Source organism: Oryzias latipes, chromosome 15 (genome assembly GCF_053564925.1).
Source record: "Oryzias latipes strain Hd-rR chromosome 15, Olatipes_Hd-rR_3.1".
NCBI classification, from domain to species: domain Eukaryota; kingdom Metazoa; phylum Chordata; class Actinopteri; order Beloniformes; family Adrianichthyidae; genus Oryzias; species Oryzias latipes.
The window spans coordinates 8,357,154-8,418,101 of record NC_136251.1 but is presented as its reverse complement, the minus strand read 5'-3'; the positions used below and the strand labels follow the sequence as shown (position 1 = coordinate 8,418,101).

Sequence of the window (60,948 nt, the reverse complement as noted above, 5' to 3'; positions counted from 1 at the left end):
ATATGCTGAATGTGAGTCTTATGCCTGGTGTGAACGTCGCATCCCGGGTGTAAAGGGGTCTCCACCCTCCTGGGGACTCCACCCTGCTGGGGTCTCCACCCTGCTGGGGTCTCCACCCTGCTGGGGTCTCCACCCTGCTGGGGTCTCCATCCTCCTGGCTGCTCCCTTCCTAGCTTTAAAAATTAAAATCAGGGAAAGCGCTGAGAGTAAACAGCAAACAAGCTAACACTCTTGCTTTTATAGCACCAGGATGAGAAGTGACTGAGGTCAAAGGAAGTGTTGGGAGCCTTTTTTATTACAAGATTTAACAGAGGTTGAACAGGAGTTCTGGATGATAAACCTGGTGTGCCGGACCAGGATGGGGTGGGTGTTGTGAAGCCGGCTCAGATGTTCTTCCCTCAGCATTGAATCCTGACAGAAACAGCTTTGCATTCAGAGCTGTCACAAACCCACAGAAAAAACAAACATCTTTTTTTTTATCCTAAATCCTCAGCTTACAAATCTGAGTCAGGAGACAATCATCAGGTCAATCCCATCCTGCTGCCTGACAGAGGCTTCCAGCGGATGATTGGCATGTCAGCAAGAGGCTGATCTTCTTATTTGGTCGTTTTGTTGTTTTCGTCTGATTCTTGGCGGCAGAGGTCCTATCACTGTAGTGTTGCATTAAACCATCATTCTGTGCGCCGTTGCCATGGCAACCCAGAAACGCTTAGCCCAGCTGCTCGTTCTCGGGGCTCTTGGTGGGGCTCTGTGTAGCCGTCAGTCATTCAGTCGATGCGAGTGTTTCTGCAGACGCTGCCTCCTGCTTCAGTCTGGATTCCTACTGTCGTCATGGCGACCTGGTGTTTAACACCTGGACGGTCTTGCGGCCATAATGCCAGTAGCTGTAGCCCGACGCGGCGGTAGTCAACGCCGTAACATACCTGTAAGGACAAGCATACTTCAATACCGACCTCAAACCATTTCTAATGATCGGTTTGGTGAGGAATCAACCATCAGCACATCAAAGGAAGGACCTGCACGGCTCTGGACCTGCAGATCTACCTGCCGACTCGGGCGTTTTAACAGTCTGATCAGCTCCACACACCTGATTTAGGTAATGGGCGCAATGGTCAGTGCTGTGACACTTTTCCGGTTAAAATGAAGACAGATAAGTTACTTCTGTTTGTGTCTAACTGCATACATTGATAAAAAAAAGTCTGTTCTCATTGATTTTCCTTTGTTTTGGTGTTGCATGTTTGGCTGTTGTGTGTTTACACAATGACATCAAAAAGACAAAGTTTGCCTCCCAAAAAACCAGAGGACAGCACCATCCAGCTCCCATCGCTCCGTCCCTGACCGCAAATAAATAGATAAATAGAACTCCGTAAGTTTTCACACTTTTCCAAAAGACGTCGACTTATGGAGGAAGTGGGTCATTCTTCTTTGCAAACATCGCTTTTACTGTATTCCTGATGACCTGATGGAGCTGCAGGCGTTGAGAACAGTCCCAGTCTTCTTGAACGGAATAACCACCGTGTTTTTCAGAGTAGAAGTTGTTTGTGTTTGTTTTTTTCCGCATAATTTGGCTATGCTCCGTTGTGCCTTCTACGTGAATTTCTTTTAAATGAATAGCAACGGCCACTAGAGGGTGCTGTAGTCGTGTGGATCAGTATTTGCCACTGACAGCACCGCAGAAGAAGCGCGGCTCGGTCTAATGCCGGGTTTGGCTGAATTCTTCCAAGGCGACACAGAAGATGAAGAATTCAATGGATTTGAAGTGATATAAAAAGCATAGCTGACGTGTTAGCATGTTGTTTACGCTGTGATTAACTGAAGAATTGTTCATGTTGCACTAATAGAATAGATTAATTAACAATTAGCATTAACACAGAGGGCCAAGTGCTGAGAGCATCTGATGGCAAAAATCAACAGAAAGATGAAAGTTGCAGTATATACAGTATATGGAAAAAAGTCAGTTGTTTTGCGTAGTTTGATTTGAGGTGTGACTTAAATGTGATTTAAAACAAAAAATTAAAGGCTTGTGTTTTCAATATTTTCCCACTAACAGGGCTAGAGGGCGCTGTCGTCGTGTGGATCAGTGTTTGCTACAGACAGCAATGGAGAGGAAGAAGCGCCGCTCGGTCTTATGCCGGACTTGGTGGAAATGTTGAGAACCGTTAAAGTGGGACTTGTGTATGATTTATTTCTTCTCTATTTTGCATTTACGGTCTTAATTTCCTTCACTACATAGTCTGCTATAAAGCCTACCATAAAGTGAGTTCACCATTTTGTAGTGCTGTTCGGAATCTATTTTGCAATTCCAAAATCCAGTGCCCTGAAAAAATTCCCAGAAGTCCCTTTGGAAAACTAGTGGGCATCGAGGCTCACCAGATTGGTGAACATAGACCACAATGCATTGTGTTTCAACAATTTTTGCCAAAATAAAGTATCTAAATGTATTTTTTTTAATTAATAATCAACGTTTTCATAATCAGGACACAGTGGATTCATAAAAATCATTTGCTCATCTCTGGCTCAGAATTAACGTTTCTGTTGGCGCAGCGGCGTTTAGGCTTAAGGGATCCCAAACGGCAGCACCAGATCGCAGACAGAACATTCCGGTCGGTTCAGGTTCACGGCTGCACCACATAAACTGCAATAGAACCACATGAGAGTATTTTTTTCTGTTCCATAACGTCATCTCTGCAAACGCAAAGCAGATCAACCCTTTTTAGTCTGATGTGCATAAATAAGTGTAATAACATTCTAACATTCTCATGTAAATACTTTGAACTCACAAACCGACTCAGACCTGAAAAAAATAAACAAGAACAGAAATGGACCGCCTGTCTGTGGCGGAACAGGCCTGTAAAGACAAGAATTTACCATAAACACTGAAGCAGGACGCTGTCTGTGAAGTGGAAGACGGGAGCTGCCAGCGACGCTGCCACCAGGCAGAGCTGGATGGCTGTGTTCACCTGGAGGAGACAGTCACAGGTTTAAGGGGAGAAGAAAACCTCTGCAAAGCCACCACACCTCAAAGAATGAACATACAAAACAAAAAACCAAAAAAACAAGTATGAGTTTGGGAAGAAATCTAGGACTAAAGTCTGTCCCCACAGACAGGAGGAAGGTTGTTGAGTGAGTTGCTGGTTTGTCTAGACTTGTAAAAGAGACACTTCCTACAGCAAAACTAAAGTAGACAGGCATCTGGTGTGAGTTCTGATGATCCTGCATCTCTTTGCAGAGGGATAGAGGTACCAACAGTTGGTGTCCCGGGTGGGTGGGGTCTGCAGCTATACGACCAGCCTTCCGTCTGACCCGGCTGTCATACACTGAGTCGAGTTGTTGGAGAGCTCCTCCCACAACTTCCTGTGCGGTTTTCTCCACAGTCCTTCCTGTCTGGGGTGATGCAGCTCCCGTACCACACCATAGCACTCAGACGGAGGATGCTTTCTGCGGTGGCTCTGTAGAAGTTTCCTAGTAGTTGCTTATACTCAGGAGAGACTTTTATGGGATTTTTTTCAACATAAACAGGCTCATATAATCATTTTTCTCCCACTAACCACTGGAGGGCGCTGTAGGTGAGTGTATCAGTATTTGCTACTCACGGCAACACAGAAAAAGAAGCGCCCTCCATGGAGGACAATCTGATATTTCTCCTCCTGACCTTTATTTCTTTCTTATTTGCATGGAGACATTATAATCCGTTTTTTTTTTTCTTTTTCCTCCTCCGACTATTCCAGGACAGCAAACCCTCCAACCGGGTGAGCGGGACGGAAGTCCTGCTGAAAGTCAGACGCAGCTCCAGCAGGAAACGGTGAAGCTCCCAGAAGACAAAAAAAAGATTCTGAGTGATGTCATAAACCCAGACATGGAGACGCGATTCCTGGTGTTTTTGCAGCACTCTTCCTCTCATCAGTGTCTTTAGTCCCTCGTTAAGGAGGTACCGGTATTAGGTCAATGAGGCTAAAAACGTGACCGTAGCTCCTCCCACATGCAGCAGGAGTGTCCAGTTTATCAACATGTTTTTGGATAAGCATTGAGCATCAGGTTTGAGCACGTCAGAGAAGCAGCAGCAGACGTGAACCTGACATGTGAATGGCATGGGGCGTGACAAGCGTTGCACGTGTGTCCCAAAAGTGCGACTTATACTCCAGATCCGGATCATAGGGTGTATGAGAAAAACCCCTGTAATGTTGTATTTATGACATTTCTACAAATCAACAAGTGTGTTTGATTGCACCGTCATGATCTGTAAAACACCTGCAGACAGCTTTGATTTGTCTATGAAACTAAATTTCATCCGGCACCTTTTCAATTCAAAATGATAGATTTTTCTGAGCTTACTATAAATCAAACACCAACTTCAGCCTCATATAACATGGTCTGACATAGAAGCGGTCTGTGGCTGAAAACAGTTGGTGTGGAGGACTGATGTGTTTCTGTGGAAAACCGTCATTTTTGCACCTTTTCTGCAGCAAACCTTCAAAGAAGAGCATCAGTTTGTGAACCATGAGACCGACGGAACGAAAATCTTCAGAATTGTACACCGATTGCAGAACGCAACCCTTATTTCAGCTGAGGGGATTTCTACCAAACGCCATGTTTACAGTATTTCTTATGACCAAACCGTGAAATGCAGCCTCCCAGGCTGGAGGTCAGACACTCCTCCATGAGGACACAACCACAGGATTAACCTGAAGGAGTTCTCCAAAGATCTGCTGGACGAATAATTATTTTTTCACGTTTTTAAAAGAGATAAATGTGTTCAGACAGAAAGGGGGGGGGGGGGGTCTCACCTTGCTGAAGAGGGTGGGCTTGAGCTGGGCTGTGGTGTAGCAGGGGTTAAAAAACTTACTGAGGGTCACCTGAGAGACAGGAGGAGAAGAAAATGAAAGGAAGGAAGAAGCAAAGTGTCCCTGAGTGTGTTTTTGTGTACCGTTTTGTGTTACATTATGTACATTTCTGACGAGCTGATGTCATGTTTGAGGTTTGACGGCTTCTTTAAATCAGGAGCTTCCAGAACAAAACCTTCAGTTCATTTCGTTTACATGAACACATCCTTAAACATTGGGATTCATCAAACTAAAAACTTTTAATTTTTACTGACTTTAAGCCTGAACTCTGGCTGAAATCCGCCTGAACTTGCTTATTCTGGGTATGTCGGTTCCAAAAGACATATATGAGTTAGTGTAATTACGCTCCACTTGGTAACCCTGGGTTAACGCACGTGCACAGCAGGTACATAAAGACATTCTCAATGGATCGCCGAATTCCGGAGTCACCATGGAAACGCGTGGAGAAAAGAAGTCAGCGCTATACTTCAGTGAGACGGAGTCGGAGTTTTTAATGACGGCGTATGAAGATTGTACAACCATCAAAAAAGTAACAAGGCTGCATCATCAGCAAAAGAAAGAGTTTCTGCTTGGAGAAAAAGAACGGACAAAGTAAACGCAAGAGTTTCTCTATATATACATATATATATATACATACATATATATATATATATATATATATATATATATATATATATATATATATATATATATATATATATATATATATACATACATATATATATATATATATATATATATATATATATACACACACACACAACTTATCAAACTTAAATGAATTACTTCAATTGGTAACAAGTTATTGAGTTAAATTTATTTAACCTAATTTCCTACGTCTATAAAACTTAATTAGTGTTTATACAACTAAAAATTACATATTTATCTAACTAAATGTCATATTACTCCAATTCGATTAAATGTTTTTCCATCTTAATTTATTGTACTTCTAGATATACTCATTTTTATAAAGTTAAAATAAATGATGTGTGGATTTATAATATATACTATGCATTTAACTTTCATGACTGACTATCTTCAGTTCTGTTACCATACTGATGCAGTAGTGGTGCTAAATAATCTCATCATCCTCTCCCTCCCTCTCACTCATGGTGCAGAAAGAATTAAACATAGGACAAACTAACTCGGCAAAATACAGTAAAACAGCTAAACAACAAAACACATCTGGTCAAAAACCCACACTTAAACCCAAATCCGTCCAGACAGGCAAAGGAATGGTATCCCATAATTCCTTGTGCTGCCGATCTAACAGCAGCACCAAAGTTACACCTACTTAATTGAATTAATTTGAATGAAAGTAAAATAAATGTCTGAAAACTACGTTTTATTTTTGATTAATCTTAACTGAAGCAAATAATTAAGTTAGATCAAAGTAAAATAGTTTATCTTTAAACATCCATACGTGGTTTTATCACCCTCTCATGGTGGAAAAAGTATTAACTGAGCTTCTTCATCCACTAAATTATCTTCAAATGGACACGCCATGCTGCTTCCCCTCTCTGAAAACAAACTAACCTTCAACTAAACCTGCTCCAGACCAGGTTATGTTCAGAGCATGAGTTGCTATGGCAACTTGACCTACCCTGATACCTACCCTCTGTTTTTGGAACCTAAAGCTAAAAAAATTATCAAATTATCCTCAAACCTACTGTGGTAACTAGCATAACGTGCTTTTTGGAATACCCCCCAGGTTTTTGAAGAAGTCTACTTTCTCTCAATATAGAAATCCACAAATGATTCCAAATATGATTTCAAAGCCTCATTTTGTGTTTGGTCCAGTCATTTTTGTGTCATGTGCAAACACTAATGATTGGTTTTTACAGTAGAATGCATTGACAAAACCCTCCCAATCATTTCAAACGGACTTCATCGGTTTCAGTCAAACATTTTCAAAATAAAAAAAGCTGAGCATCGTTTAGAGTAAGAAGAACTTCTTACCGGTGGGGGAACGGTCTTGTATCTGACCCAGAAGACGGCGGCTATCAAACCAACGTCTCTGAAAATCACCAGAGCTGTCAATGGGGCTGAAACAGAGACATTTCCACGCATGACAAAGGAGCACAGCTATTCAGAGAGGAACAAAGTACGAGCGTGACCACGAGAACGCTGCCAAACGCTGCCAGACTCCTACCTGGAATAAGCTCGGCGTAGGTGAGGCTGACGTATAAAATACTGATGAGAATCTTGTCGGCCAGCGGATCTAGAGCGCTGCCCAGTGCCGACTTCTGAGTGGGCCACCGCCTGGCAATGTAGCCGTCCAACTGAAGCACACCCACAGACACAAAGCCAGGAAAGTTCACAGGTCAGAATCCAGCTTCTTCAAAGGCGCGTGTTAGCACCCGCCTTACCAGGTCTGTGGCTCCAGCCAGCACGAACAAAGCCAGACTGAGGTCGAAGCGCTGCTGGACGACCAGGTGACCCAGGAAGGGAGCCAGCAGAATCCGGCACACGCACAGCAGGTTCGGGATCGTCCACGGGTTCTCATACTGTCGGAAGACAAGAAACGATAGAAGGGTGGAAGGAAACGTCCTCATAGATACCTCTAATCTCTGAATGCTGCGCTTGATTCTGAATAGAACAGTTGCTTGGACTACTTCTTTTTCCTGCTACTTCATTTCTTAAGTTTTTTTAGTTATCTTCTACGTCACACTAAAGGCTTTTTCTGACTGACTTTTTTCGTCTGCTCCTGATTCACAATGATTGGCATTATAAAAATACTCAGAAATGCAATTTTTAGATCAATTTTCTACGTAAACATGTCCTCCGTCATCAGGAAACCATATTTTATCTGAGTGGGTGCCAGTAGCATTCCTCAGACACTAAATCTACAGTTTTTCCAATGTAGAGTCTGGTCAGAGCAGAGGTTTAGCTTCTTCTGACCCCACATAAAGATCCAAATTACCTGAAGTTTCAGAACCAGAACAGGTGAGACGTGCTGCGCTGTGATCTGCAATTCCTTTTTGGAGAACATGTCCCAATGGCCCCCCGACTATGCAGTGACGTTCCAGAGTTTAGAATTTCTCCATCCAGCTTTTATGGCATCCCCCCCCTTATCAAAACTGGGATTTTTATCAAACTTCGTCTGAGATAAGTGAGTTGGAATACATCGAAAGAAAGTAGGGCAAGATAAGTCGCCGTTTATCTGTGGAGTTTTATCTGGAGTCCTAAAACTTCAAGTTGTTTTTTTATGACGTAAAAGAGATAAATCCACGGAAAACTCAGCCTTTGGCAGAATAATAGCGTTGGTGTTACCCCAGTGCTTCTCCAATAATGGGGATGCCATGCCAGGGGGGGCCTGCGGTACTGGCGGTTTTAGGCACAGGTAACACGGGCAGTTGTCTGGGGCGCAAATTTAACGGGGGGCGGCGGTGACAGCGGCTCAGTGCTTGGAAAAAAATCTGCGCCTCTATTGACTTCCTATTATCTGTTCTATCACAGAGTTTGTAACAGCCGGAAACTGTGAGTTTCCGTCCCTGCAGCTGCTCCTGTCACACACACATGTGTGAGAACGAAAGGGGAGGGGCAGTGTGGGCTCAGGCTGCCAGGTGGAACGGCGCACAGGAAGAGCTGCAAGCGCTGGCTCTGTTGCGCAACACCAGGATCATCGTGCGCCTTTAGATTCCACAGCTTATGCTAATAATGTCATTCTTTATTAACTATTGTAGACATTTTTTATTTACACCAAGTCTTTTTATTGGTATTTCAACTTTAAACAGAGGGTACAAGGATTTAAGTTTGACAAAGTATACAAAACCGATCCCCTCACACCCTCCCCTCCCTCCCCTTACTGCACCACTCTTTCAAATTGCAAATAATTTGTAAAATATACATTGTCTAAAGAAATAAACCTCTCAATTGCACATTTCCAAAATGCAGAGTCAATCATCAAATATTCCAATAGCAGTGACGTCTAAATTCTTCATATAATTTAAGAAGGGATTCCAAGTGGAATAAAAATCTTGTGTACAACCTCTGGCAGAGAAGCGAATTTTCTCCAAAACCAAATACTGTAAGAGATCATTTATCCACATCTTTAACGTTGGAGGAAAGTCATCCTTCCATTTGAGAAGAATAAGTCTCCTAGCAATTAAGGTCCCGAAGATAATTATGTTTTGTGCTTTGTGGTTGAGATTAAGATCCTGTGGAATTACACCAAATATTGCAGAAATTACAGAAGGCTTTATAGGCCTTTGTAAAACATCTGAAAATACTTTAAATATTGACTGCCAAAAGTAACTTAATTTTGCACAGGACCAAAACATATGTGAGGTGGTGGCCGTTAATTGTTTACATCGATCACAAATTGGATTAACATCTGGAATGAATTTTGTAAGTCTTGCTTTAGACCAATGGAGTCTATGTACAATTTTAAATTGAGTATTCCTGTGACGTGAACAAATTGAGGAAGAGTTTATTCTGTCTAGGGCTTTCTCCCATATCTTCTCAGTGATATTTAAGCCTAAATCCTCTTCCCATTGGGTTTTTAGCAATATTAGAGGTCTTTTGTTTTGCATTGTATGTGTTTAGCATGTAGTAAATGTTCCCAATTGTTCCCCTGACGTTTATTTTAAGTTTCAAGATGGAGTCTAGAAGTGAGTCAGGTGGGCAGGACGGGAAATGAGGGAATGAAGTTGAAATAAAGCTTTGAATTTGCAGGTATCTAAAGAAATGGGAGCGGGGATATTATATTTAATTACAAGTTGCTCAAAGGATGCAAACATACCATCAATGAATAGGTCCTCAAATGAAACAATGCCTCTTCTGCTCCATTTCCAAAAAGCTTTAACTGTAGTCGAGAGTATAAACCTATGATTTTTATTTGTGGGTGTACATTTTGATTGGCTTTTCAGGGGAAACACTTGCCTAAATTGTCTCCAAATGTTCAGAGATTGTTTAACTATGGGATTTGAGGTGTAATTCGATATGGGTTCAGAAAAAGGTAGTTCTGAACAAAGCAATGATTGTGGAGAGGAATGAGGACAAGAAGCTCCCTCCATATATAACCATTTTGGGTTTGGGGATTTGTTAAATTGTAAATCTTTCCAATATAACATGGATCTAATGTTGGCAGCCCAGTAGTAATATTGGAAATTAGGAAGGGATAATCCACCTTGTTGACGGTGTTGCTGTAAGATATTTTTGCTTATTCTAGGTTTTCTTTTATTCCACAAAAAAAACTGATATTAATTTATCCACATTTGTAAAAAAAGATTTAAATAAATGCAAAGGGATGCATTGAAATACATATAAAATTTTGGGAGCACATTCATTTTGACTGTGTTACTTCTCCCTCCCTGTGAAAAGGGTAAAAGACACCAATATTTTAGATCTTTCTTAAGATGAGTTAATGATGGGATGTAGTTAGCCTTGAAAATATCTTTAAAGGAGTGTGTAATCCAAAAACCCAAGTATTTAAATTTTTGTGGACTAACTTTAAATGGAAATGGGTCCAAATTTATTTTCTTAGCTTCTGGATTTACTTGCATAATTTCACATTTATGAAGATTAACTTTGTATCCTGATATCTTACCAAATTCTAATAAGAGATTTAACGTGACTGGTAATCTTTTTAAAGGGTTGGACAGGAATAAAAGCATATCGTCTGCATACAGGGATACTTTATTCCCAGTACCATATCTTTGTATTCCTATTATGTTGATTTCATGACGTATTGCTATAGCCAGTGGCTCAATCACTATGGCAAATAAAAGAGGTGATAAAGGACAACCTTGTCGAGTGCCACGTTGAAGGGGAAAGTAAGAAGAGAGGTTATTGTTAGTACGAACAGCTGCCAGAGGCGATGAGTATAAAACTTTAATGCAAGAGATAACTTTTTCGCCCAAACCAAATTGCTTTAAAGTGTAGAACATATAGTCCCACTCCACTTGGTCAAAGGCTTTCTCAGCGTCTAAAGACAACAATATTTCTGGAATATCGGGTGAAGTGGGAACATAAAGAATATTAAATAGACGCCTAATGTTATAAAATGATTGGCGGCCTTTAATGAAACCAGTTTGGTCATCAGCTATTATCGAAGGCAAAGCCTGTTCTAGGCAGCTTGCTAATATTTTTGAAAAAATTTTGTTGTCCACATTTAAAAGTGAAATAGGACAATATGAGCCACATTCGAGAGGGTTTTTATTCTGTTTGGGGATAAGAGAGATGACTGCTTGTCGCATAGTCAGGGGGAGGCAGCCTGTAGTAATTGACTCCTCAAAAACTAAAAGTAAGATTGGGGAAAGCTGGTCTGCAAACTTTTTAAAAAATTAAACTGAAAATCCATCAGGTACAGGGCTCTTCCCATTTTACATAGTTTTAATTGCATTTATGAGCACCTGGGAAGAGAAGGGTTTGTCCAGCTCTGAGGATATTTTATCTTCTATTAAGGGGACATTTGTTTTTCTGAAAAATGTATCAAATAAAGTTCTATCATTGTGAGATTCTGTTTTATACAATGTTGAATAGTACTTATGAAAGCAATTTATTTCTAAATGATCTCTGTGCTTAGCACCCAAGTGATCATTTATTTCAATAATACATCTGCTAGCAGTTTTTTGATGAAGTTGTTGGGCCAAAAGTTTTCCTATTTTTTCACCATGTTCATAGATTTTACTTTGTGTTTTGTTAATGAGGTTTTCAACATGTTTGGTTGACAACAAATTGAATTCTGTTTGAAGATTTAATCTTAATTTGAACATGTCATCAGACGGGCTAACTGCAAGTGCCGTGTCCAATTTAAGTATCTCATTGGTTAGTTTTTCTAGTTTTAAACTGTGATATTTTCGCTGTTGCGCACTGTGTGATATAATTTGTCCCCTAATATATGCTTTCATTGATTCCCACACAATAGAAAAAGACATTCCAGGGGTTTGGTTATATTTCAAGAAGAAAGATATCTCAGAGGATATAAATTTAGTAAAGTTTTCATCGGAAAGTAATGTATTATTAAGCCGCCAGGGGCGGTAATTATTGCATGATACTGGTATGCATAGTGTGAGTATTTGAGGGGCATGATCTGAGATAACTATAGCTTGATATTCACACTTTTAACCAGGGAGAGGAGCCGTTTATCCAAAAAAAGGTCATCTATGCGGGAATATGTCCTGTGGACGGGAGAAAAAAAAGAATAACTTTTAGATTTGGGGTTTAGGAATCGCCATGTGTCAACAATGCCGTTTGTAGTAAGAAAGCGTTGTAACTGAATAGCTGAACTGGACAGGGATGCAGATCGTGACGAACTACGATCTAAACTAGGTGACAGTACACAGTTCATATCTCCTCCAAATATTAAGTGATGAGGGTTCATGTTTGGGATTTTGGCAAAAAAATTTAGGAAGAGCTGTCGTCCCAGTGTAATGCATAGACATTAACTAGGACAACTGGTGTATTGTATAGTCTTCTTCTTCCACTTTCGGCTTCTCCCATCAGGGGTCGCCACAGCAAACGAGTCGCATGGTAAATTTGGCAATGTTTTACGCCGGATGCCCTTCCTGACGCAACCTTCTCAAACCGGGCTTGGAACCGGCAGAGGTAGAGAAGGGAACAGGGAGGAGCCCGGAGTCGAACCCGGGTTTCACGGACGGAAGGCGCCGCAAACCAGCACGAGCTAAACTGGCTCGGTGTATTGTATAGTCTGCCTGTTATAATCAAGTAGCGCCCAGAGGAGTCTGTTTCAACTTTGGACACTACAAATGGGATGTTTTTATTAATAAGAATAGCCACACCTCTACATTTAGAGTGAAAGTTCGAGTGAAATGCTTGTCCAATCCACCCACCCCTAAGTCGAAAGTGATCAGAATTTCGGAGATGAGTCTCTTGAAGAAAAACAATTCCTGCTTTTAATTTGCTTAAATGGTTCATTACTTTTTTACGTTTGACTGGGGTGTTCAAAGACTTTACATTCCAACTTATAAAATTTACGTCACACCCAGCTGGTTTGTTTAGGAAATCCACTTTAGTGGTGGTCATATTTGATTGGAAGTTGAGTTATTTGTTTGTCACTTATATAAACGCTCATTTGGAAATTAGGATGACCATCAAAAAGAGAAGTAAAAAATAAATGCAAATTGAGATTGGAAACCAAAACATCAAAAAATACAAAATAAAAACGTGGTTTGTGTCCTTTTTGTTCTGGCATGTTTTGAGTTTAACTTCCTTTTTTATTTTGTAGGGTTTCCTGTTTCGTTTTTGTTGTGAGTTTTACTTTGGTTCCCCATCCTTCCTGATTGTGTTCACCTGTGTCTCGGTTGTCTGTATGTATTTATGTCTTGTCATTCCCTTCCTCCTGGGCTGGTCCATAGTATGTTAGTTAGTATGTTAGTCTGCTCTCCCCGTTTCGAGTGTTTCGAGTTTCTAGCCTGCCATTTGCAGTGGTTTTAGTTTTGTGTCCTTAGTTTTGTTTATTAAAGCCCCCGTTCCCCTGCAAGCTCCTGCCTCCTCTCTCGCTCTCTGCGCCTGGGTGCTCTCTCTATGACGGGAGGCGCAGCTGCGGCCCAGAGTTGATTGTCAGATAGAAAAAGACTCCCAATCACCTGTTAGTGTGATTCAGCCAGCCACCGGCGAGTTGCGCTCCCTTCTCGAGTTTTTTGACTTATATTCCAAAGACTACCGCAAAGAGGTGTGGCCGCAAGCATCTTGCAGCAGAGGGCGGTGGTCACGTGCGCGTCGGGTCTGCTGTGTCGGAGCAAGTAATTGTGGGAAATAATCCCCATTGCCTGCTTTTGTTGAAATTGGGTTGAACACGGGTGTTTGTTCTGCCTAATTCTTTTTCATGTGCCTGTTTTACGTTGTTTCACTCTGAGTTATTTCATCTTTTTTTTTTTTGTACCATGAGTGTGAAGAGGTAACAGGATCAAGACATTCTTAAGAGTCTGATGTGTCTAAATTAAATTGATAAGTGTCGGTAGCTGAAGCAATTTCAAATTAAAAGCGCTAAGCCGCCTCTGTGAATATAGTAGTACATTGTAACGCATCGGGTACGACAAATGCCGCCCCCTATGAAGTGCCGCCCTTGGCGACCGCCCACATCGCCCATATCAAGAACCGCCACTGCGTGTGGGAGACTTAGGACTGTGATCCTATGGAGTGATATTTCTGCCACCACGTTGCACACAAAACCTTCTAAGTTGAACATAAAACTTTCTATGTTTTTTGCTCAAAAATTGTTTTTTTTGCTTTCAAAAACTTTATTTTGCTTTCAACAACGTTTTTTGCGTTTGCAAAACACATATTTTTTCGCGTGCGTTGTGTCAAATCTCGCTTTTGTCCTATCTTTTATTTTGCTTACTACTTTGAGCGCGACTTATCGTGATATGACTGCCACTGTCGTCGCCAAAAAGAAAATCGCATGCGTTGTGTCATCTCACTTTTTTCCTATCTTTGCTGAGTTAAGTTTCGGTTTGACGTCACCAGGCTGCCATCAAACAGCTGCTGATTGGTCCAGATTTTAACCAATCACATTGCCAGATGAATCTAACATGGTGTCTGCTGCCGAGGCTCAGAGGCTGAACCAGCTCTTTTTACCCTCACTTTTGTATTTTTGGATGAAGACGTTTTCATTTTTTTAAATATAATTTTAACAATAATTCATACTTTCTTTTTTTAGCATTAGTTCATTTTTATTAAGTCATATTTTTGAATTTATGGCCGAGAATCTCCTGAAACTGTAAAGTTTATCTGCTGACATTAAATCAACAGGTCTGTGTGATCTGTGAATCCTGCAGAGCAAAATATTAGTGAAAAGTGTGATTTTCTTTAAGGTCTGTTTGTTAAAACAAAAATAAAAGATTCAAAGCACATATTATTTAATGCTGCACACGTGTTTGGGATCAGATGAACAGCAATAATAAGCAGAAGAATAATGGCTCACCAAAGGAGACTCAATGTATATAACACAGAAGAGGCATTTTATGACTTTTATTATCATTTATGTTTTAGAACTTGTAAGCGTTTGTCCAAAGTTAAAAAATATTAGTCATAAAAAATGCTATTTTCTCTTAATATTTTTACCATTTTTGACTAAAATGAAACAATAGTTCAGATACTAATCTTAAAAAGTGTTGCTTCCCTGCTGGACGGAGTCGGAGTTTGGACATGTTTTTTTCTTCTGCAGACATTTTAAACACGTTCATCACTACACTGACATGAATAAATACTAAACTCTGTTTGATTTTAGCTGCTTTGCTGCTCCTTCTGGGTTTTACTCTGAGAGAAACGGGCCAGAATCGTTGAAAACAGCAGAAACCCGTACGAACACCGACACATATAGTCTAAAGTCCATGTCTGCCTGGGCGTACCGTCAATATGAGACAGAGAAACTTGATTGGTTAGAATCTGGACCAATCAGCAGCTGTTTGATGGCAGCTTGGTCACGTCAAACCGAAACTTAACTCAGCAAAGATAGGAAAAAAGTAAGATGACACAACGCATGCGAATTTCTTTTTGGCGATGCCAGTGGCAGTCATATCACGCTAAGTCGCGCTCAAAGTAGTGAGCAAAATCAAAGAGAAGACAAAAGCGAGATTTGACACAACGCACGCAAAAAAATGTGTTTTGCAAACGCAAAAAACATTTTTGAAAGCAAAAAAACGTTTTTGAAAGCAAAAAAAAACAATTTTGAGCAAAAAACTTAGAAAGTTTTGTGTTCAACGTTGTGGCAGAAATATCACTCCATACGATCCGTCCTGCAGCTCTATGCGAACGAGCAACCGGAATTTACGAGAACCGTGTCTCCTGGTAAAAGTGTGTCCGGGCAGAGCTCGGAGCGCTAGCTAACGCAGTGTAAGCTTCGAAGCAGAAAGGCCGCTCAGTCCTTAGAAACCGTTCAAACAATCACGTCGATTTGTGTTTCCAGTCGTGTCCCGACAAAATAAAGGCTGATGTTATTCCCACATATACGTTCAGCCAAGATACAGATTGCAGCGTTTCACGCATGGATTTTATGTTCATGCTAATGTTGTTAGCCCGTGTTAGCATACTGCTAATCTTGGCTTCCGGCTCCGTTTTTCAACAGAAAAAGCTCTGACCACACGGAATAAAATGAAAATGATGAGCGAACAGGCGCTTCATAATAACCGTAACATTAATAAAAGCACGTTTAGGAGATCATCTTGTATAATAATAATAAAATAATCGAGCTGACGTATCTATGTATGTAACCGCTTGCGGAACTAAGTTTCTCTTCCGTTTTTTAAAAACACTACTGCGCATGTGCGAATGATTTATTCCGACCGAAAGTGTGACCCATGTGAATGTTTTTTATAATCTTCTAATTTTATAATCTGAAAAAGTTTTTCTGGGCTCATCTACACGGTTGGATTCTAATCCGACCAATAATCCTTATCAAGATATTTTGCACATGTAACCGCGTCTTATGGTGTCAACTCGAAGGGTGGCGGGGCATGGCATAACGATGGTGTCTCTCCATCGTGATGTCAGTCACCCATCACGATGGAAGATTGTATCGTCCATCGGCACAACCCTATTGGTGCTGCTGTGTTAATGTTTCAGATCAATTTACATTTAATATTTATTGATTGAATTATTTTTTTCAGCATCAAATGTTTCTAGTTTAAATAAGGACTGACAGATTTTTTATTTCAGGCACTTTAAGCTTCTTTTTTCTGTTTTAGACTAACAGGGCTTCTGTGGCTAAATAAAGTTAATATTTGTTGAAAGTGGATTTATTTTGCTTTGTTCTTTTTATTATTGTTAAAAGATACAATTTTAGGTATACTTACATAATTTTTATAGATACTGATCTTATTTATAGTCACCGCGGTGACTGAGTGTGGGGGTGTGTGGTGGGAGCGCCTGGCAAAAAAGAATTGTGAAGCACTGGTTTACCCTTTAATGTTTACAGAAATTCAATTATCACTATAAATTTACTGTTTACATTCATCTGAAATTCTCCACGTTTAACCTTTTCACCCTCTGTTCTGTTCACTTCAGTTGTATTAATCTTTTTTTTAAAGTCATGTCCAGTAACACAATTTATGCCCACAAATTATTAATTTGAGGGAACAGGTTTTTTGTTTTGTTTTTAGAATGTCACATCCAGAGTTCCGTAGATTATGACTTGGCTTGGCTGTTCATTTCCGGGCTGTTGACTCGGTAAGGTTAAGATATCAATCAATAAGTCAAACTCACCAGCTCTTTGAACTTGAACAGGCCTTGGCCCGGTTCCGCCCCCTCCTCCCGGTCTGTTGAAACCGGGGTGTCCGGAGGATCTGCGTTTTTGTTGCACAGTCCTCGCGCTCCAAGGGGCAGCAAGGACGAGAACCCGGCACTCGACCCCCCGTGACCTCCTATCCAGTGCTCGAGCACAGCTCCGCGTGCGTGACAGGGTGTCAGTTTTACCTGTTGGACTGCAGTCTGACACGCGCCACGGTGTCCCGTCCATTGATGACCGAGGAGCCAAGCGCCGCTCACCACACTCGGCGTTAATCTTGCACGATCCGTGACAAGTGCGTGTCTAAGACGCCATGTCGCGGGCTCGAAGCGACACACACCCGCGAAGGGAGCACGCGCAGCGGAGCGAAGCAAGGGAACCGAAATTCGCCCGAAGCACGTCGCCGTCATCTTCTTCACGCGGTAGACAGACCTGCTGCCCGCGCGGGCATCGCGACTCTACCTGCGCTCGCTCTCAAAGCTCAAGCGAACCTCGCTCAATCCTGCAGGCTGCCATGCTGCCGTAAGCGGATGTGGTGTCGTTAAATGTTTTTGTGTGTCCAGATACTTTACGACAGCATGAAAATGTTCAGTCAGGACGTTACTTTTAGGTTTAAATCAAGTAACTGTTATAACATAGATATATTTTTACATATGTTACAATTATCGATTTAATTTTTTTAAATTAAAATAAACGACAAAAAACAAGGTAAAATTTCAAATAAAATGTATTGTAATCATCTCCATTTGTAAGAATCAAAGCCAGTAAACATTTGTTCAAGAATATATATACAAATACTGTCTTTATTTAAAAGTGCACTTTACATTAAATAAACAAAACTAGATAATCTTTTATCTTACTTATTAGGCCTAGAAACATGTGAAATAAGAATAAATCCTTTAGAACAGTGCCATAAAAAAAACATCTGAATTTTCCAAATATTTTTCAAAATTGTTTCAACAGCCCTTCAAGTCTAACTGATACTGGCCAGTTCAGACTCATCAAAAAGTGTTCATCTGCATCCTCTTTGTTTTATGTTACAGTTTTGCGAGGCCTTAGCATGACCAACTAATGGCGTATGAATGAAAATGTTTTCAAATATCAAGATAAATAGATTTGGGGTTCATCCTAAACACTGACTTTGCAGCCACAGGCCTGCTGCTCTTCACCAGCTCAGATGGTTTGCAGCTGATACAGCTTGGGTCCTTTCTTCAGCAGGAAACCCTGCTCATTCAGTGAACTTAGGAGACCTTGAAAATCCCCCACCTGAAATGAATCAAAATTATGCAGAGTAAATATCAACCATATCAATAGGAAATATTATTTGATTTCACACAGGAATGCATACATAATGCATTTACTTAGAATACCTTGGTGTTCGGAACATACATGCAGAAAGACACTTTGCTCAAAAAGGGGAAATGTCAGTGATCAAGACCTTTTTTTTATTATTACAAAAAGGGAAGAGCAGAGATAAGAGTGAAGGGGGGGAAGCACCTAAGTTAATTACATCTTTGTGGAAAAGTGATCTGAAATAGATCAGTGAGTACAAAATCACTGCAGGGAAGAGTGCAGCCAGACAGCACAGGATGGTGATGAGGAGGGCAGAGCAAAGGAACAAGTGACTGGCGTTAAAAAAGTGCTGTGTAGTTGAAACAGGCTTTAGGAGATGAGGAAGTTCTTCCACATCCAGATGAATGGACAGTTACAGCTAAAGCGATCAAGGGAGGGAGGTCTTTGTTGTGATATTTGGAATTAGGAGAGCAGATTAAGAGACTTAGTGGTGGAATGAAGAAGATAAGAGAGTTTTAGAGGAAATAGTTTGTTAGCGAGACACTGGTCAGGGCTTTTTCTGTTGAAGAACGGAGCTGGAAGAAGGGTTAGGAGAAGGCTAACACGCACTAACAACATTTAGCCTTTGATGAACATAAAATCCATGCGGGAAACGCTGCAATCTGGATCCTGGCTGCACGTAAATATGTGGGAATAGCATCAGCCTTTATTTAGTCGGGACACAACTGGAAACACAAATCCAGGTGTTTGTTTGAACGGTTTCTAAGGACTGAGCGTCATTTCTGCTTTGAAAAGCTCACACAGCGGCTTGAAGTCTGAGCTATGCTCGGACACACTGTTCTCCTGAGTCCGGCAGACGCTAATCCAGAGCGGCGGGACGGATCGCAATCCCAAGTCTCCCACACATAACAAAACAACAAAACGCACACGTAACAAAGTTATCAATCCGGCTGCTCTGCTCAGAGAAAAGTTCACTCGGTCCACCGGCACCAGAGCCCGGACCCCGCAGGGTCCAGACGTCACGGGGCACAAACGCTTCTCCCCGGCAACCCCCTCGTGAGGGGTGTAAGAGAGGGGAGAGGCGAAGAGCCAGCGGGGCGAGAGCGAAGCGGCGCTTCTCACTGGGTCCTGTTTGAGCTCCAAAGCTTTCTCTGGAGCAAAACACCGTCTATGCATGACGTTAAACCAGAGCAGCCGTGACACACGATCGGAATGAACCGTTTACATGAACAACGATCGGATAAACGATCAGCATAATCCACCTTTCTCGATCGGAAAGAAATTTGGACCCGAACGAGTCTGATCGGGGCAGACTACTCTGAACGGCGGTTTACATGACGCATTTTTCTTCTGATCAGGCGTTCTTTCCGATTACTGTTGTCCATATAAACACAGCTAATGATTGAACTCACTAAAACTACATTTTTAAACTTTTAAACATAAATATAAACAAAGAAAAGACAGGAATATTGTTCCAGCATAAATAAATTCAAACCTTAAATAACTTATTTTTCTCTCTATAAAAATATATTCTGTCAAAATTAAAGAAATATGAATATGCGGCAGAACAAACAAAGCCTGGAAATAAAAATAAAATGTGTGCTTTTCAGCCAAAACCAAACTGTTTTCTTTGCTCTGGTGTCGTTTTATCAGAGCTGGATTCCTGGCAAAAAGCTGTTCTTGTAAATATAATGTTTTCGGTGTTATTACAACATTAAAAACAAAACCAAAATACCTACTTGAGATTACTCCAAAAATATTTGGTGTTTTCCTAATTTTGTACGACACCAATACTAAAAATCCTTTCATAAACGTCTTTACATTCATAAGCAAATGATCTATTGTTTATTTATTTGTGATAAAGCCTGCAGCTGTTTTACTGCCTGCAGGGCAGAAAAATGTACATTTATAACATTAATATTTTACCTTCAAATGTATAATCCTTATCAGTTTTTTTGTCAAATTTGTTTTGACCCTAATTATAATTTAGAGTTATGGTGTAAATTTTAAGTTTTATTTTAAAATATATACATTTTTAATACATTTACATATACATTTACATTTCGGCTAAAGTGTTCATGTTCGTCCATTTCTGTTCCTTTACCTTGATGTTGAGTTTATCCGCCATGGATCGAAGCGTCTGGAGGTCGAACTGCTTCTGGCCGGTCCTCTGAGCGTGGGAATGCAGCGCGTTGACCAGCCGCTTTGCAGCGCTGCGTTGGCTCATGCCGGAGCCGAGCTGCGAGCGCTCAAAGTCCAGGTTTCCCAGACCATCAGAATAGGTGTCAGCCAGACTGAAACACACGAGCATGGAGGGAAGCGTCATCTGCGTCGTCACAAGGCCGTCCATGAGAAACAGCTAGCAATACTGTGGGGCAAAAAACTATTTAGTCAGCCACCAATTGTACAAGTTCTCCCTCTTAAAAAGATGAGAGAGGCCTGTAATTTTCATCACACGTGTACTTCAACAATCAGAGAAAAAAATGAGAAACAAAAACAGAAAATCTGTCTGGTATTTTTTTTTTTGCGGCTTACACACGCACTCTTATGGATCGCGTAAGGATAACGCCGAGTGTGGTGAGCGGCGCTTGGCTCCTCGGTCATAAATGGACGGGACACCGTGGCGCGTGTCAGACTGCAGTCCAGCAGGTAAAACAGACACCCTCTCACAAGGTTTTCACAAATTATTGCTGGTATTTTGGCCCATTCCTCCATGCAGATCTCCTCTAGAGCAGTGATGTTTTGAGGCTGTCGCCGGATAACGCAGACTTTTAACTCCCTCCAAAGATTTTCTGTGGGGTTGAGATCTGGATACTGGTTGACCTTGAAATGCTTCTTATGAAGCCACTCCTTCGTTACCCGGGCAACGTGTTTGGGATGGTTGTCATGCTGAAAGACCCAGCCATGTTTCATCTTCAATGCTCGGGAGGTTTTCACTCAAAATCTGATTCTACATGGCTCCATTCGTTCTTTCCTTTACATGGATCAGTTGTTCTGGTTACTTAGCTGAAAAACAGCCCCAAGCATGATGTCTCCACCCCCATGCTTCACAGTAGGCATGGTGTACTTTGGCCGCAACTCAGCATTCTTTCTCCTCCAACCACAATGAGTAGAGTTCTGATGGTGTACTGTTTTACTGATGGCAGCCTTTGTTACTTTGGTCCCAGCTCTCTGCAGGTCAGTCACTAGGTCCCCCGTGTGGTTCTGGGATTTTTGCTCACTGTTCTTGAGATCATTTTGACCCCACGGGGTGAAATTAATGGAGGGAGTTTATCAGTGGTCTTGTTTGTCTTCCATTTCCTAATAACACAGTTGATTTCTTCACACCAAGCTGCTAATGTTGCAGATTCAGTCTTCCCAGCCTGGTGCAGGTCAACAACATTGACTCTGGTGTCCTTCGACAGCTCTTTGGTCTCTGTCATAGTGGAGTTTGGAGTGTGACTGTTGGAGGTTGTGGACAGGTGTCTTTAATATAGATAGCCACTTCAAACAGGAGCCTTTAAAACAGGTAATGAGTGGAGGACAGAGGATCCTCTTACAGAAGTTACAGGTCTTGTTTGTTTTTGGTGACCAAATACCTATTTTTCACCATAATTTACAAATAAAGTCTTTAAAAATCAGACAATGTGATTTTCTGGATTTTTTTCTCTCATTTTGTCTTGTAGTTGAGGTTTATCTATGATGAAAATTACAGGCCTCTCTCATCTTTTTAAGTGGGAGAACTTGCACAATTGGTGGCTGACTGAATACTTTTTTGCCCACCGTCTATTACACACTTCAAATAAAATGGAAAGAATGAATCAGCCAAGTTTAAATATTCTACAGAAAATTAGCAGAATGATGCATACCCGTCAATAAAAGAACACTATCTGTATATTTCTGTTCATACAAAACCCATTTTTTCCATCAAATTTGAATTTCTATAGACCCTTTGCAGTGATGTCACATTTGCATCGTTGTCCACAGTCAGGCACAAATTATTTTGATACGTCCAACGGGTAAAATCTGTGACTTTGGTGTAGAGAAAGGGCACCAAATCTCATCATGGTTCAAAAACTCCAGATTCATGCGTCTTATCTCACTGATTTCTCCATCAGACGAGACCCCAGACGTTTGTTCTGATCTGTGGCAGAAACAACACAGAAGGACCATCAAACATCTGGGGCAGTGACGCTCTTTGCTCGACTACCATAATTTTACTTTCAAAATGGTGAAAGTGTGTTCCTACAGGCGCTGTGACGTCATGTGCAGGTGTGGTATAGTAAAAAAAAAGCTGTTGCTACTCTCTCGGTTGTTGTTTGCATCCACTCCTCTAAGCTCCAATCTGTAAATAAACTGGAATCTTTTTGCAGGTCAGGAGTACGTAGGAGACACTAGGGCACAGGGGTGTCCAAATCCAGGCCTCAAGGGCCGGCAACCTGCTGGTTTTCCAGAAACCCTGCCTCATCTGCTGCTGATTACTTGGATCAGGTGTGTTTAGCCAATAAGGAGCTTCAACGGCAGGTTGATTGGAAAACTTATAGGACACCGGCCCTTGAGGCCTGGAATTGGACACCCCTGCAGTAGAGCCTTAAAACAGCAACATACTGCAGTGACAAATCGTTCACAATTCCAGAAACTGACTAAAAAGGACCTTCAACTTCCTGAGTGGAGTGTAAAGACAGAGTGACAGCTGCTGCTACCTGTGCTTCATGATTTCCACCACATCCTCCGCATCGCCCCTGGTAGCCATTTCTCGGAGCTCTAGTTTTGCCCTCGCCTGCACAAAAGCAAACCGTTACCCCAGAGAATTACAGTACGGCAACATTCATCTTCTGTTTGGGAGCAACAGGATCCATTGTGGAAGCCTACCTCAGTCAGCCGGATGAGAGACTCCAGCTGTCGGGTGGTGATGGGCGTGGAATCGGCTGAGCTGGCCTGAGATCTCAGGGACAGATAGAAATCCTGGAGGGTTTGGGCCGCTTCAGGGGACAGAGTGGGATGGACATACTGCCGAGCGTAGCTGATGTACTTCCTTAACAAGCATGCAGGAATCAGGTCCAGAGTTTGACCTGCAGGGACCTTCAAACAGACGTGGAACAGTGAGTCTGGAGAAACAGGAGATCCTCTGAAGTCCCGTGCTGAAGGCCTGACTGCTGTTAGCTCCTTTAAAAGCTAACAGCAAAGAGCTTTTATGATCTTGAAAGGTTATCAAGGATTAAAACTTAGGCCATCAGTCCCGGTTTTGATCTATATTACTCCAAGGTCTGGGACGGGAGAGGTCATTTTTATATGCTGGTTTGAAGGTGATGCTTCAAATTGGTGTGGTTTTTAGTTATTCTACCGCCCCCTGCTGGAATCTACAGGAATGGAATCGGAAGAGAACTTTTCTGCAGTTTCTCAAGCAGAATAAATTCAAATGTTGATTTATTCCTTCATTGTATAGCTTCTTTTCTCCGTAAAGTTTTTTTTCCTCTAATAAAAAAACTTACGTAGAGATTTAAACGAGTAAGGAAAAAAGTGAAGATCTTTGTCATTTGTCCAAACAAACATTTTACCTGCAGTCGTTCAGACAGCGGCATGTCTGAGTGCTGCAGCAGGATGGAGGTCTCTGATTCACCGTTGGCCCTGGTGACCACGGCGCCACTGCTTCTGCCCTTCCCAGCTCTATTCGCCATGACGTGCTCCGACAGGCAGCGGTCATGTGACTCATCGGGGATGTCCAGGAGGAGGAACACAACATCGAAGCGGGAGAGGAGAGCAGAGCCCATCCTGCAGACAAACACAGGAAAAACCATCATGTTCCGGTAGAAGCTGTGCAGTTAGTCAGAGTTGTCCTGAACTCACTTCAGGTTTTCAGAGACCGTCTTTCCTCTGTTGTAATGTCCTCCTACAGGGTTAGCGGCAGCCACGACTGATGTTCTGGCAGGAAGAGAGGAGACAATCCCGGCTTTCGCCAGACTCACAGACTGCTGCTCCATGGCCTCCAGCAGAGCTTGCTGCTGGTTCCCCAGCTTATCGAACTCATCGATGCAACACAGACCTACGAGACAGACGCAGAGGCGCAAAGACAAGAGTCAAAACTGCTTCTGTTGGGATGAATGAATGCATTTGTAACCCTTGTGCTATCCTAGGCACTTTAACGATGGGAGTTGGGTCATCTAGACCCACTAGACAGTGCTCTGAACCTTTTTTCTTCAATGATTTGTGATCTTCACTGGTGTCCATGGATTACATGAAATCTTTCCACCTTTATCCACCTTTGTCATGGTAGGGAGAACACGTCAATGTAAGGGTGGGGTCATCCCCCCCCCCTTCCCCTCAAACACAAAGCTGTAAGTCTGCGCTCCGCCGGTCCACTTGACTAGTTAAATGCGGGAGCGGACCATTGCTTTTCTAGTTTGTTTGTTACTTTTTTGTTAAAGTCACTTCCCTCAGTTTATACTGGATAATCGCGGATGAGTCATTAGTTGGGAAATAAAATAAAATAAAGTAATAAAGTAAAATAACGAATAGCAATTATGTAAGAGCGAAATATTAAAAATAGCCCCCCCGACAATATCATCGTCCATCCCGATGGTTGACAGCAAACATCGTCAACGGCCAATTTAGGGGACATCGCCCAACCCTAATCTGGACCCCATAGGAAAGCACAAGGGCTATCCATCATTTGAAAATTAAAAGACTTCTTTCGTTGGATAGTTACGAAATCTACCTGAACAAGAAAAACTCGAAAAAAGGTTGAGTGAAATGAGTTTTTTTTAGGTTTTTGTGCTGGCAGTAAAAAAGGGACCTCAAAACTAAAGTGCACCTACGTAGCCGAGTGCTTAATGCTGATTTCACCAGGTTTTATTGAAAACTTTAAGCCCTAGGCCAGACCTTGGGCTAAAAAAACCTACAGAGAAATACGATCAACAGGAAAAGATGAGCTGCAGTTGTGACTTGGCCCAACAAAAGAGGAATCTAATCGCTGATTTGGCAGTTTTTGTAGAAAGCTTTAACAGTAATTACTAAATGTTCCATATAAACATTAACTGTACAAACTACAACCAGAGCTGCTCCTGTATTATCCACCTTGATCAGCCAACACTAAGGCGCCAGCCTCCAGTGCATAATCCCCTGTTCCTGCGTCTCTGGACAAACTGACCGTTAGACCTGCAGAGAAAAGACAAAAACAGAACTTCAGCAGGATTACAACCATGTTCAAAAGTCCTGCTCAGGTGCTCAGGTCAAGTTTAAATGATTTATTTTTGTTTGTTTTACAAAACAAACAGATTTATGAGACAAAAATGGGTTCATCTCTTGTTGTAGGAGGAGCTACTGACCAACTGGGTTCAGACCCCAAAGAACTGATGATGATGCAGAACGCAGCGGTAGTTCTGGTTCAGGAGGACCAACTCTGAACAAGTGACAATTCTGGACCCACCAAATCATCACACTTCCTCCTCCGTGCTTGACCATTGATGTCACACACTGTGGAGTCATCCTTTCGCCATTTTGACACTTATGTGAAACAAAGATTTCAAACTCTGATTCATTGATAACATCTAATTCCAGTCTTCAGTTCTGGTTTCTTGGTCCAGAAAATCTGTGATTCCTCTGTTTAACTTTTTGTTTGCAGCAACTGAGCAACTTTGGATGCTAAAAACTATTGTCACAAAAAAAACGTTGACTTTCTTCGCAATTTTTCTGCAAGAAAAATCAATTTTTTTCAGTCTTATGACTGTCTGCCCTTTCTTTGATCCTTTTGAAAAACCAAATGTGCACATAAACAGCTTCATGGTGTTCATCTATTTCCTGTTTCTCAGAGAGAAGCTTTCTTTTGTCATTTGGACACAGTCAATTTCTCACGTGGCTTTACTTTAACAAGAAGAAAACACAAACCTTTAATGAGGACATAACTTGCCTGTTGTGCTGGTACTGTTACCACATACATAAATGCCCCTTGGAGCAACATTGCACACAGCCTGCAGAGACAAGAACATGACTTTAAGCTTGAAACCCTTTTATGCTGCGTTCGATGTACAGATGCATTTACAGGTTGTGCGGCGGGTTCGGAGCGTCAGGTGTGGCACGGCGGTCTGGCAGGAGCGCGTTTCGGCGTTGTGGGCAGAGTGCAAATAATTCAACTTTGGCAAAGAAGACGCATCGCATCAACAAATCAGGGACTCCGCTTTGGCCCGTGATGTGTTGATGATGTCATCAGCAGATAGTCCAAAACCAACGTGGAGGAGAATCTGAATTCTATAAAAATGTTCTTATTTGTAACGAAACAACAATGAAGAAAATCCTCCAACTTTATTCATATTTTCCATTTTTCCTCCTGGGACTGATGTGGGACAGGAAGTCGTCAAACTGGGTCACAGGGAGACAGAAGTAGCGCTGAAAGCGTCGCCATTCAGACGCAGCTCCAGCAGTAAGTGGTGAAGCTCGCCGTATTGGGAGAATCTCTGAAAGATCTCATGAACCCAGACGTGGAGACGTGGTTACAGATGTTTCTGTAGAGCTCTTTAAAATAAATCAACCTGATCTCTTGACATCATCCGTGTCTTTCATGCATTGTAAATTAGATATACAGTCAATGCTTCCATTTAGGGAGGAGGCTAAAAACTTCAGAGAGTAGCTCCTCCCACATCAGTCGTGAGCGTCAAGTTAATGGACATATTTGGACGAGCGTCAAAAGACGGACAAAAACTTGACAAGCGAATGGCGTTCGAGGGAAACGCAGCATTTCAGGTAATATTCAGAATTTTGGGTCAAAGCATTATGGAAAACTTTCAAAGTGCGAGTTTCCTCCTCTCTGTTACCTGTAACATCTGGCTCTTTCCCAGTCCGGGGTCTCCCACGATCAGGATGTGAGGGTCTCCTCTGACCGGAACGCTGTTCTTGCCCATGTGCTTCTGTCTGCCCCCAAATAACGCCAGAGCCAGAGCAGCCTTCACCAGCTGAGGGCATACGAGCACCAAGGACGCGAGATTACACCGCAACACTCCGGGAACAGAATCCGGAGAAGGTACACGGGCCACAGCCGAGGGTCAAACCGACCACGAAGACCTCAGAGGTAAAACCCTTCAGAGAAAAACTCACCGAATGGCCGTAGATAGCAGGACACAGAGAGCTGAAAGACAGAAAGCTCAGACGTCAGCTGCTGTCACTAAGAGAAACATCTACATTACATCGCCACTGGGTTCCTTTAGACATCAATGTTAGACGTTGGAGGCATGAAAGGATTTAAAAACATTGTTAAAGGAACCAAGAATCTAACTGAATGCATTCTAATCAGACTAAATCAATTCATGAATACAACTTTATTGATAAATGATTCATATTAAGGTAATTGTTAACTACTTACTGTACAAGAAGTCTCAGTAAGTCAGGCTGTGACTGGATCTCCTGGACGGCATACAGCTCCTTCAGACTGAACTCCTCTCCCCCTGAGCGATCTTCAAGTGACCCGCTGGACTCCTCACCAACAGACTTTGACAACTGACCTGCAATTAAAACAATAAACTCACTGCCTGTCAACCAGAAGGTGAAAACACACCCATCCATCATTTCCCAGCAGTCTAAGCGGACCTCCGTTTCCACAGAAACGTCCTCCTTTCTCTATCAGGGGAATCCTGAGGCCCTCCCAGACCAGTCAAGAGACAGGGTCCCTCCAGCCTGTCCCGGGCCCTCTCCCTGAGACTTCTTCTTGGTGGTGCAGTCCCTAAAAACCTCTCCAGGAGGCATCTGAGAGTTTAAGAGCATCGTCTTTTGTAACACGCACCCACTTCCCACATCTGGGAGAGCTTTTAGCCAAGAGAGGCTGGACTCATCGAGTTTGTCTGGTTCAACTTTTCTACCTCCATTGCTGACGCTGCAGTTCACACTTAAGGTGGTAAGGTCTCTGGAGCCTGTCGAGGTGGTGATCCACAAACCTGCTGGTGACTGTGAGAAACACTGGATGTTGTCCAGCTGAAGGAGTCCTGACGAATCTCTAAGGGCTGCCAGGGGCCGGAGGGAGTCTGGTTCGGGGACCACAGAACTTTATCTCTACTTTATGCAGACGATGCTGTACTGTTTGCTGTGAAGCAGCTGCAATAAGAATGATCTCCTCTAAGCTCCAACCAGAAAACAGAAGTGTGCCCTGACCAGATGTGTGGAGAGCTCCTGCATCAGGAGGAGGAGCTTAAGTTTCTTAAGATCCATCTTGAAGGACGGAGCAAAAAGGCAGAAAGGTGAAAACCCATTGAGTTTGCATCAGCATTTGACAGACGATACCTTTGGTGTTGCTGACTGAAGTAGCATCAATGTAGAGGAGAAACATGCACTGGTCCTTGTTTCCTCTGGAGCTGCCTGAACCCAAAGAGGACATGGAGAGAAGTTCAACACATCTGTGATGAAGTCATGTAGCTGCACATCAAGAGGAAATGTTAGAGAACATCAGATTGTTGTCAGAACCTCTGACAGCTGTTAAAGAAGAATTTCTCCATAATGGTTGAGCAGTGCGAAGGTATATTGTGCTGTATGAACGTTAGACAACTACAGTGTTCCCTCGTTTATCGCGGGGTACCTTCCTTTAATGTCCTGTGATGGAGGATATCCGCCAAGTAGGATTACTGGTGTTTTAAGGCTCTGCCTCATGAACAGTTTCACACTTTTCTCGCTTGTTTAAACTCCCAAAGGTTGTTTTGGGCATTATTCTTGCTTTGATTGTTTGAAATAAACCATTTCAAATCAAATCAATAATAAGTCAAAAAATAAGTCCAGGATTTTAGGAAAAAAACCAAAATTCTGATTGCGATCACAGATTCATGCAACTGGCAAACTGGACGTCTTTGTGGAAGAGACACGGCGTGGAACCGAAAGACTGACAAGGTCTCCGGCCAATCCGGACGCAGAAAACTGTGGAGAGAAAGAGGGAAAAAGGCGTGCAACACCGCTCTGGAAGAAACCTGCCGCACAGCAAGACTGCGAAAGCTGAACTGGGATATGGTGAGGGAACACTGTACACTTGTAAAAACATTTCAAAAACATGTTTCTTTTCCAGAAAGTGTTTATTGCAGCTCCTCTGCATGAGTGTCTGTACCGTCATTGTTGACGCGCACAATCCCCGTCACAATAACCGTGTCTCCAGGGACGCAGCTGTCGCACAGGTCGGAGGTCAGATGACACTCGACGGTGCGCGGGATTCGTCCAGTTTCCCTCTGCTCTCCACCCATCAACTCCTGCACCCTGAGGCAGAAACAAGCACTCCTTTAATAACAGGACTTCACTGACAGTAAACCCTGAATTTGATTACAGGATCCACTATAGAAAGACTTCAAATGGGCAGAAAAGCCCAGTTTAGTTTAGTCTGTTTAGTTTGGTTTAGCCATTACCCATGGAATTCTATAATTTCATGTTCATTTTAAAATTATAGGTATGAAGCCCATTGAGACAACTGTTGTTGTAATATTGGGCTATATAAATAAAATTGCATTGAAATGGGGAGGAAAAACATTTACTTTGTAAAGGAAAGTTATATTGTTTGTTTTTAATCAAGACAATGACTACAACTGTTGCAAAAAGATGCAACTTGCCAGAAAAACCCACAGTGAGGACTGAAAACAGAGTGGAATAGTTACAGTTAGAGGCTCAGAATTCAAAGAGGTTTCCCCATCATCTCATCTTTACCCACAGTTTCAATCAACTCCAACATAAACACCAGCAGAAGTCCCATCGTTCTTTTCTCAAAGGCTTTTGAGCAAAGAGATTTTCCTAGAAGTTCCCGTGGCATTCCCATCACCTTTGGATCTATTGTAAAAGCATCTCCACTGTGATACAGAAACAAAACAAGTTCATTTGCACAGATAAGCAGGTTTCAGGATCCACCCACACTTCAGAGGGGAGAACTCCTGCCGCTCTGCAGAAAATATGTCTAAGAAAACGACATCCACATTTTTGGATTTTGGCTAAAACTGGGCATAATTATAATTCTAAGACCACTGGGACACTTAAAAAAAAGATGATTGGAGTGTGACTTTAATGGGGAGAAGTTTAGCTGCTCTAATCTTACTCCACCTTTTCCTGTATGGTGTGAGACTGAATATTATCTAGAAAATAAGATGTATGGTGGCCTACCCCATCAAACCAAACTCGTCTGAGTTGTAAATGTTTGGCCTCATGTGAACGTTGGTGTTCAGACAACAGCGTCACTTACTTGATGATCTGCCAGTCGACCGTGAGAGTGAGAGCAGAGCTGCGGAGGGGGGCGAACGAGCGGCTGCGACAGCCAGGTTGGATACACTATGGAGAGAACAGAAAAGAAAAAGGCCAAACATTTAAGATGCTCATGACATGACCGCACCCTTAGACATGCGAGTGTGCACCTTGGTGGGCGTGGCATATTTTCCGTGCTGCAGCGGCAGAGACATGGCGCTGGTGCACGTCTGGCACCTGAAAGCCATCCTGGTACACAGCGGCCTGATGTTGCTGACTCGGACCACTGTTCCCTTCACGCAAACCAGCCGCCCGAACACACTGGCGCGCAGCGTGCGCAGCGGCGTCAGGGGCTCGTAGTTGTACAGCCTGCAGACAATCGACACCTTTGCTCCAGTCCTCCAGCTGTTCAACACAGCAGCTTTGCTGCTCGCTTTACCTCGCACTAATATGAGGAATATTGATGATTGGTGTAGAAACGGGAAGTTCTTCGTCATGCAGCTCAGCAGCTTGTTTCTCCAAATCTGTTGTCAACACCTGAAACACACACGCAGCTTGTCAGAGTTTGAAGGGATGACTGTGTGTAAAAGTGAAACACAAAGCCAGATTGTGTACCTGATGAATGGCCAAGCCCAAACAGCTGAGCATCACCTCCGGCTGCTCTTTCAGTGCCGTGACCACATCAGGGAGCGCTTGACTCACGCTTCGGTCTCCGGTCAGGTCAGCGTAGTCCACCAGCACGCTGCCCTGGCGCTCGATCTCATCCTGAACACATCAGGAAGTTTACAAACAGAGACTGACCGCCAGTGGAGGAAAGTAACGAGATCAAATATGACTGACTTTGTCAAAAAGATGAATCCTGGAGGTGAAATATTTCTCAAATACTTTGATCTTCTCCACACTGGGGGAGCTCTGTATAAATCCTACAAATTCAAATAAACATTAAAGGGAGAAAAAGACCTTAACCTTATGTGAGCGTTACATCTTCATCTGCACATACCTTCAGTGAAGTAGAGGCTCCAACCTTTGTATGGGCATGAGGCGTCCAGAGTGGTCTGAAAAGGGACTGAAGGGGACAAAAAGCAGCTTCTGAAAACACCTCCATTTCATATTTAGGGGTGAAGAATAATACTAAATCTTTACCTCACAGATTTTATACAGTAGAATATTATAGATTGTCATGTTAGGAAAGACTCCTCACATTTTGACCCAAAACAAAATTATTCAAATGAATAATTTTTAAAGCCTAAATATCTGTGTTTCAAGTGGATTAAATTAAAATATAAAATATGTATGTAAAATTAGAATTTTATATATATATATATATATATATATATATATATATATATATATATATATATATATATATATATATATATATATATATATATATATATATTTAATTTTACATCAAGAAACTTAGCAAATAAAGCAGATATTAGTTCTGCCATAACTTTAGTTTTTCTCAGTTCTTTTAAGACAAAACATGATTTTTTTTCCAATTCAAACTGATTTAAAATATAAAGATTCACAAAATTTCAGACCAGATGATCTTTTGGGGGAATTTCCTATCAGCGGAAAGGAAAACCTGTGTGAATCTCCACAGGGAAATCTATGAATACAATTATTAACGCCTCACTCTGTACTATTAGGAGCCGTTTTGTGACAGCACAAGATTCAATGTCGCCTCTGGGGCCCCCAGAAGCAGTCAAGGAGTCAAATCCGAGGAGGAGTGGATCACTTTGAAACCATCTGCGTGACGCTGAGAGATGATCAAACAGGACGTCAAACAGACATACTGTTTGATCTGCTTGATTGAATGACCCACTTTTATATTATCAACCAATAAAACCAGACTGGATACACTGGGAAGGCAGAACTCCTCTGTGACAGCTTTGGGCTGTGACAGACGGGCTTCTCCTTCTGCAGAAGTCTAACATAAATTCTCATCTCCTGTGGTTCTTCTCTTTGTTAGGGAAAAGTCGGTTTTTCCTCCTCATGCTTTCCACACCACATGTTTAGAACATGAGGCATTTCACAGGTAACGCTGCTTAGGTATGAATATACACGAGGGCAGAATGCTTAAACCCCTTGGCGTCACCAGGAAACAGCCACAGAGGGAGCAAACACAGATGTCAACCGTGTCTTTCTTCTGCAACATGAACGTTTCTTCAAGCAGTTTCCTTCTTCGTAAAATCAAAATGTGAAGAAAACATGGCACACACCTCTCTGAGAACTATAGGTCGGACTTGGTGATCCTCCGCCTCCAACACCCCTTCTCCAAGTTCCTGCAGAGCCTCTTCCACCCCCTGTGGATCCTCCTCCTCTCCATGGCCTGTTCTTCCATCCTCCTCCTCTCCATCCTCCTCTGCTGCCTCTCCATCCTCTACCACCGCCCCTGGATGAACCTCTCCTGGAGTCTTCCTCACTCATCCCTTTACAGTAATGAAGGCCAGAGAAAAGAACTGGTTTAAGCTAAACTAAAACATCGAGTAGAGGGAAAATGAAAGGAAAGTAAACATGATCATGAGTTTTACTACACTCACTGTGACACTGAGTGAGTGCAGAGACACAATGACAAACATCCAAGTTTAGACACCTTGCTATCCATTAAAAAAAAAAAAAATGCGAGTCTCTTTCTTTGGGGGTAAACACCCCCCCAATACTAGGATAGTGATAGTGAAGATAAAGTGAGAGTGACTCTAGTTACACGCATGTCTCTTAAGAACACAGACTACTTTTAAAAAGTCATACACTTAATAAAAAAGTTACAACAAACGGTTATGATCAGTTAAATTTAACAGAGCAACTGCGTCCTCACTGTGTCTGACTGTCACGAGTTAGCTAGCAACACCGGTTATCTTAAGCTTTTAGCGTCAGATACATGTATATGTCACGTGACATTTTAAGACTAGGAATATATTGTTCATGTCAGGTAGAACGGCGAAAAAAGACGATAAGTTACATAAATATGGAGTTAAATGCACGGTTTACCGAGCTTTTTGTAATTAAAATTCCCTCCTCGGACGTCAACTTCTTCTGTGAGTTTACCTAAACTGGCGAACCACTACTGCCCCTGGTGGTCTTCCTTGTCTTTCGGTTTTAGGCGGGCGATATCTGGCAGTTTTAGTGCATTGTCGCCGGAGTATGGAACGGCGTTCAGCAGTACAAAATAAAATAAAATAAAATAAAATAAAATAAAATAAAATAAAATAAAATAAAATAAAATAAAATAAAATAAAATAAAATAAAATAAAATAAAATAAAATAAAATAAAATAAAAATTACTTACATTTTTTATGTTTGTATTATATGTTTTTCCTGATTTACTTTTTGTTTTCTTCCTAAATCCTGAAGGGTTTTTAACATATTTCACTGCTTCATCTCCTTTATCACAATCACATGAACCTGAATGATGTTTTTGTGTTAAACCCATCATACTTTTCTCTTCCTTGCTTTGATTTTTTTTTTGTTATTTTCCTGAGAACACACATTGCTCCTGGTGGTTAGAGGTTGGTGAAAGTGTTCGGCAGTGGGGCTGCCATCAGTGTGTAAATGGAACTGTGGGTATGACCGAATTCGCACCGTAACCCCTATATAGTGCACTATAAAGGGTGTTTGCCATTTTGTAGTGCTGTCCTAATCTGCTTTTGCAAAATCGAATGCCCTAGAAATTTCCCAGAAGTCTTCTTTCTCTTTCGGCTTTTCCCATCAGGGGTCGCCACAGCGAATCATCGTTTTCCACTTCACTCTATCATGGACATCTTCTACCCTAACATTAGCCAACTTCATGTCCTCTGTTAAGACATCCATATATCTCCTCTTTGGCCATCCTCTTGCCCTCCTGCCAGGCAGCTCCATCTCCAACATACTTCTACCAATATATCCACTATCCCTCCTCTGAACATGTCCAAACCATCTCAGTCTGGCTTCTCTGACTTTGTCGCTAACACAGGCAACATGAGCCGTCCCTCTGATGTACTCGTTCCTTATCCTGTCTAACCTGGTCACTCCTAAGGAGAACCTCAACATCTTCATCTCCGCTACCTCCATCTCAGCCTCTTGTCTCTGTCTCACTGCTACCGTCTCTAACCCATAGAGCAGAGCTGGTCTCACCACTGTCTTGTACACCTTTCCTTTGAGTCTTGCTGGGACTCTTCTGTCACACAACACTCCTGACACTTTCCTCCACCCGCTCCAACCTGCCTGCACTCGCCTCCTCACCTCTTTTCCACACTCCCCATCACACTGAACTGTTGACCCCAAGTACTTAAACTCCTGCACCTTCTTCACCTCAGCCCCCTGTAACCTAACGCTTCTACCTTGATCCCTCTCGTTCAGACACATGTATTCTGTCTTACTACGACTGACCTTCATGCCTCTTCTTTCCAGAGCAAACCTCCACCTCTCCAGCTGTTCCTCCACCTGCTCTCTACTCTCACTGCAAATTACAATGTCATCCGCAAACATCATTGTCCAGGGAGATTCCTGTCTTACCTCGTCTGTCAGCCTGTCCATCAGCATAGCAAACAAAAAAGGACTCAAAGCTGATCCTTGGTGTAGTCCCACCTCCACCTTGAACTCCTCTGTCTGACTTACAGCACATCTCACCACCGTCATACTTCTCTCATACATGTCCTGAACTACTCTGACATACTTCTCTGCCACTCCAGACGACCTCATACAGTACCACAGCTCCTCCCTCGGCACCCTGTCATACGCCTTCTCTAAATCTATGAACACACAATGCAGCTCCTTCTGACCATCTCTGTACTTTTCCATCAACATTCTCAAAGCAAAAATGGCATCAGTGGTGCTCTTACGGGGCATGAAACCATACTGCTGCTCACAAATCTCCACCTTCTTCCTAAGCCTGGCTTCCACTACTCTTTCCCACAGCTTCATTGTGTGGCTCATCAACTTTATTCCTCTATAGTTGCTGCAGTTCTGGGTGTCACCCTTGTTCTTAAAGATTGGGACCAGAACGCTTCTCCTCCATTCCTCAGGCATCTTCTCACTCTCTAAAATCCTATTGAACAAACTCTTTAGAAATTTCACTGCTGTCTCTCCTAAGCACTTCCATACCTCCACAGGTACGTCATCAGGACCAACGGCCTTTCCGCTCTTCATCCTTTTTAGAGCTTTCCTAACCTCATCCTTTCCAATCTCTGCTACTTCGTGCTCCGCAACAACCACATCTTCCTCCCTTCTTTCCCTGTCATTTTCTTGTTAGCACCTTTCCATCTCTGTCCTTAATCACCCTTATCTGTTGCACGTCCTTCGCATCTCTGTCTCTCTGTCTGGCTAGTCTGTACAAGTCCTTCTCTCCTTCCTTTGTGTCTAGCCTGTCATATAGCTCATCGTAAGCTTTCTGTTTGGCCTTTGCCACCTCTCTCTTCACTCTACGCTGCGCTTCCTTGTACTCCTGTCTACCTTCCTCAGTCCTTTCTACATCCCACTTCCTTTTAGCCAACCTCTTCCTCTGGACGCATTCCTGTACTTCCTCATTCCACCACCAAGTGTCTTTACCGTCTTTCCTCTTTCCAGATGACACACCTAGCACCTTCCTACCTGTTTACCTGATAATCTCTGCTGTAGTTTCCCAGTCATCTGGAAGCTCATCCTGACCACCCAGGACCTGTCTCAACTTCTGCCTAAATTCCTCACAAGTTTCGTCATTCTGTAGCTTCCACCACTTGGTCTTCTTTTTTGTTTTCCCTATCTTCTTCTTCCTGACCTCCAGAGTCATCTTACACACCACCATGCGGTGCTGTCTGGCTACACTCTCTCCTACCACCACTTTGCAGTCATTAACCTCTCTCAAATGACCTCGTCTACACAGGATGTAGTCCACCTGAGTACTCCTACCTCCACTTCTGTATGTCACTCTATGTTCCTCTCTCTTCTGGAAGTAAGTGTTGACTACAGCCATTTCCATCCTCTTCGCAAAGTCCACCACCATCTGTCCCTCCAGATTCCTTTCCTTCACACCAAACCTGCCCATCACCTCCTCATCACCTCTGTTGCCCTCACCAACATGCCCATTAAAGTCTGCTCCAATAACAACTCTCTCTCCTCTGGGAAAACTCTCTATGACCTCATCCAACTCACTCCAGAATCTCTCCTTCACTTCTAACTCACAGCCAACCTGTGGCGCATACCCACTGACTACATTCACCATCACCCCTTCAATTTCTAACTTTATGCTCATCATCCTGTCTGAGACTCTTTTCACCTCTAGAACACTGTTTACAAACTCCCCCTTCAGAATCACTCCTACCCCTTTTCTCTTCCTATCAACACCATGATAGAACAGTTTGTATCCTCCTCCAATACTACGTGCCTTGCTGCCCTTCCACTTTGTCTCCTGCACACACAGTACATCTACCTTCCTTCTCTCCATCATGTCTGCCAGCTCTCTGCCTTTCCCTGTCATTGTGCCAACGTTAAGAGTCCCTATTTTCAAACCTATGTTCCTGCCTTTTCCCTTCTCTCTCTGGCCACGGACCCTTCTGCCTCCCCTCTTTCTTCGACCAACAGTAGTCAAATTTCCACCGACACCCTGTAGGTTAACAGCATCGGTGGCGGTCGTTGTTAACCCGGGCCTCGACCGAACCGGTATGTCTAAAGTGTTGTGGATGATTCGCATGGTTATTTTGGCAATTTTTACGCCGGATGCCCTTGCTGACGCAACCCTCTCTATTTATCCGGGCTTGGGACCGGCACAGAAGTAACTTGCTTGCAACCCTTGTGGCTAGATTAGAAATTTCCCAGAAGTCTCTACGAAAAACCAATGTGCATCGATGCTCACTAGATTGGTGAATATAGACCAGTGTTTTTCAACCTTTTTTGAGCCACGGCACACTTTAACCTTGACAAAAATCCCGCGGGACACCAGCATCCAAAAAAAAAAAAAACAGCAATTCATGGTCTGTATTGATCGACAGCCCCCCCCCCCCCCCCCGCCCGCAATCTCACGTGCATTTTTGTGATAATTGTGGCCGGAAAAGCAGGAAGTTGCGGCTGTTTTTTCTAAGAGATGAAATGAAAGTTAAATTAGAAAATTTAGAAACTGTTTGTTTGTTGTGGTTTCAAGGCGTTTCTCAAGGACGCTGGCCCTTTAAGCCAATGCATCATGGGAGATGTAGTGTGTAAACTGCCGAAAACTTGCAGAAAGACTCGCGTCTCTGAGCTTCATTGTATTGTTCACTTGTTCCACGGTCTGACAACGGACTCTGTGGAAAGCTACACCGCTAAAGAAGAGCCTAGCTGGTATTTTTGTTAGAACTGAGCGACTTTATCAGCAGAATTAAGAACAAGGAAGTGAAGACTTTAACCACTTCTGATTGGTCAGACTGATGACATGTGATTAAGCCTTCAAGAATGATTGGTGGAGACAGTTAAAGGGGCGGGACTTTTCCGCAAACTGTCATAGCTGCAGGTAAATTGCGGTAACATCATTCTTATCAAAATGTCTTTAATAGAATTAAATAAACACAAAGAAAAAGTAATTTTAAGATCTTTTATATTCCTAACTACTCAGTGTTTTATCAGGGCCAGTTTGGATGAACAAAGTGCTGATTTCCTGGAGATGGGAAATGTTTTTAGATCAGTTAATGATTAATGAGGGCAATTTCCCACGGCACACTTGACCATCTCCAACGGCACACTAGTGTGCCGCGGCACACTGGTTGAAAAACACTGATATAGACCACAATGCATTGCGTCGGAACATTTTTTACCCAAAAAATGTATTTTTTAATAAACCATCAATGTTTTTATCTTCATAAGACAGTGGTATGGAATTACAAATCTGCCATAAACTGAAAGGGCGTAAAGACAACTAAGCAGGCGTATTTAGGAACTGAGTGAGTGAACCTTAAAACCGCGCAGGCGCAATTCTAACTGAGAAGTGATCTTGCGCGGTCAATTCCTTTTTGCGCGCTCATGTGGATTTACGCTCAGAGTTAAGGGGGCGTTTTTGTCACTTTTGGGGCAGGAACCTTTCTGGTTGATCTGATTGGCTGAAATTTGCATGGCCTATCGGCGAGGCAGAGGGGCGGGACCTTCATTTTTCAGTGCGGGGGGGGGGGGCAGGCGGCTCTTGAACTGCGTGCGGCTCTCTGCCTTTTATCATATTTTCTATATTCAGTACTTTCACAACCATAAGGCCGTGAAAGAAGACACCCCCCCCCCCCCCCCCCCCATAGTACAAAGGAGCAGATATGTGAATAATGCAGAACAACTTCGTTTGGAAACCCTGGAAATGCAAAGACACACGATTATGAGGCATAGTTTAAACTGCAGCTATCAGCTACGCGGAGGAACACGGGAATAGACCAGCAGCAGTTCGGTTAAATTAGATCTTCACAGATTCGGACTTCCTGCTTCAATAACTCTTCTGATAAACGTTCAAATGTGTCAGCAAGTATCTCACTCATTTTGTATTAACACAGAGAGAGAACTACAAAAGCATTTTTAAAGAAAAAAGTTCGTTTTTATTGCCTTTTAATCAGAAATGTTCGTTTCAAGCTGTGAATGCAGACAGAGCAGCGAGCCGGCTGCCAAGGGACCGTCAAAAAAGTGCAACCTCTGTGAAACAGCATTCTGTCAAAATCAGTGAACTTTTAAAAAGCGAATAAATGTCTATATTTATATGAACTGGTAATGAAGACTCGTCAGCATAGTCATGCTACATTATTATTTATTATACTAAATTTTGTTAGAAAGTCAACCTCCATTTTATTGCTTATAGTTTTTAAAATTTAATAGAGATATGAATCATAACATAAATACTCAATAGCTCTGAAGATACTAAAGCTTCTGTCACCAAACCTCCTGTATTGACTAATCATGACCTTATTGTCCTACTGCAACAAAGATTATGTCATAATTCACGTTGTTTATTGTTAGGAATTTTTCATATTTAAATATTGACCAGATATGGTCAAAAATGCTCAATGGCTTTGAAGATGCTGTAGTTACTGACACAAAAATTCCTGTACTGACTAATCATGACCTTATTTTATTTTATTATATTATATTTTCCTACTAAAATAAAGATTATGCAAAAAAAAAAAATTCTGGCATCTTCAGAGCTATTGAGGATTTTTGACCAAATCTGATCCATTTGTAAATATGAAAAATTCCTATAAATAAACAAAGTGAACTATTGACATTCTTTATTTTAGTATGACAATAAGGTCATGTCAAGTTACTGATAACTTTAGTCATGATTCATATCTATTAAAATTTGAAAAAGTATATGCAACAAGATAAAATGAAGATGGACTTTCCTACAAAATATGTATTGTAACAAGAATATGCTTTATGATCATTTTATGATTTTTTTGTAAGATTATTGATTTTTACCCAGTGGTGTTTCACAGTTCACAGAGGTTGCACTTTGTTGATGGTCCCTTGACAGCCGGCTGCTGCATGTCTGCATTCACCGTTTGAAGCGAACAATTCTGATTAAAAAAAACGATCTTTTTTCTTCAGAAATGCATTTGTGGTTCACTCTCTGTGTTAATACGAAAGGATTGAGATACTTGCTGACACATTTGAACGTTGATCAGAAGAGTTATTGAAGCAGGAAGTCTGAATCTGTGGAGATTTTATCGAACCTCAGCTGCCAGAGAATTTAAAATAATGAATCCATGGTTCACAAGTGAGGACGCTGGAAAACCAACTCCGAAAAGACAAGAAGACGCAGCAGCAGCAGCTGAGTTTCCGCGGATAAGGAAAGGCCTGTGTAGGAAGATCGACTCGAGGCTCAGCGCTGCAACTTCCAGCAGATGACCGTGAAAAGCTGTCCTCCTCCCCCCTTACCGGGACGCAGCGCCAGCGAGTTACGCCACACTTCTGGACTGCAGGACTTAAAATTGGCCTGAGGTGTCTGCTTTCACTGTTCTTTGGATCCGCATAGCAAAGAGAGGGACTCGGATGATGAGGAAAGGGAAGCTGGCGTGTTTGATAGAAATGTAGTCCAGCTGTTCCAGATGCAGAAGATGAGGACTTTGATGGATTTTAAATGCTGATTGATGACTGAAAAAATAAATCACAACCAACTCAGTTTTGCGCTCGCTGCCTTTTTAAAACACACACCAGCGTGCACGTTTCACCGGTATGTGTGTTAACGTTAAATACAGAAAAAAAACTCAACTGAAACGGCTCCGTTTAATCCAGTGCTGTTGCAAGGAGAGGAGGGGTTATGAGAAATAATATGGCTTTAATTGTGTGTGTGTCTGGCAGGTCAGTGTGTGTTGTGGCTCTTTGACTATCACAGTTAGAAATGTCGGCTCTTTGTGTCAAACTTGTTTGTCCCCCCCCCCCCTGTTAGAGGCAATCATAGAAAAAAAAACGCGGATGTAACGTGGATTAAAACATTAACCAACGACCCAAAACTAAGGTAAGAAAGTGCAGCAGGTTTTTTTGTGCTGTAAGTTTTTCTCATGTGAAATTCACTGCATTTGTTACCGTTTTAATGCTTTTACTCCACGTTACAGCCGCTGTTCATTTTCTATTAAAGCCCCAAAATGAAAGTCCCGCCCCGCAGCTTGACATGCAAATTTCAGCCAATCAGATCAACCAGAAAGGTTCCTGCCCCCAAGTGACAAAAACGCCCCCTTAACACTGAGCGTAAATCCAAGTGAGGGCGCAAAGGAGAACTGACCGAGCAGGATCACTGCTCAGTTAGGATTTCAGCCGTTCAGTTGTAAAATACGGGGTCGCTTGGTTAGAATTGCGCCATCACAGTTTTAAGGTTCACTCACTCAGTTTCTAAATACGCGCGCTTAGTTGTCTTTACGCCCTTTCAATTTTTGGCATTTATGTAATTCGATACAGTGGACTCATAAATTATCGTCGTGCGCATTGTGTCTGAATTGCTTTTAAAACTCAGGGCACTATAGTTTTATAGTAGTTAGGGGTTAAGGTGGGAATTCAGACACTCTAAAACACTTTGGGCCTTTAAGGAAGGTAGACAAGTGCCAGGTAAGTATTGTATTTATTTAACAATTTTTTATTTACAGACCAACATGCAAGGATTCCAACCACCTCTAAACCACTTTTATAGTCAACAGCTGTGTCCCAATTCCCACCCTATTCCCTAAAAAACTTTATAGTGGGGGACTATTGAGTGCCCCGGAGTTTAGAAGCATTTTGGACACCATGTTTACTACTTTTCTTTTTTAAACGCCGAATATGACATCATCGATTTCACAAAGTTAAAATCCAATTGATATGAGCATTTTCTGACGATCATTTATGAATTCATTGAGTTCTGAAGATGAAAACATTAAAAAAATACATTTAAATACATTTTCTTTGCAAAACTTGTTCAGACGCAAAGCATTGTGGTCTTTATTCGCTGATCTAGTCAGCATCAATGCACACTGGTTTTTGCAGAGACTAATGGGAAATTTCTAGGGCACTCGATTTTGGAATTGTAGATTCGGACAGCACAACAAAATGGCGAACGCACGATATAATGCACTATATAGGGCATTATTTATTGCACTATATAGTGTGTAGTGAAGGAATTCGGGTACAACCAGTGATTATCTGATGGCCAGGCCCCCAAAGGGAGGGACCAAATGTACGACTGGAGGCCTTTTGCAAACTTTTTCCACGTCTAAATCCATTCTTTGTTACTGATCATTGGGGACCTAGGTGTTTCAGTAGATTCTCCTTACTTTTCAAAGATTTTCTCTGCACTGCTTGGAAGCCTAAAGCTCTGAAACATACTCTCTTGCTGCCCCCTGCTGCAGGTTTCATGGAAAAACAACAAATGGAAACTGCAGTTCTTCTCTTTTCATCTTTTTTTGTTTGTTGCTGTGAATTTCTGAGAAAGAGTTTTATCTTTACAGCTCAGAGAAACGAACAGCCTTGGAATTGTGTAACAGAAATCCTTACACACAAAGTAAAACAATCACTCACTTCCTCAAGAGAGGGCTTTAGAGGGCAGGAAGAACTAGAATGAACAAGCAGAGGAAATCAATGCCGGAATTGCTGTGGAGAGTAGTTAACAGTTTAAGTATAGGACCCCCCACCCCCCATTTAGACACTAGACAGTTCAAACTTCTGCTAATTCCACCTTCATCTATGATTTAAGGGGGCCTTTAAGGGAGGTGAAGGTCCAACAGTTGGCGTGGAAAGATGGATGTGGAGACGACGGCAGCTTTCAGAAAGACATTTCATCTGTCCACGATCCATCAAAAGTCGTTCAATAGGATTGAAGGCCGTTTGACAAACCGTAAGGGATCCTTTTTTTACAGTTTGTCCTCCAGATTAAAAGAAACCCCAAAGGTTTCTCTGCCATGTTGAAAATCCAGTTAAAGGTGATTTATTTCTGAATCCTTTAATGCCAAGATAAACATCAATACCTGCTTATTACCAGAAAAACTTGTTGCAATGGTTTGAGTATTTTATTCAAAAAGTTTACTGTAATTTTGTATATAATCCTAAAGTTTTTTCTACTGTAGAGAAACATGTATTACTTTTTAATCTTTAACGTGGAAGAAATTACACGCCTTGAACAAATTTTATGAAACTAATTACACTTTAGGCCATAAATAAATTGAAAAGAATCAACTGAAACATCCAATGTTCATGCTTGACTGAATCCATTTTCTCCTGTACTTTCGTTTGTCTCATAGCTGACTTTGAAATTGCCTGTTGTTCTGTTCTGTTTTTTCTCATAGACAAGAATTAAATGGAATATAATCAAATTGTTTAATTGTAAATCACGTATGTTCTAGACCAGGGGTCGGCAACCCAAAATCTTGAAAGAGCCAAATTGGACGAAAAAAACAAACAAAAAAATATGTCTGGAGCCGCAAAATATTAAAAGCCCTATTTAGGCCTTATAATGAAGGCAACACATGCAATATGTACCTATATTAGCTATATTAGCCTATTATCAAAATGACTAAGTTGTTACAAATACATAATGAGCATTATTAACGATTAAATGTTTATTTGCCCTGCAGTGCATTCTGCGGAGAACAACGCGTCACATGACTGCTCTGTTGTGCAAGTTTAACTTCATTATAATATCAATGAATTATGTTTCATGGTTTTGATAAAATTAAAGAAATCCGATTTTTCATGTAATTTTTATTTTGAGGATTCGAACAAAAAAACAATAAAATGGAACGTGCGTGCCCCATGACAGTCAGCTTGCGCTCGAATGACAGAACATCTTCAAGCATTTGCAGCGCCTGCAGACTTTCATTCAGCTGTTTAGGGGGTTTTCACAGTCATATCCACCAAAAAGTGCAGCTTTTCGAGCCACAGTATCTTCCAGTTGCGGCTAGTTCAGGTCTTTCAGGAATTTTTCACGTGTTCTAAACAGACGACAAAGTGACGCAAAACGTCACCCCTGGACAGCCATCGAACTGTGTTGTGTAGCAGGAGATCAATGCACGGAACTGACTTTGGTTGGATTTACATCAGCCACCTGCCTAGCGGTCCGCTAAAAGTAAAAAAAAAATAAAGATAAAAAAGCCCTGCTGGTAGAAACGTGTGTCGCAGGCTATGACGCAAATGTTTGTTGACAGAAATGTTGAAATTGTAGTGGCGGTCATGTGCATTTTAGGTCTGTTAGCAGCAGGCGATTGTGGGATGTGGGATGATGATCTTATTAGGGCTCAGCATGAGCGTTTCTGTTTGCCCAGGTTTCTTTTCATGTGGCAGTTTTGTTGTTCCACCTTAGTTTATTCTTCCTGTTATGTTGGTTCTTTATGTTGCACCATGAGTGTTGGAGGGGGAGAGGTTGATGACTCCTGTGCACTGTTCAATGTGGTGTGTGTTCTAAATAAAAGGGCATAAATGGCCTTGATAGGCCGGAAAGAGGCTGCGCTCTCAGCTTCTCTATTTGCCTCCACTTCTGTGAGACTTTTCGGAGTCGTGTGCTACATGGGACATGGACAGTTCTCTAGCGCAGCCAGTTGATTGACAGCTCCCCCGTTCTAGACTATTGAAAAAACAAAGTAACAACACATGATGATAAAGAGTGTTTTTTTAAACTGTGTTTATGGATTGTCAAAATGAAATTCCTCAAAGGACACTTAAAATTGTTTACATAAAAAAACGAAAAGACAAATTAGTATTTGTTGTGGTGAAGAGAGAGCTGATCCAAAAAGCAAAGCTCTTAATTTACCGGTAAATCTTCGTTCCACTACTCACCTACGGTCATTAACTCTGGGGGTATGACCGAATTCCCACCCTAACCCTTATATAGTGCATTATATAGGACATTCGCCATTTTGTAATGCTGTCCGAATCTACAATTCCCAAATCAAGGGCCCTAGAAATTTCTCAGAAGTCTGTGCGAAAATGCAGTGTGCATTGATGCTTACTACATTTGTGACTATAGACCGCAATGCATTGCGTCGGATCGTTTTTTTTTTACCTAAAAAATTTATTTAAATGTTTTTTTTTTGGGGTAAACCATCAATGTTTTTATCTTCAGAATACAGTGGACTCATAAATAATCGTCACAAAACGCTCATTTTAATTAGATTTTACCTTCGTGAATTTGATGACATCACACACGGCGTTAAAAAAAAAGTAGTGAGCGTGGTGCCTGAATTGCTTTTAAAATTCGCGGCACTACATAATCCTGCTCTATATAGTTTTTTAGTAGTTAGGGGTTAGGGTGGGAATTCGGGGACAACCAAGGTCATGACTGGAAGAACGAGGTCCTGAATACAAGTGGCCAAAATCAGCCTCCTCCACAGGGTTGCCTGGGCGATCTCTTATGTTCACACCAAATTCAGTTCGCGTGCCAGTTTCGATCCTAAGTCAATGCATTGAGGGGTCCTGTGGCGCGTTTTGATCAAAGAATTAATAAAACATTTTCATGATTGAATGAAAACATGGACATGTAACATTATGCAAGGCCTCGAATTTAGGTAAAAATAATAATAAAATAATTAAATTAATGCAAAGTCAATATGCATTTTATCTTAAAAAAAACAATAAAAAAAAACTTCCAACATCAACAACTTGAACTATATGATTTGTAAGTTTTCTGGAGAAAACAAAACTGTGGGCAGAATAAGTGAGTTCACTTGACAATGCCAACAAAACAACAAACACACACCTAAAGACATGCATCATTACATGTGAAGCAACCATCAAAGTCTACAAACTGTCTTCATGGACACATCAGAACAAAAAGCAGAGCCCACACAGAGTCTGAGAAAAGCTCCTCTGGCAATCTGCCATCAAGCCCCGCTGACATTTCTGTCTTCACTGCAGCCAGCAGACTACAATTACAGATGGGGGCATTTCAGAGAGCCATTTGAGGGCATCTCATGCATGAAGACATCAACAGGGACTCCGAGACACAGAAACTGAAACCTGTCTCTTTTGGCCCCCCCTTTTCTTTGCTCCTACCTGTAGCAAGTGTCAAGATTTATCTTTCCTTCAGTCCAGCCCTTTTTTCCAGTTTGAACACCAAATTACTGTGATGGCATGGCTGCACTCTCTGCTTTCGCCTGGGTGCCTACAAAAGAAATGCATAATCATCTTGTCTACCTTAAAAGCAGGAATAAAAAAAAGGACCTGCAGCCCCCCCTCCACCCACCTTACAAAGAAAAGTTTTTTTTCTTATTCCCAGCACGTTTGAGTAAACGCTCACTCAAACTGGACGAAGAATTGTTCTATTTTGTTTAAAAAACGTTTGACACGCGTCTCAGCATCACCTACGAATGTGTCTCCTCATTTCCACAAACCTGTCGTTTAAAGTCCCACTTTCATTGTAAAAAGCGTTCTCAGTAGTCTTTTAATTATGATTTAGCTGTGTCGTTTTCTAGGACATAGTTTTTGCAGAGCGGCAAAAATTCACAGCAAAGTTGCAGTGTTTACATTTTTTCTACGACCGTAACCCTTCAAATGTTAGTGCATTGAATACATTTAAAGTGCAGCAATCATAGCACTTGTTTAGGTGTCACCGGTGACAGCTTCAGTGTTAAAGGGTTCAATGAATCAAGATTTTCTCAAGCGTTCACAGGCTGATGGGATTTTCTCTTTCACTTATTGGTCGATTTTGTTGCACGTCACAACGGATGGTTTGTCAAACGTGGGAAATGTATTTTCAAGCAACAGTTATTGAAATTTCAAGTCGCTGCCTCCTAAATCAACAGTTACTGAGCAACTCTATTTCCCGAATTTGACACAAATGCCAGTGAAAGTACCAAATTCAGTTCCCAAAAAGCCCCTGAAGGTATGTTTCAGAGGGTGGCGCTTTCTCATCGACCCCTCTGTTAAAAAGTATTTTCGCTTGTTCTTTTAGTTTCCTTAAAACCACGTGTGCATGTGTGTGTGTGTGTGATATAATCAAAAAAGAACAACGAGAATACAATCTATATCACTTTATCAGAGCTCAAATGTGTGCAGCAATTAGCATTGTGTCCTTTTTTGGCATTTTGTTGTTGGGTCAGCGTGTTTGTCACGTGTCAGGCTTTATTTTTCACCAATCAGATTCAAAGCAACGACTGGGATGATCCGTCTTGGACATAGGGGCAATAAAAATAAACCCACTGCCGTCAGCCAATCACTATCCTTGCCTTTAAGCAAAAGCACATTCTTGGATACATTAGTCAATGCACATGCGTGTTCCCATAACTAAGTTCCATCCTCCAGTATTTAAACTCAGAATGGTGTTAGCGCTCAGACGGTGGATGTGGTAAATGTGGATGCAGCTGCTAATGTGCCTTCCTCGACTGGCGAGAGATCAGTCACTCAAAAAGAACCTCATACAGAACGCACCCGGAACGAATCTGTTGTCGGCACACAAAGAAGTTAACAATGAACACACGTGTCCAATTGAACAAGCTGATGAACGAAAAATGACAGAGGAACTATTTTTCATGCTGTAATACGACATTTTTGTAATACAAATGCAATAAAAAAAACTCTTTCTGATTCACTATAAACCATTTTTTTAACAATAAGTCTGCAGTACATTATTTATTTATGATACAGTAAATGCTATGCATTAACAACTACACACTTATATGTATTTACACAAATGTGTTTGTCTGGATTAGAAGATTAACAGTGCATGGAAATGTGTCATATATGACATAAAGAGTCATTACCAGGAGGCATTCTTCCAAATAAAAAAGACAAACAACTTTGTTTACTTTTGGCGATACATTTATGTTTTACAAAAGATAATACATGTCAGTATATTAGCAAAGCCGCTGTTTGTCTTAATAACAACTTCATTAGATGCCCTTTCTGTAACCTTTGATTACTAAACACTTTCTCAGTTTTGACTGCTGCACAGCTGGGGAAGCAGCTTCTCCCACACGTGAAACAAACATATCAATAAATAAGTATTGTTTGCTGAAGGGATTCAGTGTGTGGGCTTCTAAACTGTGCTGCTGTATTGATTTCCTGTGCTGAGAGAGCAGGTGAAATGCCATCCGTACAGTAGTGCATAAACTTGCTGAACCCCTCAGCCTTTCTTTGTTGCACTGCAAACATAATCTGAAGGCGAGAAGTCTGAGTTAAATGCTACGTTTTTTTTTTTTTTTTTAGCATAAATGCTTCTTGCTTTTGTTCGTGTTTGGATAGCATGAGTAAGAGAAACTGAACCTTTCTTTGTTTTTGTTTTTAACAAAAAAATGAGCCATTTATTTATTTCAGTACAAGTGACTTCTTGTGTTTGTTCTTCAGGCTTTCTCCTGTTTCCCAACCTGACGCCACAGAGGTGTCCACAGATACACTTTGCTGATGAAAGCTTTTCCTTTAACAAACACCTCCTGCAAATTGTAGCTACCTCTAGAAAGTTTGCTGCCTACAAGCTGACAGTAAATACACCGTGGGTGTTTCATGCGCACAAAAAAAGGCCACTTCTTTCCTTTGTGGGGATCTTGAAAGAACGGAGTATTCTTTTATAATGTGGTGACACTTTTTCCCTGTTCTTGTTTGGAATAAAGACAACAAGAACTGACTAAGAGATGCTCTCTGTTTCCATTAAAGCATTAATAATGTCTAACAAAGCCAGCAGCACAGAAAGGCTTTTGTGAGATCACCAAATGTGAAAATAACTGCCTTTTTCCTCTCTGGGACAATACAAAGTAGCAGAACTAGCACCTCAGGGACATTTTCTATCACAGCAAATAGGGCAGGTTAACTAGATGCTGGTTAATGAGCCAGTGGACCTGTGTAGAACCTGGCTTTCACCCAAAGAGTCGTTTGTTTTCATCTGTGAACCGCTAAGGAAGGACACTGACTCATCTCTGCAGCATCAACTACTGCTGCAAGGGAAAACAGTAAAGTCACACACAACAAAAATAAAGATTTATGTCCTCTTTTTGTAGACAATGATTAGGGCACATCATGTCACTAGAAGGGCACAGAATTCTAAGTAAAGGCCTGTTCACACCGGGACGAATTTCGCCCGCGATTTTCGCCGACGTTTAACGCCTCGGGACTGAAAAAAGGGCAACAATGTGTGTGTGCACACCGACGCGAAAAAACGCCACGCGCCAAAGCGTCAAAAAAAAAAAACGCCTCGGGTTCGTTTTTTTTTTTCGACGCGTTGCGTCGAAATCTATTCGACCAATGAGAATGGCGCTTTTGCACACGTGTCTGGAGCTTTTGAAGTTACAGTAAAACACAACTTGGGGGCGCTTAAACACAAAACTGCCTTGCTGAGCACACATACCAGCGAAGAAGATAGACGCCGAGTTGCATCTACAAAGCCGCGAAGAAATAATGACGGACATTCTAAAATATCCCCGAACCAAGCACCAGTTGGAGCTACTGGTGATGGAAATATTCATGTTTTCTTTGTATTATTCTGACAAGCGCGTTAAAACTTGCTCTCTTCTTCTCAGTGAAAAGCGACTTTAAGAAGCGTAAAGTTGCGCAGCGCCACCTTGTGTACAGGAGTATTTCTGTTTACATTAAGCGCCATCTAATGTCAGGGAATGAAATTGCATGTTCGCTCGGCTCATCGTCAGCGAAAATCGCCTGGGTGTGAACACAAAAAACGTGACGAAAAACGCTGGCGAATAACTGGTGTGTACGGGTCAGACTTTATTATACCATGGTCCGGGTGAATTCTGGATTCTGATTGGCTGCTGGGTGTGCATTAAGTAAGGGTTAATGGCCGACAAAGTATGCATTATTACTTTCCGCACGCCGTGGAAGCCTGAATCGTCCGACGCGAAGCGCGTAAACGCAAAGTGCTTTAAAAAGTACTAACATACACTTCGAATTAACCCGCTTATACCATGGTCGCTTACAAAAGCAATTCATATTAACCAGTTTTTAGTCCTTAATTATTTGTTTGTCATGTCATTTTGTTTTTAAATTTGATTACATTTTATGCAAGGCACTTTGAGTGACATGTGTTGTAAAAGTGCTATATGAATTAAGGTTGATTTGATTCGATCCTCCGCTTGGGGTCGGAGGGTTCAGGCTTCCACGTCATGCGTTAATTTCTGATAATCCACACTTTGTCAACCATTAACCCTGACTTAAATGCTTTAACAGTCATTCTAGAACTTCTTTGTAACACGCTACATGTTAGCCACATTTCAGTCAGACAACTCTTGCAGAAGAATATTTATTTCACAACATCTTTAGGTTGACATTCACAATTTGATTCACAACTTCGTTTTGGCATAAGGCTCCGTTCAATTCCTTGAGACACTTATTTTTTTTTCCATACACTTTCGGGTAACAACCCCCGTAACGGAGCCCACAGGTGGAAGCCGGGGAGGAGGGAGGGGCAAAGAATGAGCGCTGAAGGTAAGAGAGAATGAACAATTGCACACCTGACTTAAATAGGACACTAAGCAGGTGGGTTAATTAACTGACCCGCCCTAGGGGAGTAACCTGCAATTCTGCCGAGTGTCTGCCCGAAATGCGACGAGTCGCTATTTCAGTCAGACAACTCTTGCAGAAGAATATTTATTTCACAACATCTTTAGGTTGACATTCACAATTTGATTCACAACTTCGTTTTGGCATAAGGCTCCGTTCAATTCCTTGAGACACTTATTTTTTTTCCATACACTTTCGGGTAACAACCCCCAACACCAAGATCATCCAGAAGAAGAAAATGTAAATGTGAATGTATAATCAGTGTGTAAATAAGATGAGGTGTGTTTTCGGCATCATTCCATTTTCACTTCATTTCATTTCATTTTCCAGTATGACTGCTATGTGTTTACCCGGCACCATTGACCGTTTGGCCGCTCCCTTCAAGAACCACTCTACGAAGGGAACATGCTATCTAGTGTATCTGCTATGTGTTTACCCGGCACCATTGACCGTTTGGCCGATCCCTTCGAGAACCACTCTACGAAGGGAACATGCTATCTAGTGTATCTGCTATGTGTTTACCCGGCACCATTGACCGTTTGGCCGCTCCCTTCGAGAACCACTCTACGAAGGGAACATGCTATCTAGTGTATCTGCTATGTGTTTACCCGGCACCATTGACCGTTTGGCCGCTCCCTTCGAGAACCACTCTACGAAGGGAACATGCTATCTAGTGTATCTGCTATGTGTTTACCCGGCACCATTGACCGTTTGGCCGCTCCCTTCGAGAACCACTCTACGAAGGGAACATGCTATCTAGTGTATCTGCTATGTGTTTACCCGGCACCATTGACCGTTTGGCCGCTCCCTTCGAGAACCACTCTACGAAGGGAACATGCTATCTAGTGTATCTGCTATGTGTTTACCCGGCACCATTGACCGTTTGGCCGCTCCCTTCGAGAACCACTCTACGAAGGGAACATGCTATCTAGTGTATCTGCTATGTGTTTACCCCGGCACCATTGACCGTTGGGCCGCTCCCGTTCACCAGGGGAGCATACTATCTGAAGAGAAAGAGAGAAGACTGGAGGGGAGCAAACGAGATTACACAACCTGATTCAATTTAAAAACCATGCATTTTAAACTCATCATTCGCGGCTTCCACTTGAGGAAGGACTTCTCTTAGGATAATTATTTTCCTTACGCTTTAGGGTAACAAACCCCCAACCCAAGATCATCCAGAAGAAGAAAATGTGAATGTATAATCAGTGTGTAAATAAGATGAGGTGTGTTTTCGGCGGCATTCCATTTTCACTTCATTTCATTTCATTTTCCAGTATGACTGCTATGTGTTTACCCGGCACTATTGACCGTTTGGCCGATCCCTTCGAGAACCACTCTACGAAGGGAACATTCTATCTAGTGTATCTGCTATGTGTTTACCCGGCACCATTGACCGTTTGGCCGCTCCCTTCGAGAACCACTCTACGAAGGGAACATGCTATCTAGTGTATCTGCTATGTGTTTACCCGGCACCATTGACCGTTTGGCCGATCCCTTCGAGAACCACTCTACGAAGGGAACATGCTATCTAGTGTATCTGCTATGTGTTTACCCGGCACCATTGACCGTTTGGCCGCTCCCTTCGAGAACCACTCTACGAAGGGAACATGCTATCTAGTGTATCTGCTATGTGTTTACCCGGCACCATTGACCGTTTGGGCCGCTCCCATACGAGAACCACTCTACGAAGGGAACATGCTATCAAGTGTATCTGCTATGTGTTTACCCGGCACCATTGACCGTTTGGGCCGCTCCCATTCGATAACCACTCTACGAAGGGAACATGCTATCTAGTGTATCTGCTATGTGTTTACCCCGGCACCATTGACCGTTGGGCCGCTCCCGTTCACCAGGGGAGCATACTACCTAAAAGAGAAAGGGAAAGAAATGAAATGGGAGCCGACAGAAGAAGTACTCATACCTGATTTTAGAACGTAAAGCCCACGTCCGCAAAACGCTGTGCGGAACTTCAATTTTAGCCGCCATGAACGACCCTAGGATGACACAAACTTACATCCAATACATGACATTCTATGCCATGCTGAAATAACCCCATATACGAAGCTTCCATCTCATACTATGACGGGGTTAACGGCCATAAACATTTCATCTGGCATAATATTCACACAAGCTCAGTAACATCCATTAATCTAAGCTGCCATCACACTATGACGGGCTCGACGCCACAACATCCATTAGGCATGCTACTCACGCAGGCTTAGTAACTTCCATTATTACGAACTCCCAACGACAATTCCACAACGAGCCTAACGGCCACAAAGTTCTCCCATTTGGCATACCAATTAAACGCCCTCAAACCTCCATGAAGTCGAGTTCCGTTACACTAACATATAAATGAACTTACGTACCAATTGTGTAGCTCCATCGCATACCAATACAAACCAAGAACATCCTTAATTTTTTTTTTTTTTTTTTTTTTTTTTTTTTTTTTTTAGGCTTCCACCTGACAAATAATTTTCTTCCAACATTTATAATCCAAGAATTTCACACTCATTCCGCCGCTGACATAGATTGATTCAAGCCAGAAATGTCCTTGGAACGCAGAGGAGGTCCACCACCTCTTCCCTTTCAGTGCAGCAATAGGTGCGTTGAGCAGTCATCGTTGCAGCACCAGACCAGGGAATGCAGGGGTGAAAATCGGCAGAAATGGAGCAGCTGACCGGGGAGTAGGCGTTCGCAGGCTCAGGATGCGATGCATAGATAAAGACAAAACCAGTATTAGTCTTGGCAAAGAACATACAAATAACTCAGAAACTGATCAGTTTTAAAATGCTTGAGAAAAAATGGAATAACACTGCTTTTAAAAGAACAATACTGAGAAGCGAAATTCGGTAGAAGTTAAGAAAAAGTCCCATTGTGGAGTCATCGCACAATGGAAACCACCATAATCAAAAATTCCAACAGAGAAGTGACAGTGAAATACAGAACCTGCACAAAAACTTAACACCAAATTTTATGTACACCAGTGGTAAGAGAAGTAACCTTCAAAAGTTCCAAAGGGACGCACCTGCGGAAGGTCACGGAGGAGCAGGCACTGGGAAGTATAACCGAGAACCAAGGAGATTGTTGATGAGGAAGGTCAACATCGCACGTAGCAACGGAGTGCGGCTCGGCCGGATTTGATTCTTGCATCCGATAATAGAGGTGCTGGAATAGGTGGAAACAAAGCACAGACCACTGAAATGAAGTAACCAAGGACGTCCGGATACTCCAAAGACAGGATGAACGACGTGCAGCACAACACGAAGATTACATAGGGACAGAGAGGCGCGCATCAAAACCAAGATCCGAGCAGAAACAAATGATCCGGATGGCGGAGACCCATCCGTCTTCCTTGAATATAGCGGAACCGAAATCCAAAACGTCTGACAGAACAACTTATAGAGATGGCATAGTCAGCCGAGCGAAAACGAAAATCAGAAGGAACACGAGGAAAAAAGCCGCCGATGCCAAAATCAAAGCGGAGGAACCGAGGCGCGACAGTTCCCACACAATCGCGTCGACATGAACGTTCGGGTGTCACCTTAGTGCCGATCCAAAACAGAAACGGCCCCTGGGAAAAGCCCATCATGAACCCCCCCACGACAAATCCCCAAACAACCAAAGAACACACAACCAGAACGCCAAAAAACAAAACAAAACACCAGTGTGCGTGAGTGGACAGGCCATGCGCAAACTGACAGACGCACACACAACGGGGCAGAATTTAGTTCCGCCGAAAGCCAGGGGAACACTCGCCACTTTACCTCCTCTCCCCCTCACACTAAAGAGACCTACCAATAAACCAACCCATCCAAATACAGGTCAACTAGCAATTGTACACAGCTTCAAAGAAAGCAAAACAAATAGCCGCCACTGAATAATAGCCCAGACAGCAGAAACCGGACCAGAGTCTGAAAACGCACTGTGCCTTATAGAGAACTGCAAGTCCCAGGGTCCTTAGGAGCGTGACGTCACAGACGACAGCGACAGCAGGAAAACCCGGAAGAAAACACAGCACAGAAGCCGAAGCCAACGCACGCCGCTCACCAAGCATTCCGGCGACTACGGCACCCAAAAACGCCGAGACATCTCCAGATCGATCGCCACAGACAACCCGACTGAGGCAGGACACTGCTCCGTAGACACCCAACGCGACACGCAGGCACGCGACACGAGAGCCGCGGATCCGAAGACGCGCCACGAGCCGGAAGCCGAAACACAGGGGCAGACGCGGGGAGACGGATGTCCCCCCCCCCCGTAAGAAGGGGGGAACCAACAAACAGAAGAACGGGGGAGGACACCATGACGCAGAAGGAGAACAACGAACACGGTGAATCGGCGAAGAGGACCCCAGCGCTGCTGCGAAAAGGATGAAGATCCAACAAGATCCGACAGGGACCGGTGGGACAGTGAAAAGAGAACAGCGAGCACAGGGAACTGCAAAGAATGAGCGCTGAAGGTAAGAGAGAATGAACAATTGCACACCTGACTTAAATAGGACACTAAGCAGGTGGGTTAATTAACTGACCCGCCCTAGGGGAGTAACCTGCAATTCTGCCGAGTGTCTGCCCGAAATGCGACGAGTCGCTATTAAAAGCGTTAGCCATGATAGTGTATTCTTTACAGTACCTGTAACTCCCAACCTTGTTAGTAACACATAAAAAGCCCCAGTCCGACGCCCCTGCACGGTATCCATGTTAGCTTATTTATAGAACACCTACATGGTTTGCAACTCGTAACCAAAAACAGACATTTTGACAGAGCGCCGCGTCCGTCTCACAATCACTTTGTCATCAGTAAACCCAACTATTGATTGATTCATTGATTTGATTTATTTCAAATATTGCAGTCAAAGCAATAAAGAATGTACGCAGATTTGTCAAACTCAATACAGAAATGATAAATGCATAGATTAAAAAAAAAGCTGAAAATAAAACAAAAAAAGACACTTAAACCATGTTATCTTAACCACATATCTTAATTTGATAAGAAACATAATGCAATACTTACATTTAGAAAAGATTAAATTTTCATTGAAACAGCAAGAAAACCTTTTTTTTGAAACATGGCAACCATTTATTGACTATTTCAACAGTATATAGACAAGTCAACCCCCCATTTAAACACATAATAGTAAAATAGCAGGTTTTTTTTTTTTTTTTGTTCATTTTTGTTGTTGTTGTTTTGATATTGTACTGTCTGTATTGTTTGCTGAAGAAAAGAATAAAAAAAAACATGTTTGCTTAATTAAAAACAGTGATCATTAGCTAAAGTCAAGTAGAGCTTGATTTACTGCTAGAAAAGGAGCGGGAAGAAACGAGTTTATATAATCCCACCCCTACTGAGTTAAATCATTTTATAGTTTTACATAGTTTTTGTACAACTAAACCTAATTAAGTACAACTAGAAATCATTTACAAATAAAGGTGCACTGTTGTTTTGTTTTTTTAAGTTAAGGCTTTTAGGTGTGACTTATAGTTCAGAAAATACTGTATCTAGAAATGATCAGTCTTAGAAATTGGCTTGAAAAGTTTTGAACAAATAGGATTCTTACTTTTTTCAACAACATACAATCATTCTTAATGCTCACAATGATGTCTTTGTGTATCCAAGTTGAGAAAGACAAACTATATCAGCAGCCTCAGTGCTATAAAAGGTTCAAACTGCAGAGTCGTGGGGGGAAAATTTGTCTTTTTTTATTTTGTGCCATAAACATTTCTGTCTGTGAAACCAAGGGTGAAGGCCAGACGCAGAGGCATTTTCCAAAATGCATTCTTCATTATTCAGTCGTGTATTGGAAAGATTAGGTATTGATTTCTGTGTGTTTATGCTATTTCTGTCCTTGATCCAATCTGGATTTTAATTCAGTGCCAACCATTTGGACTAGAGTTATTATAATCTGTAAACCACTTTAGTGCTACATGAGAATAAAGCTTGTCTAGTAAAATGTCCTTATTATGGTCTGATCAATTTGAATAAAGCCATTTTACTATGGTGTGCTTTCATTCATTCTACCTGTGTTATAAAAGTGATATTTATTGTCATTCTGTTACATTCTTTAACATGGAGAGAGTTCAGTTTTCCTGTATTGTCCCCATGGTAACCACACATAAATTCAGCGAGTCAACAGATCTACTGAATGTTAACATTTATGAACAGTTAAGATAAAGGGGCAAGTTTTTCATGAAAAGATTTAAATCTAACCTTGTTGTGCATACGACACACATTCAGATAGTGTTGCGTAAAAACTCCACCTTTCATTTGAAATGAGGAAGTTCCTCAAATGACCACTGAAGGCAGGTTTCAAAAGTAAGAATTTCCTATTGACGTGGGGGTGGAGATACATGCACGCTGCCGAAGTGAACCGTGTGTTCATAAGGTGAACCAGATCCTACCCAGCCAGACCAGGAGAGGGGAAGAGAGACCCCCAGGCCAGGAGCCCCCCCGGCATCCGGACCCAGGCAGCCCGGGAGGGGGGGGATGGGGGGGGGGAATCACCCAGCCAGGCGCAGAGAAGGCCCCCCTACAGGGGCCCCCCTGACGCCCAGAAGCATGAGCGAACCCGGCGTCCGGCCCCCAGGCCACAGGACAGGAGCGCTTAGCCGTACCAGGCGGCAGCCATGGGGGCTACCGGGCGCCGGACACCGAGACAAGGGCCAAGGACGAAGCCAGGGCCCCGAGAACCCATGAGCCGCCCACCACCCGACTGCCGCTCCGTCTCCGCGAGCCAGCCCCGGCACCCGACCTGAGCAACCCAGAGATCGCCACGCACCCACAGCCACCCTCCATAACCCTACCCACTACAACCCTCCTCCCCTACCATATTATCTGAGCCCCCCTCCCAAACCCCCTCAATGCCCTCCCCCCTCTGTGATGGGGAGGGAAAGCCCCAGAGGATCCCAGCGAGCCAGCCCCCAGGTCCGTCCCACCCATGCACTCTCGCACAAATACTCACAATATTCTGGTTACCCCCCACCCCCCGCTGCCACGCAGTAACCCCCTCCGGCCGACCGACCCCCCAGCGCTACATGCTCGACCAATTACCGCAGCCGACAGGATACCCACAAGCCCGGCGGGTGAAGACCAACCGCCCCCCCCGACCCCACCCATGTATGGAGGTGTGTGTGTGCTGTGTGTGTGCTGCAGGTAAAATAGGAGGTCTCCAGTGTGGGGGGGCCCACTGCTGCCAAGCCACAGAGCCCCCCCACTCCAGGGTCCCTCTGTGAGTGGTGTTTATTTGCTGTGTGTGTGCTGCTAACATGCAGTGTGTGTGTCTAAAGTGGTAGTGCACGTGCACACTGCCACACTGCTCCCTGTCTGCTTCATCCCTCCTACTAACCCACAGTGTATAGATGGACAGATATTTTCCACTCATCTTCGTGTCAGATTTTCACCTTTGATGTAATATTTGTCTTTCCAGCAGATCTGTTATAATTGTTACAGCTTAAAATAATAACTTTTCAAATCAGTACTTGTATCTCCCACTTTCTCACCTCTCTTCCTTTTACTCTCTTCCACCCCCCCTCACATTCTTCCCCTCTCCCTCCCCACACACACTAAATGTAACAAACAAATAAAAAATGATACAACAAAAAGGGGTTTATACAAATCTACACTCTGGTTTCTCGAAGCTATATAACCTCTTTTTGTGATAGTAAAACCTGTCCAACACAAGAGGCCTTCAGCTCTAATCTGTTTGCTCAGCTGTTGGACAGAACAAGTTAAAAAAAAAAAAAGAAATTCCTATTGACTGCCATGTTAAAAAGTCAAACTTTACGCCAAAAGATCAACATATTCACTTTTTTATTCACGACAGGTGTTTTTTTCCCCTTTGGCATGTTGTTTTTGTTTGTAACTACATTACCAAACATTTTATGTGGTCATGTGACTTGAGTGAAATCAGGAGCTCAGGATTTTGAGAACAAATGCGGTTTATCTGGGTTGTTGAGGCTGGTGTGCGTCACATGACTGTAAATTGTTAATGATTTATCCTCATTGTGTTAACTGAATTACATTGTGATGTTATTTTAGCACGTTGCTGTAAGTTTGCACAAACGTTATGCTATTTCATTGATTGAATACTAAATTGCATGAATGTTAATGATAATGGCGAGGTAAACCATTGTTTCTCCTTTATTTTTATTTCTCTTTGCAACAAACCTTGTGGTTAGCTAAAAAGTTACAAAAGAAGACTCATTTTTGGGTTGGAGTGCCATCTAGTGGCAATTTAATAAAGCCTCCTAACTTATGTAATGTGTTAGTGAAACTTATTTAAAAACCTATTTTGGGTTATAATTTTCAAATGGCCGAGTTTTAAAGATTTGTGGAATACCAGCGCATGTCCGCCACCCACAGCTGGAAAAGGCTTGGTGTGAAATGTTGAGGAGGTGCAATCTTTCAAATCTCGCTTCAGGCTTTGTTGCAATGTCAATTCATGGTCAATTTTATAACGGTTGGTACTTCCGTGATTTAAAAAGGACGCTACACATCACTGCCAAATCCAAGTCTCTGATTGGTTGAAGTTCAACCTTTTTTAACCTTCAACAAGGTTTCAGAGAATAATTTTGTATGTAAAGCCTGAAAATGGTCTTAAAAATGTATATAGCAAACCGTGAGCGTGAGAGTTTTGATCGCAGAAGCCCGAAGTGCGTGTATACACGTTTACATAGACTTGTCATTGAAAATGGTTGCTGAAACATGCGCTGTCAGAGCCAGTGTGAATGTAGCTTTATGTGTCCATTCACAGTGACGTCTGCAAAAGTAAAAAGGGGGGTGAGTCATGCTAAAATTAGTGGCAGAAAAACTGAACAACAACATTGAAAGTTTGCTAATATTATTGATTCAGTTATACAAACTGAGAAGATGACAGAAGGGTTACATCTCCTGACATAAATAGCAAAGACACCGACGGTGACTAAAGTGTGTGACTCCTTAACCCTAGAGCACTATCGCCGGGGGAGTTTCACCCGAGCAAGACTATTTACATGAACTTCAATATGATGTTGAGTGTCAAGGAGTCTGTGCCTTCACCAGGGAAGTCTCACACGTCCCAGAAATGGGTGGACCAATGACCAAGTTTCTAGCATCATTTTATTCCCAATTTTTCCGTAATTTTTGAGCACGATTTTAGGAAATTCCTATGTTTTTCTTTTTCATTTTGTTACACATAACACAGGTAAAAATAAAAGAAAACCACTCTAATTTATCACGTGTTGTTATGTGTTGATCTATTTTTTACGACAAGTACCTTTTGTGGGGTATATTATATAGGATAAAAATTACTCGGCAAAAGTGATGGTGTAACCTTTAATAGCAAAAGTGTTCTAGGGTTAGGAAAAAGATCGGACCACAGCTTGAACTTTTCCTGTCTCAACCTCAGAGTGTTTCCATCTGTGGGGCTGTAATCACCTTCCATGTCCTCTGGTTTTGTCCTTTGGTGAAGAAGAGCAGCTTGGATAATGGATGTTGTTGGTGCCTCCTCTCCTCCTATGTCATAAATGCCTACGCCAAATGCTGTTACTGTGCGCTATCTGAAGTTATGCAGTTCTATTCCGTTTGTTTGTGGTTACGACTTTGAACTCTGCTGGTCTCCTACGGGGGCTTTCGGAGACCACCAGTAATAATATTTTGTTCATGGCACAGGGCCCTGGGCAACAGAATGATGGATTGAGCCATTCTGTTTTCTTCTCACAATCCGTCTTCAAAGAAACAAATCGATCTAGAACAGAGAAGTAAGGGGAGTGGGTTAAAACAAACAAACACCAAAATAGACTTTCTTTATAGGGTTTTGATGTGATGTGTTATTTTGTCAAGAGCGCTTTAAAATCAAAGTTCACCTTTTGGAGCTAGAAGGAGCTCCAACCAGTCTATGTGTGTGTTTGTGTGTGTGTTTGTGTGCATCGTGGTGGTTGAGCAGCAGTAGGGAGCTATTAGTTACAGGAGCAGCACTGCATTTAGAGTCCCATTAAACAGCTTAAAATGTAACCCCAAAATATGCTGTCAGATATTTTATGCACTCGCCTGTAAAAAATTAAAAAGCAGGTTTGGAGGACAGTTATTAACCTTTACTCCAATTTACTGCATCAGCAGTGATTCGTGACTAAATCACTGCAGGCCAGTTTAAGTTTATATCTGTACTTCTTAAACACTGACATTTATCCGGAAGCATTTTCTCATCACAAATGAACTGAGCAATGTTTTGTTACAGGGGGGTGTAATGAATTGTAAGTGCAACCACAGGGGGGCTTTTGTGTGCCAGTCCCAAGTCCGGAAAAAAGTGGAGGGTTGTGTCAGAATGAGCATCTGGAGTAAAATCAAAGACAAAATCATTCAAATGAAAAACACCAACAGGACTTTTATTCCACATTGGTTGTGGCCCAAATAAGCAGCCTCCAGTGGGGCCGGGGCCGCTGAAAACTGGGCTTCCGTTGGTCGAAGAAGAAAAAGAAAAGGATTGTTGGGGTTCTGTTTCTGTGTAAAGAAACTTTCCAAATACATTTGTTTTTTGTTAACTTAGCTTGGAGGTTTCAATTTAGCGGACGGTACAGCCACTTCAACCCTTGTGCTATCTTAGATGACCCCACCCTCACATTGACGTGTTCT

At 42.2% G+C, this 60,948-nt stretch overlaps 2 protein-coding genes and 1 long non-coding RNA gene across 5 annotated transcripts; 1 reads left to right on the top strand and 2 right to left on the bottom strand.

The window, feature by feature from the left end:
- Positions 1-277: 277 nt before the first annotated feature.
- On the bottom strand, positions 278-17,583 carry crls1 (cardiolipin synthase 1). The gene is made up of 7 exons (XM_023963139.2): positions 17,010-17,583; positions 7,211-7,348; positions 6,994-7,123; positions 6,801-6,886; positions 4,785-4,853; positions 2,869-2,960; positions 278-923 (listed from the first exon to the last, which is right to left on the bottom strand). Exons 1-7 carry the CDS (start codon positions 17,439-17,441, stop codon positions 830-832), a joined length of 1,041 nt encoding a protein of 346 aa, XP_023818907.1. The 5' UTR covers positions 17,442-17,583; the 3' UTR covers positions 278-829.
- A 157-nt stretch (positions 17,584-17,740) lies between these two features.
- Positions 17,741-33,650, bottom strand: mcm8 (minichromosome maintenance 8 homologous recombination repair factor). Of its 3 annotated transcripts, none has more exons than XM_023963137.2 (21): positions 33,538-33,650; positions 32,712-32,921; positions 31,487-31,552; positions 31,327-31,409; positions 31,102-31,251; positions 30,926-31,023; positions 30,657-30,855; positions 30,488-30,573; positions 29,375-29,520; positions 28,567-28,641; positions 27,656-27,794; positions 27,391-27,421; positions 27,111-27,248; positions 26,210-26,270; positions 25,378-25,458; positions 24,151-24,346; positions 23,862-24,075; positions 23,176-23,385; positions 23,007-23,083; positions 20,429-20,618; positions 17,741-18,297 (listed from the first exon to the last, which is right to left on the bottom strand). In XM_023963137.2, exons 2-21 carry the CDS (start codon positions 32,917-32,919, stop codon positions 18,205-18,207), a joined length of 2,541 nt encoding a protein of 846 aa, XP_023818905.1. In that variant the 5' UTR covers positions 32,920-32,921; positions 33,538-33,650; the 3' UTR covers positions 17,741-18,204. The 3 variants fall into 3 exon arrangements, with proteins under 3 accessions (XP_023818905.1, XP_023818904.1, XP_023818906.1); XM_023963136.2 differs by having other exon boundaries at positions 33,481-33,610; XM_023963138.2 differs by lacking the exon at positions 33,538-33,650 and adding an exon at positions 33,033-33,509.
- Positions 33,651-39,012: 5,362 nt separating this feature from the next.
- LOC144984061 (uncharacterized) lies at positions 39,013-45,422 on the top strand. Its single transcript, XR_013647688.1, has 2 exons — positions 39,013-40,740; positions 40,829-45,422. It is a non-coding gene; the product is annotated as an uncharacterized LOC144984061 (long non-coding RNA).
- The last annotated feature ends 15,526 nt before the right edge of the window (positions 45,423-60,948 follow it).

Bases quoted from the DNA above. Each gene is read 5' to 3' on its own strand.
- mcm8 (XM_023963137.2), bottom strand. From the start codon at position 32,919: ATGAGTGAGGAAGACTCCAGGAGAGGTTCATCCAGGGGCGGTGGTAGA. The intron at 31,410-31,486 runs GTATGTGCAGAT...TTGAATTTGTAG, and splicing joins GAGCCTCTACTTCACTGAAG to GATTTATACAGAGCTCCCCC. The intron at 31,024-31,101 runs GTACACAATCTG...TGTGTGTTTCAG, and splicing joins TGGGCTTGGCCATTCATCAG to GTGTTGACAACAGATTTGGA.
- crls1 (XM_023963139.2), bottom strand. From the start codon at position 17,441: ATGACGGCGACGTGCTTCGGGCGAATTTCGGTTCCCTTGCTTCGCTCC. The intron at 7,124-7,210 runs GTAAGGCGGGTG...GGTGTGCTTCAG, and splicing joins TGGCTGGAGCCACAGACCTG to TTGGACGGCTACATTGCCAG. The intron at 924-2,868 runs GTAAATTCTTGT...TTGTCCTTACAG, and splicing joins GTCCTGCTTCAGTGTTTATG to GTATGTTACGGCGTTGACTA.